Source organism: Chinchilla lanigera, unplaced genomic scaffold (assembly GCF_000276665.1).
Source record: "Chinchilla lanigera isolate Chin_1 unplaced genomic scaffold, ChiLan1.0 scaffold00035, whole genome shotgun sequence".
Taxonomy (NCBI): domain Eukaryota; kingdom Metazoa; phylum Chordata; class Mammalia; order Rodentia; family Chinchillidae; genus Chinchilla; species Chinchilla lanigera.
Genome location: NW_004955436.1, coordinates 4289860 through 4361948, shown reverse-complemented (window position 1 = coordinate 4361948; position 72089 = coordinate 4289860). Strand labels below are relative to the sequence as shown.

Below are 72089 nucleotides of genomic sequence, written 5' to 3'. Positions count from 1 at the left end.
AGGCAATTTTCTTGCAGAGGTGTCTCTCAGAGACTTTGGCTGAGAAACAAGAACTCTAACACATGATATCCCGCTACCTGCCAGTAAGTGGCAGTCTGAGATCAGGAAATAACCAAACGTGGTTTAGCCTACCACAGCCAGCAGCGCCCGCAGGACTTGCTTTTAAGACCTGTGCCCTTGCACCAGTTACCTTCCTTTCTAGCAGGGCTTCTTCTGGCTGCTGCTGTCTCCTGGCTAGCTCACCAAATGATAGCATGCGATGGATCCAACAAATCGATTCCAGGATCTTGTGCACCATGAGATAAGAATTGCAGGCTTTCATCCTGCCGTGGCAGAAAAGCAGCTATATTTACTGAAGATCATAGGAAGGTGTGCTCAGGGCAGGCCTGTGCCAAGAGAAATGTGCCAGAAAAATGGGATGTGCTGGCGACACAGGAAAATAAAAACTCCAACCTGAATGATATCTGGGACGAGTTCATGTTCTCTGAAATCGAAGAACGAATTTTAGGAACAACGGAGATTAAGAGCAGAATATATTTATTGAGGGAAAGAAAGCTTCTGCCCGAGAGGGAGAGAAGGGGGCCCGAGCGGGTTTCCAAGGACCTTGCCCTTCCCAGGGACTTTATAGAGCAAAACCTCAATGTGAGGTGGGTCCAAGATAGGGGGAAAGTGGGAAATTACAAGGTGGGCGTGAGGTGGGACAAAACTATGGTCAGCCAATAAGATTGCAAGGATAAGTATTCAGGTAAAATTGAGTAAACTGGGAACAAATGGGGAAGTGAGTCCCGTAGCAAGCGGGCATGAACACAGAACAGGGGCTTTTCCTGTAGGGGATTGGGCTAGTGACTCTTTCTGGTTTTTTGAAGGTGGTTGTTACCTATTTAGAGTATCAATCCTGATGTTCGCACCTAGGGAGGTCTGTGGGTGCATTTGTTTAGTCCTTTGGTCTTGAGGTCTGGCCCACAGGTATCTTATCTTGTCTTTCATGTTGGCTCCTTCGAGGGCCTGACCCTGTCTGACTGCCTATAATATTTCCGTCTAACTCAGCTGCCTTCAACACTGGGATGACAGAGAAGTAGAAAGCGTACACACAGATAAAATCAGGCTTTTTGGATTTTTTAAGGAGGAGCCCCAGGCTGGGAGCCTCTCACTGGTTGCTCAGTAGGATTGACAGGCATGACTAACAGAGTGCTGAGTCATCCCGAGTCAGGGGTTTTCTAGTGTGCAGTTCCAGAGCTCACTGATCAGGTTACACAGAGCAGTGTGAGGAGGATTGGCTGGGGGTGTTGCCCAAACTCAGCTGGGGAGAGGGGTGTGGTCTCCCAGCCTCACCGCTCTACCTGTCCTTCTTTCGCCTCCAAATCCAATCACTCTGCAACTTGAACCAAAATTTTCACCACATTTATGGCTAAACTGTAAGCATATGTTAAATGATTATTACAGTTTTTATTTTAATGAGCAAATCTTCCTGATGGGACAATAAGGCATTATTCTAAGGCCAGGTGAGCTTGTAGTATGTGTAATGTTTGTCATTTCTATGGAAGCTTTAATGGATATGCAATACGTCCTTAATACCTAAGGAGAAGAAAAAAATGACCGTTGATGTTTTGGAGTTTAAGCCACTTCCCCCCTTGCCAGCCTCCTGCTTTTGAATTATCCCTTAACAAGTACTTGCGTGGCTTTATGCTATTTATTTTCAAGTGCAACTGCACATCAGAGCGTGTGGCTCCTCTGCCGAATCTGCAGAGGGTTTTCCTCTCCCTCCAGGGAAAAGCCAACATCCTCTCATGCCTAGGTGTGCCCCCGTCTGTCTCTGCCCCTGCTGTTCCCAGCCGCAGCCCTCTTCCTACTGTCCTCATTTCTGCAGCCCCCGGGCTTCTTCCTGTCCCTCCGACACTCAGAGCACCTTCCCTCAGGGCCTGCGTGTCGACAGCTCCCTCTGCCAGAGGCGGAATTTCCCGTGATTTCCTCCGAGATGGACTCCCCTCTGTCCGAGCCTTTGAATCTTTTTTTCACGAAGCCACTGTTCCCCAGCACCTCAAACTGCTGATTTCCCAACAGTCCCCGCCCTGCATGCTGAATTCCTTATTCCTTCTCCAAGGAGAGGGATCTTTGTTGATTCACCAATGGGCAGATGGCCCCAGATTCTCCAAGTATGCTTGGAGCATTACAGGTCCTCAAGAAACATTTTTTGAAAAGTGAAGAAGTGAATACACAGAGCAGATTTTTATATGAGCCTTTGTTAACTAAGTTTCTAACAAGCACTGTCTAAAGGGCGTGGCACAAAGGAAGCTTTGCTTGTCAAAGGCCGAGGTAACGGAGACACCTTGCTCTGCGGTCAGGCAGGGCTGTGGGCTGATTCTCAAGCGCAGGACTAGCACTCGGGCTGGCTGGAGGGGAGACTGCAAGGTGAAGCCCGGCTCAGGCAACTGTGATTTAGCGAGATCGTGTCTCAAAGTTTTAAAAACGCATGGAAGGCAGGGCAGAGACTGGGAGTGCAGCTCTGTGTGAAGGTCTGGGTTCAAGTCCTCGTCCTGAAAAAACACTAAAAAAATACTCACTTTATCTTTCTTGTGAACTTAGATTCCCTCAGTAATATACATTTGCCCATGATTTCCATAACACTGTTTAAAAAGCATTTGTTTTACCTTGGAAAATTCTGTATTAATATGTCTTGGGACTTTACACAAATTTGAAGAATTCTAATCTTCTAAATCAGTCAGTTATTGACGTCTCCTGCTAGATTTCACAGGCTAACTTGGAAATACATTTTTGTTTCCTTCCCCCTTTCTTTGTTCACTGTATACTATGCCTGCTTAGTACATAGTGAAAATTATTTACCTGATTTATTCATATCAGCAGAAAGAAGAAAGCAGAAAATGTCGTATGCATTTGCACCTTAGCTGTGTCATTATTTAGAATGTGAACATCACCCACTTACTAAACCTTGTGCATTTGTACAATTTTATTTATTTATTTATTTATTGTCTTTCTGAGACAAGGTCTTCCTATGCAGTTCAGGCTGGCCTTGAGCTCACTTTGTAGCCCAGGCTGGTCTTGAACTCACAAAGATCCTCCTGCCTCAGCCTCCCAAGTGCTGGGATTACAGGTGTGTACCACCACTCACAGCATTTTCGTACAATTTTCAATAATGTGTTTATTGTATGTAAACATATAGGAAATAAATGATGGATACTGAATAAATGTCTAATACAGGTTCCCTAATACTATGGCTGAATAATCCTGAACCAGTGCATGCGTTTGTTTGAGCAGACACCTTCTGAGCTTACCGATCATTTCACTCTCCATCGACTGATCCGCACGCTGACATCTTGTGCCGCTCACTTTCTTACCTGGGCTCCGGAAGCCTCCGATCGCTTGAGCTAAGGTTCTGTCAGGGCTGCTTGCTGTCCTCAATCGTGTTAGTTCCACAGAGGAATCCACACGTGTGGAATTAGAGCAGGTCTCTCTAGGCGAACTTAGCACCTGATGAAGCCACAGTGAAAACGCAGACAAAGCTCAAAGAGCAGTTGGGTGCTATCCAGATAACTCCCTCTGACGGTCGTGAAATAAAGAAGAGGGTGACTTGGGACGATTAAAAGCTCCTTGTGGAAAGAACCTGGAGCAACGAGTTGGTTCCAGATACCGTTAGAGTACCAACACCCACAGTAGGTAATATGCTTCACGAAGACGGCGTCTCATTTCCATTTATTAACGTTCTCCTCTCAGCAAGCCCTGCGCGTGGGGCCCTATTTGTGTCTTGTTGTGCAGAAGAGTAAGGAGGTGAGAAGGCGAGGCCTGCTAGCTGTGACGGTCTTTCCTTCTGGAGCCTAGGGCAGGCTGAAAGAGGTTTCTCAGAAGCTGTGGACTGCGACGACTAGCGCAGAACGCGCACGGGCGGCCTGGAGGAGCCGGCGTTCTCCGGGTCCCTCTTGCTCCGGGTCCCTCTTGCTCCGGCGGGTCCCTCTTGCTCCGGCGGGTCCCTCTTGCTCCGGCGGGTCCCTCTTGCTCCGGCGCAGCTCCTCCTCCCTGCCTGGCCCGCTCGTCTTGTTCTGCGCCCGCGGCCCGCTGTCCTGGGCCTCGGTGCAGACAGCGCCCTGCACGCGGCTTCCACGCTCACGCCGCGCCCGCGGACGCGGACACGGACACGGACACGGTGCTCTCCTTGTGGGGCGCATAGTACCCTGCCCTTATAGTTATTTAGGCTCACTTCTTATTTTATGAGCTACAGGAAAAGGTAATAGTGACCCTTTCACTGTGATCGTCCCAATCCGTTCTCTGTTGCTGCATTCCCCCCGGCGCCTGGTCCGTGTCTTCCTGCGGTCACTAGATGCTCACGGAATACATTAAGCAACGCGGACGACGTCCTACTGTTCCTACCTCCGAAAAGAGGGTGGAGGGAGCTTTCTGAATAAAGCTAAAAGGAAAAGGACATTTTAAAGCCGATGGCTCGCACTGTACGGGAACAGCAACGCACTGAGGGAACCGCAAAGGGGTAAGTGAGAGAAAAAAACAATGATAAGAGCAAGGTTTGAAACATGAGTAGAACAAACAGTGAGGTAAAAGTACGAAAAACGGAAAACTGGGAGAAAAAGACTAGTGGGAGTGACAGAAAAAAGACAGACACACGAAATGCAGAGGGAGAAGGCGGGGCGCGGGGCGAGCCTGGCCCCCAGCAAGCGCTTCCCGGTGGAGTCAGGGAGCCAGGGCATCTGCTTCGGCTGACTCGCCTCTCCTTCTTTGCACTGACCGATGGAACTCATAAAAGTAATCATAGGCGCGCTGAAATAGTAGAAAGCGATGTTTCCAAAAAGCTTGAAAACAAAAGGACAACAGGTACTTGTCTTAATCTTATTTTCTCCAAAATAACATTTGGCTAGAACGAGCGCCACTGAAGATAGCTTGATATTTTCGTACTACTTTTGAGAATAAAGCCCCCTCGGTTAGGCCACCTTCTCGGTGCGCTTTGCACGCCCGCCTGGGCGCAGGTCTGCGTCTGCGCGGAGGCTGCGGGCCTGGTCGGCTCCAGCAGGTGCATGGTCTTTCCCACGCGCACCTGCTGGCCTGCGCCTCGCGCGCCCTCTGCTGGTCATAGCCGGTAAGTGCACTGAGGAAAGGGCCCGTCCGGGAAATGTTAGTAAATCAATCCGAATCTCGTTTCCACAGCTACCCAAACGGTTTGTAGGACGGTTACTTTCCTCATTTTCAGTCTCCCAGAGCTAGGAGTTCACATCCTAAGTCAATCTGTGTCCTAGAAAGTACTTCAGAGAGCTCCGTTTCCTAGGATCAGATTTCCTCCCTTCCCTAAGAGCAGTGTTATTTTAATTAACGACAGATGAGCGCACAGGCAAAGGTTCTCTGGACAGGTATGGGGTCATAAAAAGAAGGAGACGATGCCAAAGGATCGCGGTTTTGCTTATTTATTTCGATGTTTCCTTAGGGCAGTGGACTTTTGGGACATTCTTACGGTATGTTTCATATTTATTTAAATATTCTAAGTTATTTTCTTAAATTTAGAAAACGTAGTAAGATATGACATCTTAGGAAATAAGTCTGGCACACTATTAATGATGTTTAATAATTTGTATTTATTTACGCTAGTAACTATGTTGAAGGGATGAGTAAACTACTTTCTGAGATTTGATTTCCATGGTCCAGCGAGCGTTAAAATCCACTGATAAACCGTGTAAGTCAGAGCCCTCACGTCCCGAGTTAGAGGGAACCACCAGCAGGAGAGAGGACAGAGGAAGAGGGCGGCGAAGGCGAGTGAAGGAGACGAACAGGGGCCGTAGCAGAGGACAGGACCCGGGCCTTTGGCCCGCAGCATCCCAGAAGGATAACTTGTCAGGGCCGTGAGCGATGTCACGTTCCTCGAGCCGACTCTGACGCAGGGGACACAGCGCGATGAAGCATCTGCTACGTGTCGGCAAGCCGGGTCTAATCGTGAGAAAAACCTCGGGCAAAGGAACCAAGGTGAGACCGAGATCGGCACCGGGCAGAGGACGCGGGAGAAACCAGGTGACGAAATACACTGCGATATTCCGGTTTGGGTCTTAGGATTTAAAAACAGTGAGAGACACTGGCGCTAGAAAACATAAAACATAAACGAAGGCTGAAGTCTGTTTAACCGTAACCGGTCACCCTTGGTCTCCCGGTACCGAGAAGGGTATCTTGGCCATGTAGTAAGGTAACACCAGGGGAAACCAGGGAAGGGGCGTATGGGGCACTCTGCATATCCTCGCAACTTTTAAGCACATCTAAATTTATTCAAAAATCAAAATTTATTAACAATTGCCACTGTCAGCTGAGTGTAGAGGTGTGTGCCTGTAATCCCAGCTCTCCGGGAAGCTGAGGCAGGAGGACTGCAGTTTTGACCCAACCTGGGCAATTTAGTGACTTAGTGAGACCCTATTTCAAAACAAAAAATGCAAACAAATTGGATGTGTAGGTCAATGTGAAGACCCTGCATTCATTCCCCAGTATAAAAAATAAAAACAAAAACGAAAGAAAGAAAAGGCAACAATTTAGTTAGAGAAATTTATGACAAATTAAAAATAATTTGGCTTATTTATCACTCTCATTTAATGCTTTAATTCAATTTGGCGTTATGTAGATTTTTATTTGTTTTAAAGCAGAGCTTTCAAATTCAGTTTGGGGCTAAGGATATGGCTCAGCGATAGCTTGCTCAGCATGTGCAAAGCCTTGGCTTTGGAAAAAAAGTCATTCATGATATGTGTGAACATAACATCTCTTATACTTTGTCAGTGACTAATATTTTAAAGTCATTTTAGCTGGGCACGGTGGTACTTGCCTGTAATCCCAGTACTCAGGAGGCTGAGGCAGGAGGATTGCTGTGAGTTCAAGGCCAGCCTGGGCTGCATAGTGAGATCAAGGCCAGCCCAAATTATAGTGCAAGATCTTGTCTCAAAAAAAAAAAAAAAAAAAAAAAAAAAAAGTCATTTTGCTGGGGATATAGCTCAGTGGTATAAGCGCCTGCCTGGCAAGTGCAAAGTCCTAAGTTCGATCCCTGGTACCCCCCCAAAAAAGTCATTTTAAGTAAGCAATTTTTGGGTAACTAAAGCATCACTTAGCCCTGTTAAAAGAAATAAAACAATAAGCAGAATATGTAACGGGATCAAGAGCCCTGTAGCTGCTGTTCCATCCCTACCAGTATCGCTCACCAAGATGTTTACCAGCTGAGTGATCCATCCATCAGTCTCGATAGCACTCATAGTGTGCCAGATACTACGTCATTTAAGTGTGTCGACTCATTTAATTCCCCTCAGAATCACCCTGTCTTACAGAGAAAACCGATGCACAGCGGGGGCAGCTTAGATGCCACACACCTCTAAGATATCCCCCAAAGGTGCTTGTAGACCGATTCCTACATTTACCAGCTTTGGATACTTTCTATGGACTTAACACCAATAAAGAGCTCAATTTTTACCAAGCTTTCTGACACCCTCCTACCTTCCAATATTTTACTATCCTCCCATCTTCTGCACCAGAGCTTTTGTCCTGCAACCTGCAGCTTCTCACACCTCTGATGCCTGCCTCAGACTTTCATAGCTTATCTATAACTTGGGTCTAAACCACAGAAATCAGCAGACAGCAGCTACGCGATTGTCATCATGTAAATATTACTGTCTGCAGAGACAAGAAGCGCATTATATCCACACTGCCTTTGCAGCTGTTTCTTTCCTGAATTTTTATTTTTATTAATGTGTGTTTGCAGTATATACTGATTACATTCATCATGGAGCTATTTCTTTCTTATACTTTGTATTGGTCTCCTCCTCCTCCTCTTCCTCCTCTTCCTCCTTTTCCTTCTCTTCCTTCCTCTTCCTTCTCTTCTTCTTCCTCCTCCTCCTCCTCATCTTGCACCACCTATTTTTCTTACATTTTGAATTTTGTTGGAGCTTCCTGCCCTGCAGTCCGTGGGGCTGTGGACCTTTCTCCACCCAGCTCTGCTTGCAGCCTCCGGCTTCCTGGTTCATCTTCTGTCCCTGGACTCAATCTCTGTGCTCTTCAGGGAGACCCAACGCTTGCTGGAATTTTCCTCTTCCTTGGTTTATTCCTTCCAAGATGTGCTGTTGGAATATATTCTGTTTTTTGAGTACCGGGAATCAAACTCAGGACCTTGAACTGAGCTTGCCAGGCAGGTGCTTGTGCCCCTGAGCTATATCCCTGGCCTTGTTGGAATATATTCTTAAGGAATTTTGTCAGAAAGCAGTAGAGTGCACTTACAAAAGCTGGACAAAAAGATCAACAAAAACCAGTAAACAAATACAAAAAAGGGCAGACCAAAACACATTGTTTAAGAAAATCATTACAGTAAAAGATGAATTGACACGAATCGCCCTCAGAGTGCTTCCCGTCCCTTTGAACACATTTATCCCATGGTTCTTCCGAAGCAGTTCTGGAAAGCCTCTTTCATGAGTCTTTATGAGATGGGATAAAAAATATGGTGACTGCTGCTGAGAGGAGCCCCGCGCAAAGGCAGCTCCTAAACACACCGGTGGGCTTTCATCCCCCTGTTCACCAGAGCTGGCCCCGTGTGACTTCTGCTCGTCCCCAAAATTAAAATGACGATGAAAGGGAAGTGTTTTGAGTCGGTTCAGGATTTGGGGCGGCCAGGGCAGCAGAACTCAAGACACTCAGGTTCGGGGACTCCAGAGCTGCTGCAGAAACGGGCAGGAGCAGTGGGAAAGTGCGCGTGAAGCCGGGGGTGATTCTGAGGGAGAGCCACTGCAGGGCGTCTGTTACACTTACCACTTTTAGCACGTCCGCGTTCGCCTTATTTTTCTATGGCGCCGCATACGTGTGTGGAAACGTGTTTTACCTGCGGTCACAGTTGGTGGATGGCTTTGCTGAATCAAGTTTCTGGGTGCAAACCATTTCCCTCAGAGTTTGGAAAATATTCTTCCACTGCTTTCTTTCCTACTGCTGATAATTCTATGGTCTGTATTTTGAGCGTTTTGGGGAAATTTGTTTCTATCCGCACACTGGGACATCTATGTTTGCGGCACCGACTGTTCGGAGGTTTCCTGGTGCGGGGCAGCTGCTTCTCTTATCCCTGCGTCGGACGCATCCCGGGCTCCTCCAGTCGAGGGCGACTCCTGCTACTACCACTTCTGTTTTTCTGTTCTTTTCCCCCCAGTGTTGTACACCGTGGGGTAATCCCCGTCTCATTTTATCTTAGATTTCCTGTAGCCTGTTGTTTAGCTCCGTTGCTCTGGAAGATTTTTAATATTCCTACTTGAACTTCCAAGATTTCGTTTCTCTTATTTCTTCTTCTTCTTCTTCTTTTTTTTTTTTTTTCTTATTTCTTCTTTTGAACGGTACCCTGCTCTTACTTTTCCACTTCTGTGGTTGAACGAGGCAGCGGCAGGTTCTGAAGGTCTCCGAGGGCCGCTCAGAAGCCTTTCCTCCTCTTCTCTCCCTTTTCCTTCACGACCCTGTTGCTGCCGACCTGCTTTTCCCGAGTCGTTTTTATTCATTTTGAGCTTTTTTTAGTCGCACTGAGTTTTTCTCCTCCTGAGGTCTGGCGGCGCTTGCCCGTCTATTTCTGTGTAAGGAAGAGAGAACAGAAAAGCCGGGCGAGTTCTTGTCTTTGTTGGTTCTTGGGAAAGAGAGGAGATAACTAGGTACTGTGTCTTTTATCGAATTTTTTTGATCATGCGTTTGATTGTTCAGTCAAGAAATACTTGTGAAGTGCTTTTGCCTTGCGCCGACAACCTAATGACGAGCAAGGCCAGGCTTGCTAAGGTGCAGCTGAGAGAGACCGGGAGGCTGACCTACCGCTGAAGGACAGCTGAGCATGAGATCACGGGGTAAACATCGAGCGGGAGCAGGGATGTCTCTCTTGTTAAGACACTTAACAAGACAGACAGAATGACAGGGAGGCAAGCAAGCCCCTCGTGGCTCTGAGCACCCGCGCGAAAAGTCTGTGAGACGCACAGGCAGACATGCTGCGCGCTCTTGGAAGCGCAGAGCTTACGGAGGGAAGATCCACATTGCGGCTTCGGTCTGGGGTCAGCGGCACGGAGCTATTAAGGGGGACTGCTGTTCACGAGATTGAATAGGAAAAAAGCTTGAGAAAAAATGAAGGCATTAATTTTATTAAGTGCCCTCAATATAGCATAACAAAACAGTAGGAAGCCTCCTCTAATTTGTAAAGAAGGTGTCTTTAAACATTATAATTATTCTTAAAAATAAGTTGAATATCTGGCACAAAGACACAATCTCACCCTAAAGAAGTTTTCTCATAGCGGATATTTTAAATAATTTCTTTAATTCAATTTGCAGTGAGATGCTGAGTTCCAGGAAGATAATTGGTGAAAATATTTGGTGAAAAATTCAGTTTTTTCTCTTTTTTTTTTCGTAATAACGAAATATTCGCATTTGGGAGTGTTTCAAATGCGCGTTTCAGTTTCCTTGTCAGTAATAATAGATTTTGCTTTTCATGTAGAAAACAAAGAAGAGTCAGGTTTTTCCCTGTTTAAATTATTTGTTGGTAACTGAAATGCAATTTTAATTCTAAAAGTTGCACATTGGCTTAATGTGAGAACATCTAGTTGTGAGCTCTTCAATTTACTAAGAAAGTTTATATTCAAGCACTTTGTTATTGAAACTCTTCATGTTAAATTTAAGCTGACATGACTCCATCTCTGTAAGAGTGTAAGTCGTATTCCTACAGAACTACATGAAAACCATCTTATGAAATAACTTCTATTTTATAAACACGACGTTCATTTTGTCTCTATCATCCGTGTTTATGTCTATGTTGTTTTATACATTTCCGGTAGGTGGCGCTCAAGTCACAGTTATTAGAAAATCAACAGAAAATTCCCACAGCCTTCCTATATATTTTATTCTGAATCAGAATAAACCCAAATCCTCTTCTGTCTAATCATGATAATTTAATAATCGAGAGGACATAATGTCATGTCTTTGAAAATGTGTCACGCCTTTGGGTTATGTCATAAGTTTGAACAATTCATGTGTACAATAATTGTTTCAAGTGTAGTAAAATGCAGATATAATTTTGCTGTTGATGTTATTATAAAATTAATTATTTCCTTTCAAGGAAGAAGACTTCGCTATGCATCCGATACACTTTTTTTTTCCCCCCCTGTACCGGGAATCGAACTCACGACCTTGCGCTTGCCGGGCAGGCGCCGTGCCGCTGAGCTACACCCCCGGCCCCCGTACATGTCTTGAAGGTGCATCTGGGGAGTGAGAAACACGCCGACAGGAAGGTGCGGGGTCGCAGGGCTGCCACCGCGGCGTGCAGGCTGGGTGTGCGCTGCGGCCCGTGCCCGAGTCGGTGCTAACGGAGAACTGTCACGGTGTGAGGCCGCGGCGCGCTCTTCCGTGTGGTGCGGGGCCGTCGTTCCGAGCGCTGCCCCGCGTTGCCAGCTCTCTCTGGGTTCGGGGTGCTGCTGAACATTCGGGGCCTGAGACGGTGGTGGGCAGAGGCGGGGGGAGAAATCCCCTGCTCCTCCTTTTACTGTCGTTAGTGTTCGCCCTCGCGTTTCTTCCTCACACCCCTGGTCAGCTTTAACATTTTAGAGTAAGTGCGTCCTACTAGAACGCAAGCGCACGGTCCAGAAAGGTATAGCGTACAGAATAAGATTCCGCCTCCTGTGCCCGGTTCTCCCTGTCCCGTCCCTAGAAGGAGCCCTTATTGGGGGTTCGGTGTACAAGTTTGTACTTTAACCCATCAAGGTTTACTTATTTTAATGAGACATAGGCACACATATCCTATAGCTTGTGTTTTTTTTAATCACTGCATATTTACCGTAAAAGTCACTAGGAGGTTGTATGGTTATACCAACAAGTTTCCACAATCTGAAATCTCGTTCTGTGATAAAGGTGAACAGCATTCAGCCTCAGGGAAGAGTTTCTTAATCCTTGAATTCAAGGTTGTACTGCATTTTCTGTGAAGAAAGAGCATTTCACATACTGTATTTTCTTTTTTTTTCTTTGTCTTTTTGAGACAGGGTCTCACTATGCAGTTCCAGCTGGCCTGAAACTCACAACCATCCTCCTGCCTCAGCCTCCCGAGTGCTGAGATTACAGGTGTGTGACACCACACCTGGCCCTACACTGTATGTTTTAAAAAGTGTTTTTGTTTTGCAGTACTTATCCACTCATGAGCGGTGACAGAGCTGTGCATGGGGTGGGCCTGGCGGACACCCTTCCTCCAACCTCCGCAATGCATCTGACACCCCAGTCCAGTACCAGACCAGGATCAGGCGTCCGTAGGGGCCACAGAGTCTGAGCTGCTTCAGATTTGGTCAGTCCTCTGGCACCCATGGCGCCCCTGTCCCTGTGTGCACCCGTGCGTGTGTGCTGCAGAGCAATCTCAGTCTAAGTGCGCCTCCCTCCCGTGAATGGCAGCTGGCCTCTCACCACTGCAGGGACCCCCTTCAGCCCCCCTGGGCCGCGCCCCAACCTCTAACCCCGGCGAGCGCAAACCTGCTCATTTCCAGAACTTGCTACCTGGAGTATGCTCTGTGCAGGGAACTGCATAGCCTGAAACCTTCTGCGGTTGCCCTTTTTCTAGCTCAGCACAATTTTTTGTGATTTACAGATTTGCTGCAGCACGTTTTCTGTGCATTTAGTAATATATCATCAGTGTCTTTCTGTGTCATGCATAAAGGGCAATAAAATATAAATAATTTTTTATGGAAGTGAAGTATGCCATTGTGCACAGGCACTATAAAACTTATTTAACCTGTTACTTATTTCTCATTTGGGTTGTTTCTGAGGTACTATGTTTTTAATGGGAACAGGTAAATTATATATATTTATGAGAGAACATGAGACATTTTGGTGCATATAAACATTATATAATGTTCAAATCAGGCTAAGCTCCTGGAACATTTGTCAATTCTTTGTGACAAAAAACCTAAAAATCCTTCTTCTAGTTTTTTGAAAATGCATGGTATATTATGGTTACATGTACTCACTGACAGAACACCAGAACTAGGTAGTACAGTATCTTAAATAGCACAGTGTTTAGTAATTTGGACATATTTTTGGCTAATTGTTTAAAAATATCTATATAGCAAATCACTAGAGTGACAAGTTTGCCGTCTGAAGTCCTGGGAGAAGTAGCTCCCCAAATACCGAAGTGAGTTTTGTCGTCAGTGACTAAGCACATCCCCTTTCACCACAGTCTTTCTGACACTGAACGTTAGCAGTCCTTTAACTCTATTGGTTGAATTAAAATCATATTTCATTGTTTTATCTTTCTTTGCATGTACATTAAAATCAGGATAAGCTCATTTTTATATGTTACTGTCTGCTCAGATCTCACTTGAAATTAAGAAATGTAAACATGTACTCAGGGAATGAGGAGGCTGACGGAGGCGTGAGTCAGTGAGGTGCCCCAAAGTCGCAGGCGCCAGGTTTTGACCAGGAGTGTAGACTTCAGTCCAAAGACAGCAGGTGGCTGTTGGAGGGTTTGGGTGGAGCTAACATACGCTGCGCCTAATCCACTGTAACCGGTTGACTAGAGGAGGGAACTCATTTAGATACTCAGTGACGCTCCACAGGGTGGTACGGTGAGGCCCGGGGTGAGGTGCGGTGGTCGTCATGTGACGAAAAGACTCTTAGTCGGATGAAGGCAGGCGCTCTAACCGAACAGGCTATGACGGACAGTGGAGTGTGGCAGGCAGTCAATGGCTTACGGAAGCAAGAGAATTTGTAGAAAAGTATTTGGAGGGTGAAGGGTGCCTGGAGGTATATGACTCTGTTTTAAATTGACTAAGTAAATAGTACTTGAGCACTGGCAACAAGCTGGCACCTTGTGTATGCTTTTATGTCTAATGATATCCCAAGTGCTTTAAAGTTACAGATCTTCTGGATGAAAACGTTGAATAAAATGGGAGTTTTTTGCAAAGTGAGGAATAAATGGGCAAGATATGGTTGTCATCTACGAAAAATGACAAACAGCCGAAGGATTCCTGAATTAGGCAGACCTGAATTCTCGTTCTGCTGCATTTCCTTTTATCTTTGCAAATTTGGGAAATGTTTCACCCCAAAGCCTCAGTTCTCTTTACCTACCGCAGGAGCGGCACCGGCGGTTTTCTGAAAGAACTACCAAAGGGCACGGGGCAGCCTGGGTGAGAGCGCCCGTGCGGGCTCCTCCACGTGTGAGCTGTCGTGTTTCAGTTACTGTAACGGCCGGAGGACAACGTGATCTCCGTGTCCTCCGAGCTTCCCTCTGGCTTCCCCTGAGAAAGATTCTGGCTCTGCTCTTTCCCCGCCACCTTGTAGAGGGTGTCTGAGCTTTCGAGAGGGGGTGTGTGGGTGGCAGGCGCAGCAGGACAGGACGAAGTCATGGGCGGATTCCCTGGGAGAGTCATGGTGGCTGGAGGTGCCAGGTACAGGCGGTCACCCCGGCAGGGCTGAAGAGATTTAGGTGCGAGGGGAAGTGCGAAGAGAAGGACCAGGAGGAGGAGGAAGAGGCAGAGAATCTTCTGGGTTGAGACATGAGGCGCTTGGGGAGTGAAATTTCTGGAGACCAGGGAGACTTGGGGTGGGGTTGCCTGGCGGGGCACGGCGAGGGTGGCAGAGGACCCTCCGTGCCCGGTGTGTGCGTGCCATCAGCTCAAACCCAGTGCCGTCCACGGTGCACCGCAAACGTTCATGCGCCGGCGGGAGGAGTGATGTCCGGCGGAGCGCTCCGCCTCCCCTGCCCTCTGCACTGCCGTTCTCAGGCTCCCCTGCCCGCAGAGGAAATGTCTGGGATCATCTCTGAAGTCCTCTTCCTTCTGCCCATGTGGAAGCAATCTGTTACCACATCCCACCCTCGCTTGTTCCGTGAACGTTCCTGTTTTCTAATGAGTCACACATATTAATTACACTAGTTAATGGGCTCTGCTGTCACATTTCCGCGCACGCCTTGACTGTGTCCATCCTCCCCCCTCCTCCCTGCAGGCATCTCTTCCTTCCCGCTTTCCCGGCAGGTAAGAGCTCTCCGGTGACAGTGGCAGTGTGGAGCAGAGATTTGGGTTTCTGGAGGAGCTGGACGCCATGCTCCTGCGGACCCTTTGTCTTAATTCTGATTCGGGTGAGGTGGGCGAAGCAGCCCAGCCAGGGAGGCTCTGTACGCGAGTTTTGCTGTTGCTGGGCCTGCTGGGACGTCCGTCTCAGTGTGTGGCAAGGCTGATGAACCCTATAAACCCAGGAACGGGCAGCTTTGACCACACACAGGCCTGCTGGACCGTGCAGCCCATCTCCCCAAGGGCAGAGTCGTAAAGTTTTAGCTGTGCTAAGGGTGGAGGGCGATGGGTGTTCCCTTCAGGCACGCTGCTGTCCCAGGAGGAGGAGGGCCTCGGCTCTGTTTGTCCAGTTCCCGTCCCCAGAGTTATCGAGCTAGCCGTGGGCTGCGCTTCCCCCTGTCTGTGCTGTGGCCCGAGGATGGAATCTCATACTCCCGGACCCTGTGCTCCCCCAGGTGCGCGGGCCGAAGTCTGCACCCCAAGGTGATGATAGGGCCTCTGGGGCGGCTAGCCACGGCAGCAGGGCCTCACCAGGAGGCTGGCGCCCTTGTGGGAATCCCCAGAGGAGCGCTTGCCTTTCTGCCCCAGGGGCCACGAGAGAAGCATGGTTTCCACAGGAAGAGCCCTCACCCGATTCCCAACCTGCCGTAGCCTTGATCTTTTTTTTCTTTTTAAGAGCAGAATATTTTTAATGAGGGAAAGAAAGCTTCTGTCCAAGAGAGGGACAGAAGGGGGCCCGAGTGGGTTGCCCCTAGCCTTGATATTGTCTTGAATCTGATCTCCCAGTCTCTAGGCATGAAGGAAATAAATCTGTGTTGTTTCCAAGACACCCAATTTATGGTACGTTGTTTCAGCATCTTTAAGTGACCAAAATACTCTGCTGTGGTCTTACTCCATGAATTTTTTTTTTTTTTTGGTATCTTTTTAATGCATTGGGTCTAATCATTAAGCCCAAGCTCAACCAGGAGTATAGCTTTCTCTTTTGGGGCAAAAGATGAAACTTTGGGGACAGCTTCTCTCTTTGCGAGGCAGCTCTCCTTGTACAGATTATGGCGCCTTTTAGAAACATTAGGCACTGTAGATTTAGTACCCAGAAGGCTCTGAAATAAGTCAGAGCAATTTACTAACTAAATTAACATCTTGCAACTAAGGATGTCTGTAAAGCCCAAAATTGGTTGCTGGAATTTTGCAAGGAGATTAAATAAAACATTGAGACTCCTTCCACCGCACAGAGATGTCCCACATTTTGATATAAATTCCTTCAATTGTAAAATTACAGGGAGAGCCCATGGATTTCAAGTGCCAAACCAAATTATATTGCTTAAATAAAATTAAAATCAGAGGACTTAAACCTTTTTATCTTTTCAGCCCTTTCTCAATTTCCTATTCTATCCATGGTACATGGGCAGAATCAGGCTTTGTTTAGTGCCTGTGGCCAAAAGTTTTCACTATGATATGTGATACTTTCAGTTACCTTAGTAGTTCTTCCATAGCCTTAGTTTGAAGAAAAATGTCCAAAGAACTAATAGAAAAAAAGTTGTCTGAGCACCAATTATACAGACATGCAATTCGGAAGATAGACTACCTGCCAACTAGAGCAGTGATCTCAAAGGAATTACGTTCCCACAACTCTGAATTTAGTGCTGTCAAAGTCTTAGCAGTTTTTTAGAGAAGGAAATTAGCTGGGGATAATTTTCTTGGTTCATACTTGTTGTAGTCCCTGTCCATAATTCCAACTATTTCAAACCCATGACCAGTGGAACTGAATATAGTTTGGATCTAGAATGTCCCCCTAGGACCGCTGGTGAGGTTAATAAGAAGCGGTAGATTCCTTAAGAGGCTGGGCCTGGTGGGGGAGATAGGGTCCTGGGGGTTTGCTCCTGAAGGGGTGTGGGAAATCTGGCCCCTTTCTTCCTCTTTGCTTCCTGGATGCCACGGAGTGTGCAGATTCTTCCAGCTCATGCAACCACTGTGAAGTCTGCCTGGACACAAACTCAAAACAAGAGGACAACAAACCGTGGACCCAAACCTCCAAAACTGAGAGCCCAAAGACACCTTTTCTTCTTTTAAGTTTATAGTCTGGAGTATTTTATTATAGTGTAAGAAAGCTGATTAACACCACCAGTCAACTTGAAAGTCAGAGATTTCTCCTAGGAAGAGTTAATTTTGGCATTATCTCATGACCAGGGAGGGAGGCTTGTCCATGTGTTCTGTAAGTTTTTCCAAGCTTAGAAATTACAGTAGTGGTGACTTTGGCTTGTGGATCTCATTTCAGATGGTTCTTCTTTTTTCTGCATATATGCAAACTCTTTAATTTCTATTTTATCTTTGAACAGCAAGGACCCCAGCAAGAACACTGCAGATACAGTGGTCCAGTACCTTGTGATCAGGTATTTTCTACCCTACACCTTTTCATTCCTATTTGCTATAAATTGCTAAGCCCAGGAACCTGCTAAGAGGGAAAAATTTCAGGGCAAAATTTCAGGTACCTGCTATTCTCTTGGTACCTACCTAAGAATCATTCTCAAGAGACATCAGAATTGAGGCTCCTTTTTATTGCTATGAAACCTGTGTACCTTAAGGGCTTGTACCTTTAGACATTACAGCTAAGTTTTAAATATTCTTGATTTTGAGTAATAATATTTTATCCTGAATCTTTTTGTGTAGCTACAAGGTATTTGTCTCTGGTTTCATTTCCCATTCTGTGTACTACCTCGATAATCATTCAGTCAAATTTTTATCTTTAAGTTCCTGCATAAGTTGTTTCCTTTCATTCATTAGCGTTGTTTGCTTAATGTAATTTTTTTTTGTCTTGAGATTATTTGCATTTTTGCCCTGTCCTATTCATGTAATTGCTGGGGGTAATAGATTCTGGAACTGCTAAAACATTGACTCATGAAACACATATTGCCCTATTTAAGCTTTTTAATAATCCCACCTCGGAAATACTTCCCCATCACAGCAGCATCTAACCAGAGTTCCGCTTTCAGGTGCGCCCACCCCCGCATCTCTGCCCGCCCGCGGCCAGTCCTGATTCGCGCATGCGCTCTGGTGTGTGCTTTCAGGCCTCCGCTCGCCCTGAAACTCAGCTAATCAATCTCGCAGTGTCTTACTGTGGCGGTCCAGGTTCTCCCTCCTCCAACTTGTTCTGATTTGTCTTTCCTTGAACAACTTAATGTTGCTGTCCTAAATTTAAGGAGCTGCTCTTCGACTACTTTTTAGAAAGAATTCTGTATTTTTAGCTTAAGAAGCCACCTGTACTAGTTCCGAGGATTCTGGTCTCCTTGAGGGAATCATTCTTTTCCACTTTTCAAGGTTGTGCCTCTCTTTTCCTCTGTCCGTTATCCTTGGACCCCAGTAGCCACTAGCTGTTTCCTCTTTCTCAGATACCTTCTTCAATACCCAATGGTTCTGGATGCATCTTGTTTTCTTTTTTGTGTCCTTCTATCCTAGACTTTAGAATTTAATTTTTTTCCATTTTTATGTGTCCATCCTGCCTTCCACATTTCAACTGGCTTTTGTGAAAATATTTCTCTTCCTGTCTCGTAGTTGTTTCCATTTTCTTTAACCTGGAAAATGGTTTCAAAAACCAAATTTAAGTCATATTTTATTTATTTATTTATTTTTTGTCTTTTTGAGACAGGGTCTCGCTATGCAGTTCAGGTTGGCCTTGAGCTCACTTTGTAGCCCAGGCTGGTCTCAAACTCACAACGATCCTCCTGCCTCAGCCTCCCGAGTGCTGGGATTACAAGCATGTACCACTATGCCCAGATTAAATCAGATTTTAGAGGTCCCTGAATGCAAACTCTGTCCTACAGAATGCTGTTTTGTGGCCACATATTGGATGTTACCTCGGATGCTTTAAATAGTCAGTGCTGAGGACTCCCTGCCAGAGCCACATTTTCTGACATGGATGAAAACTGGACAGTGGTGATGTCCTCTCCAAGTGGTCCTAAGGCTTAAGAACTTCAAAGGAGCTGAAATTTTACCCTATTTGCTGCCTAAAATACTGGTTTGCACAGTTTCAAGAATCCCAGTTTAAAACTCAAAACTTGGCGGTCAGAAATAAACAAGGGCCAAGGTATTTGGTAGCATTTGGGGGCAGGATGGTCTGATTCCCTGAGCTCCATTCCTTTAGTCTGATAAAAAGAAGGCCACATGACCTCTGCGCACACAGTAGGTCTTGCTTCAGGAGCGAAGTGTTGAGTTCAGGAGCCCTGAATATTTTATACAGCAAAGGAACAACCACTCTGCTTCAGAAGCCACGGTGCCTTCCCAAGTCTTAAGCGTGCTGGCCATTGCCCTGAAAAGATAGGTGATCGGTATCGTCTTTATAAGTATCCTTGTAAAGATAATGTTAAAGGAAGGGCAGTCAGTGCTTTGTTTCAAAAGATGAGGAAAACATGAGAGAGCTGTAGGAAGTCGATCTTTCTTGCAGAGTAGAAGAGAATGTTAAGGTTGTTTCTTTTGTTCAAAAGAAGCGGTGAAGAGATTTCCTCAGGAAAGAAAGAGGAACAGCTTAGAAGCTTTTATACTAATTTAAGAAAAACTTAAAAAAGAATGTGACAGGGTGCTGAGGATTTAGCTCAGTGGCACAGCGTCTGCTTTGCAAGCATGAGGTCTTGAGTTTGATTCCTGGTACCAGAAAAAAAAAAGTGTGACCCATGATGGTAGATGGGATAATTTGAAGAAAAAAAGACAAGAATGGTATTGGTTATATGAACGGTGGAAGATGGTGTTGACTGAATCCTGTGTTCTAGGTGGGAAGGTTCTGATCCGTAATTCTGACTTCTTTAGTAGATACAGAGCTACTCAGGTTATTATTTCTTCTTGTGTGACCTTTCATAGCTTGTACCTCTCAATGAATTTATGTCTAAGTGGCATAAGATTGCGCATAATATTAACATTTTACCCATTTATTGTCTGTAGAATTTGTGGAAATGTCACTTCTCTCATTTTTGACATTGGTATTTACATATTCTTTACTCTTTTCTCTCCTGATCATTTTGCCTTGAGATGCATTAATTTTAATGATAATCCTTTAAGAAAAGGGTTTGGTTCCATTGTTTCTTTTCCCTACTTTCTATTTCATTCATTTTTCATTCTTACTGTTTCCTTTCTTTGATTACTTTCTGTTTAATTTGTCTTCTTTTTCTAGTTTTCTTAAGGTGGAAAGTAGATCAGTAATTTTAGATCTGTCTTTCCTAGTGTCAGTGATTAGCTTATGCATTTCTCTTTAAATACTGCTTTAGAGATGTGTCATAAAGTTTGATGTGTTGCATTTTCATTTAGTTAAAAATACATTAGAGTTTACTTTTTGCTATCTTTTTTTGGACATTGGATTATTAAGAAATATATTATTTAGTTTCCAAGTATTTGGGAGATTTCTTGGATACTTTTCTGTAATTTATTTATAATTTTACTCTATTGTGATCAGAAAACATATTTCATATCATTTGAAATTTAAGAAATCTATTGAGCCTCTTCTAACTCAGATATGATGTGTTATAATGAATGTTCTGTGTCTGGGTGAAAAGACAGAGTTCTGCCTTTAATGGTCTTAGTATCCTATACAGGTACTGCTGGGAGCCACAGATTCACAATGGCTGGTTTTACATACTTTCCTAAGGGATGAATGGAGGCTTGGGATTTTTGGTACCACCCAGTTGAGATTTCCCATTATTCCATTAGGGGTGGGCCATCCTCTCCGGCCCACTAAGACAAAGACTAAGGCTAAGACTAAGACTAAAGATGCTGCATTGGTTTAAGATCACCACTGCCCTCTGAGTCATCTGCTAATCCCTTCTCAATCAATAAAAGCTGAGGTTCTGGCTGCCTTGTGGCCATCTGTGCTCTGTGAACAACTGGTCATCCCAGATCCCGGTGCACCGCCATTTTGTCTTCTGCTCTTTCTTTTTTTCTCTCTCGCTGTGCACCATCACACCTGGCAGGAAGCAGGAGGCCCATGAAGGGTCCTGGATGATGTCTGTGAGCTCAGATTGACTGAGAGTGTTGTTCAGGTCTTCTGTGCACCTGCTGATTTTCTGAGTAATGGTCTCTCAAGAGAGCGAGGCTGAAATCTGTTACTGTAATAGTAGATTTGCCTATTTTTTTCTTGTAGTTCTTTTAGTTTTTCTTCATGTATTTTCATGGACCTACGTATTAGTGTATTAGAGTCAATTTAGGATTCTTATGCTGTCTTACAGAATATATGCCTTTACCATTGTGAAATACATCTTTAAATTTCTGGTAACATGTTTTGCTCTGAATTCTAGTGTATGAGTCAGCTGTTGGTCAAGCTAGTGAACTACCTGAGGTAGCCGACATATAAAGAGAGAAGCTCACGTAGCACAGTTTGGAGGGTCAAGTCCAAGCTTAGGTGAGCATCCCTCATTTGACTTCTGCTGAAGGCTGCACACTGTGACAGGGGAGTCGGGAACAGGAGGTCCCGTCTTGAACAGCACAGTGACAAGGAGGGTGGGTGGGGCTGGGCTTGCTCCTTTTTATAACAGTCATCTCTGGAGAACTCATGGGGTCACACAAGAACTGTGGAGGAGTCACATGCAAATTGCCTCAACCCCTCAGTCATCTAAGGACCTCCTGCTTGGCCTCAGTCCCCAGTAGGGCCACCCGGGGACCAAGTCTAATTACCATAGACCTTTGGGAATGTGCATCAAGCTCAAATGATAGCATCTGTTTTGTCTAATATCAGAATGATATATCTTTTACATCTTTTATTTTTAACCTATTTGCTTCTTGTCTGTGAGCCAGATTTCTTTTTGGGACTGATAGTTGGGTCTTGGTTCTTTATCTAATTTACACCTCTGCCTTTAATGTTTAGACCATTTACATGCAGTGTAATTATTGATATGGTTGAGTTCAAATATTTCTCCTTGCTGTTTGTTTTTTGTTTCTCTTACTTATCCTTTGTTATTTTTCTATTTGTATTTCTTTGAATTCACTGGGAATTTCTATGATTTCTTTCTTTTTCTATGATAACTCTTTAATGACCTTGTACTTGTTGTGTCACGTATATCATTTCAAGGTTGAAATAGGTTCATTTTTCCTTTATTATTGATCACATTTTCCTTCTCCTTTACATGCTTTATAATGGTTTTAGTTGATTATTAGATAATGTGAATTTTGTCTTGCAATGTTTAGTATATTTTTGTATTTTCAATTTTTAATTATTTATTTACTTAGTCTTTTTATCTATGTAGTTCAGGCTGGCCTTGAAATCACTTTGTGGCCCAGGCTGGCCTCAAACTCACAATGATTCTCCTGCCTCAGTCTCTCAAGTGCTGGGATTATAGGCATGCATCACCATGCCTAGCTCTTTTTGTATTTTTAAATATTTTTGAACCTTTCTTCTTAATTGTAATTAAGATATATAGAAACATTCCAATGTATGTGTATAGGATGAATTATTTCTTTCACTATAAAGACCTGGGTTTTTTTCAATTTGGGGCTATTATAAAATTACTTACAAATATTTTTATGTCTATCTTTTGATGAATATTTGCATATGTTTCTATTGGATATGCAAACAATAATTGAATTGATGGGCAGCAGAGTATGTGTATCTTGAGCATTGATAGGTGTTATTACTAGGTTTTATATCAGTTTTGACTTTCACCATCAGTCTGTGAAAGTTTCTGATGTTTTACATTGTTGTCATACCTTGATATTTTCTATGTATTAAATTTTATTTATTATAAAATTAATAAATATCTAATTTTGTGCAAGTATAGGTGTATTCATATTTTATTATAATTTTTATTGTATTTTAAAACAACAAATGAAATTAAACATCTTTTTATATGATCACTTAATTATCCTGTTTTATGAAGTGTCGTTTCAAGTCTTTCATTTGTTTTTTAGTTGAAATATTTGCCATTCTTATTGATCTGTGCGAGTTCTTTGCATGAATACTACCCTTTATTTTATGCTTTGTAAAATCTCCTGAGACACCACTGGTATTTCCTTTTTACTCTTTATATTAGTCAGGATATTCCAGAGGGACAGATTCAACGGACATACACACATATGCATGCTCATGTGTGCATGTGCGTGCACACTCACACACACATACACACACACACACAGAGGAACCTGGCTCACCTGATGACAGAAGAGGAGAAATCCAATCGTCCGTTGTCTGTAAGCTCAAGAAGCAGGAAAGTGGTGGTATAACTCAGTAATAGTTCTACAGTGTGATCCTGAGGGCCCAAGAACCACAAAAACCTGAGGTGGAGGGACCTGCTCCAAGCTCAAGGTTTGAGAAAAAGGACCACCAATTGTTGTCCCAAGAGGGCACGAGCAATGAATGTCCCAGCTCAAACAGAGAGTGGGTTCATGCTTCTGACTTTTTGTTCTATGGAGCCCCTGAATGGGTTGGATGGGCCCCTTCCCACATCAGTGAGGGCCATACTGCTGCTTGGTTTTCTAATGCTAGTCTCTAGGCAAGCACCTTCCTAGACAAGTTCACAAACATTGCTTTACCAATTAGTCCAATCAGGTTGACATGGTAAATGTAGCCATCACATCTCATAACTACCCTTTGATGAATGGAAATTCTTGCTTGTGTTATTGTCCAAGTCATGAGTAATTCATCACTAGTAGAATTCGTGTTTGTAGTAAAAAGCTCCTTGCCCATTTCAAGGTCATAGAGATATTCTGTGCTGTAAATTCTTCTGTGTTCTAAAACATTTTACAGTGACTGCTTCATTTCCATTTCTTCCTGGCTTGGATTTAACTTATTTTTAAAAATTCTTTTTTATTTTTCTTAGTTCGTGTTTGCAGTACACAATGATCACACCCATTGTGGGGAGTTGGTACATGTCAATAAGACATCTTAATTCTTTTTTCACCCCTGAAAACTTCTTGCGGCAGACATGGCGTATAGTAACATTTAAATCTTGAGTGCTTAGAACATTGTGCAGCATAGAGAGGGCATTTAAAAATGAGTGAAGAAATGACCTGTTCTGCTATTTGTATGGTGATGCTGAGCAAGTCGTCTAATTTTGCATTAACTTCTGAATAATTAAAAACTTTGAAATACTTTAAGTTTTAAAAAAGATAAAGAAGATTTTTGACGAATACTTTCAGTGCTCTGTGACTACACTTTAATCACCATTATGTTAGCCAGACAGGGATGGGCTAGAAAAATAATTGCCCAAAGGTTTTAAACAAAAAGACGACACATTTTTTTCTTTTGTACACTATGAAAATGATAGTCCTGTCTGTGTCTCCTTCCCTTGCTTCCTCCTACTCCCTTTTTCTGCTTATCATTTTAGATGTTTTTGTTTCAAAGTTTTACTTTTTATGTTTGCAGTACATGATGATTACATAGGGACTGGTGCATGAGCACAACAGTCCTAGTTCTGTTTTCATGCCCTTCCCCTCCTCTCCTGCTCCCCCTCAATCTCTCCGTCCCCTTCCCATTTGACGAAGATCTTTTCGTATCTCTGGAGAATTATCCTGGCACAGGGAAAAGTGCCATAAACTTTGGAATCGGTCACTTTTTCAGCTGTTGTTTATTAACTGGATGCCTGATGTTTTAGAAGCTGGAACACAATATGCACTTATTAAATGATACCTATTTTTATCGCCAAGTTATTTTTAGTATATAAATAAGCCTGCTTAGTTTTTGAAATGTACTAAACTCCAGGTAAGTTGAACTAAAGTGTCCTTGTTGATAAGTGCAGTTGTATGCTACTGATTAATAAGTCTTTTGAGCCATCTATGCTGTTAACTAAAATTACTAGTTGAAAATTGGCTTTCTACATGTTTTTTAAGGCTGATATTTCTATCTGAATGTGTAAGAAATACCTTTCCCTTTTTTTTAAACCTTACCACACACAGTATTTTTCTGCTTCAGTTGTCAAGCGGGTGACAATTTTCTTGGAGTCCATACATAACTTATTCAGTAGGTAACCAGAAGCCAGGTATAAACTACAATTTTTTTTATAAGTGAGAGAGTTTTACACAAATTTTCTATCCCATGGTAAGTTCCAAACCACAGTCTGTCATAAACATGAAAAATAGGATCAGGAGGAGTTCAGTCTTCAGAAGTTTTTCTTTTTTAGTCTACATTACTCCTATTTCATAATAGCAATGTAGAAGCCAAGAAAAATGATTTCTAGTTGATTTGCATGAGGTGTGATCAAAACATATGGGGGAGTGTTTGCATTAAAAAGTTATTGTAGTGAAAGAATCATTGCCATTATTCCCCTTAAAATACTCTCCCTTACTGTGAACCCACTTGTCCCATTGTTCTTGTCGTTTCCTGCAGCGGCTCTGCGGTCCTCTTTCATAAGTGTCCGTAGCTGCACTGGTCTGGCTGTCTCCATGTCCTGAATTGATTCAAAACATTTACTTTCATGGTCATTTTGACTTTGAGGAAGAGCCAGAAGTCACACAGTGCCAGGTCTGGCGATGTGTCCTTTACTGTAATAACTTTTTAAAAGAAAATTTAAACATTCACCATATATTTCGATCACACCTCATACAGTACTTGTGAATCACTTCACTTTTGGCCTGGGGCTTTGTAAGAAACGCCTAAGGCTCTGTGATAGTTAAGAAAACTGCTGCGTAGCAGGCTGACATGCTAAATAATCTAGTTTTGTTCTTCCACTCTGCAGTAGGGTAGTTTTGAGGCAGAGGAACTTAAAACACTTCTCAATGAAGCAAGGCAAAGTCCATGTTACGGCAGAAAATTCCCGTCTGTCCCAAACATTCCACCAGAGATGCAATTGCCAGTGAGAACAAATCAGAGTTTAATTTGAGGCTAGCCACCTTCACTTCCTTTGCCAATCTGGAAGCGGGGGCCCATGGCTAACTTTGTTTCCCCTTATATACATTTTGGTTTCCATTGACAACAGATTGGGGTGTTACATTCTCTGTCCCCGCTGGGAACGTGCTCTTTCTCTCATCCGGTTGGACCCCAGGTCAGTTGCAGGTCGCATGTCAACCCGTGATAGATGTCCTCCCCCCCCCCATTATCTCCTTTTTTACAACCTATGCATTCCTTTAGGGTTACAATGTTTACCTAGGGCCAGGAGATGGCACTACCCAGGCGGGGTCACGGAGGGTCACCTAGGCCTAGGCGCCCCCTTATCTTGGGGAGACATTCCTGGGCAGTGTTGATCTGGGGAATTAGCTCTTGCACTGTCCCGGGAGGCTTCCCGAGGCACCATGCAGGCTTTTTCCAAACTATTTTATCTAAAATAGTATGCTAAGATTCATTGCCCCCTACATCCAGAGTCGCAAAGGCTGCAGGTCTCATTTTAAGGTGCTCCTGCTTGTGGAGTACCATGGGGATGATTGCTGTCTTAGTGTGACAATGAAGTGAGCAATATCCTCCTTTTTTTACTACAAGTCAGAGCATGATTCTGAATTGAAAGTACCTTTGAAAGAATCTTGTAACGTTGTCATATATGTTGACTGAGGTTTTTGGTTACTCAGTATATGACTATGCCTGGGACTCACACAGACAGCTCGATCTGGGGCTTTTGGAGGGGCCATCAGGAATTCATGGACTCTCTGAGCCAGAAAATCCCTCTGATGGCATCAGTGAGGCCACATGACGTAGCTCTCAAGGCGCTACTTAGTGCCGCGTGGAGGCACAGCCTGTTCTTGGCCACAGGCTGCATCCCGGGTCTGATTAGAAGTTCCTTACACACCGACTCAAAACTGAAGGTTGGGGCGAATGTGTATTCACAGAAATCTGCTTGAAGTTTCATCTCGTGACAGTTCTGTGGAATTTCATCTATGAAATCATCTTACCACTAATTATCCCTTCTAGTAGGGAAAAGAGAAGAAAATAAGAAAGTGATTAAATAAATATTCAGAAATATGGTGTGTTGAATAGGTTAGGGATTTTTTCCAAATTACTTGGAAGAGAGTTTTTTAGTTTAATATATGTGATATTTTAATACAAAATAATCATGGTGCTTTCATGGTATAGTCTGTTAATCATGGTGCTTTCATGGTATAGTTAAATTATTATACACACATTTTTCTCTCTGGTTCCTTCTCTCTCCATTTATGTGATAATAAATGCATGTAAATGAGGAAATTACTGTCTAATGAATATACTTGGTCGATCTCCTGCAGTTAGTGGAGTTATTAAAGGTAGTGTAGTTCTGTAGAGACACTGGATTTTGGATTTCAGCTTTGGATCACCCTTCCCCTATTTACCCACTGCCTGAGCCGTTGCAGTGTCTCTGCTAACAGAAGCCAAATGGCACCTACTTTCCAAGGCATTCTAAAGTTGCTGTTAATATTAATAGTCTTGATATCTATACAGGAACACAGTAGGTATTCAGCCCATTGGGTTGCTTCTCCTCTTGAGAGTTTTAGTGAGTATAGCAAGGGGGATTGCTGTTTGTCCTGTCCATGAACACCACAGTAAGTATAACAATAGGAAGAAAGGTCATCCATGCATTTGTCACTTCTTGAGGAGAACGTACACTTCTAATGCTGGTTATGAGTGCAAAACACCCTCTTACCTTATGGCTGACTCAGGACTCTGTCTACTCTCCTCACAGAAAACAAACAGAACTCCAAAGAAAACAGAACTAGCAAGCCCTCCGATTAAGGGTTATTTTGTCCATTTTCTAAAGGGAGTTTATAAGAAACGTTATTATTTATACCCCTGTTTGTTTCATTTAAATGTGCACACACAAGAGATTCCACACAACAGCCTCCCACTGTGCCCTGGGACATAAACGTAAAGTAGGGCTCGGTTTTTATCTTTCCTTTCTCCTGGTGTATTTCTACTCAGGGAGTAGGAGGTCAAATGTTCCAATTTTTATTCTTTCTGTTTTATTATTTACGTCCATTCTTCTCCTCTGAGACTTGTTATAGACAATGGAAGAGACAGAGGAAAAGAATACATCGATCTTGACTCTGAATCTCCATTCCTCTGTGTAAAACAGTTTTTTCACCATCTGTTGATTTATTTCAATGTCAAGCATCCAATAAATGTTTTACACAAAAACCATGTTGGCTCTAAGGCACTTAAATTAATGTTGTGGTTTTCCGTGGGGAAGGGCGAAATCCCAGTGTGTTGTTGCTGGAACAAAATGTGCGTTTGGGACTCTGGACGCTGGAACACTACTGCGATTTTTATCTTTTTTTCCCCCTGCCTTCTTGTAGCAAGTGTCAGGGTTGGATATTGTGATTGTGTCGTTGTTTGTTTAATTTATCTTTGAAGTGATTCAGGTCTGTAGGTAAAATGAGTTCTTAGCTTGTTAGACTATCAGTGTTGGCAGTTTAGGATGTGGACTTATTCTTCTGAAATAGTACTGAATCAGAATGGTATGGACTAATTAATTCTGTGCTCTGGGGAAATCTAAAGACCTCACTTGTTATAAAAACCTAGGAAACATCTTCTTGATGGCAGTAGTTCCCCAGGAACATGGCTAGGATGACAATATATTTGAGGTCTATTTTATTTTATTTTGATAACTACTCAGCATTATTTAGATTCTTCACATCCTTTCAAATTGGTAATGCTGTTTCTCTATTGCTTGAATTTAATTTGCTTCTAGTGAATTGCTTCAGTAGCTATTCTGTTTCACCTACAAGCAGGTCAGTTTCATAGGTGAAAATGGAATTAGTGGTGCTATGTAACTGAAGCTTTGTAAGAGGATAGAAAGGATGGAATGACAGATATGCCAGTGATTAAAGTACAGTTGCAACGTTGTTAAATTTGGTCTCAGGGCTGGGGCCATCGCTCAGAAATAAAGATGCTTTTTTGGAAAATAAAACCTTGAACTAGAAGACGTAGCATCACTTTCTAGTCTTAAATCTGCCACAGATTTGGTCTATGACCCTGACAGTTAATTAATGTTTCTGCACTTGGTTTTGTCATCTGTAAAATTACTGTGTTCCATACTTTTTTCCCCACTTGAACATTGTGGTTTAGGTAAGACATAAAGTCATCAGACTTCCAGCTGCCAAGGGGCTCAGAAGCAGCTCTGAGTAGAGAAGGTTTGGGTTGAAAGTGTGTTAGAAACTAGGTGGGCACCAAGAGCCGGTGCGCACCTGAATGTGGAAGTTGGGGACCTCAGAGCTCAGGAGGGAGCAAACAGGCCAGGGCAAGTACCGCGGAGAGCTCAAAGTGGAGCTGCCTTTGTCCAAGGCTCTGACAGAGTACAAGTGGGATAAATTTAAGGGGAGAGCTCCAAGAAAATTTCAGTGGCTGAGGTGACATTTTATCCACTCAATCCTTGCATACTTCTGTCAGGTAAAAGTAAACCCTAATTACATCTGGCTTAGGAACTGAAAGGAGAAATAATAAAGCAGGAATACATAGATTGTGCAAAGTTGAATCGAGAGCAAGAATAAGGCAGATTACTCCTTACATATGTAACTCGAACCAATTTTGTCTTTCTTTGATGGTTTTGGGTGAAGAATACCTTCTGGCACATCCTTGAACTTGGGCACAATCTAAGCCCACAAAGTGTGAAACACAAATCCTTGAACCTAGACCGGCGTTCACAGACCGCTTCGCCCAGGTAATCACCACACAGTTTTAGAGTTCATCTCTCATATTTCCTACCTCTCCCCCTCAGTCCTGTGAGTAATGACCCTTCTCTTTGAGCACTGGCTAGTCATTTAACCCATACATGTAATTTTGCATGCCTAACAGATTTTTAGGCTGAATTATTTGGTCTCTCTTAATAGGATTTTAGATTCCCTGAAGCACTGTTGCTGTCTTGCCCTGTGCTTCCTTTCGGTACCTTACGGTCTACTTTTACATTTTATCACAGTCTTAGGATCTAGAAGCTGCTTCATTTACAAGGGCATCAAGTGAAGGAAGGGATTCTGGAGGCCAGAAGCTGGAAGCGGGGATCGTTATGTGGCATGAGAAACGGAGAGGCCGTAGACAGAGGCAGAGCTGCAAACCCAGGGGTAGTCAGTGGTAAGGAGAAGAGGAGTCAGGCTCAGGGTCATGAAAGACAGGTCATACAAGAGCAAATACGCCTGGGAATGGGGGTGAGGCTGGGAGCAATAGCAGCCCTGGAAGTCTGACCCCTGGCCCTGGAAACTTGCTACTAAGCTGTCCCCTAGTCCAGTGGCATCGGTGCGATCTGAGAACTTGTTAGACGTGCAGAACTTCCTAGTGACAAGCTCTCCAGTAGATGTGTTTGGGACTCGCTGGCCTGGAAGATCTGCTTACCTTTGGGCATTTCTGAGGTGAATGGAGGGATACCATTCACGAGATCCAATAAGAAAGACGAATTGTTGAAACTGAGAATCTAAATTTATTTCCCCATTGCTGGTTCAGTGCTTGAAATGATAATGTAGGTCTTGCAGAGCCTTTCACAAAGATAGGGATGGAAGAGATTTGAGCCCAACATGTGTTAGAATGATATTTTTCAGATAACAGACTGTGACTTAAGAGTTGGATGGAGAATAAATGAAATAATCCACTTACGGAGGAACTAGAGTTTTAAAGAGTCTGTTCATGTCATTAGAATCTGTAACTTTTTTGACCTGAAATCCGTTCTTCCCAGTTCATAGTGCCTCGGGACAGGAAAATAGTTGGCCATCTGGTTTTACTAAACGCTTTCTCACGTACAAGGACAAGATGTATTACTTGGAGCTGTTAGGAAACGCACTGTTAGAAGAATTTAGGACACTTCTCCACACAAACTCTTTCTCAGGGATGAAGAACTTGACCTGTATGAAAAATGGAAGGAATTTCTGTTGTGAATACTTGCGCTTCTTTCTGTGTGTGCTTCAGCTCTCTGTAGATGCTGTATAAATAGACAGTTAATTAGCTGCAGAAGGCTCCTCACAGTTTGAGCCACTTCCCACCCTTCTCTTAACAGAATAAAAATTTTTACCGTCCAAATTTTTGTTAAGTGAATCTTATTTTTTTTCATGTTTTTCTTACTATTAAATTAGGGATGATACTTGGCTAAATAAAACTTATGTTATTTAAGAAAATAATGGATCATGTATTTAAAAAGACTGAGCTAGGTTCAGAATGATAAATGATAAGATATTAATTATATTGTTCAGTTAACGAAGGCAACAGCATATCAGGAAGCGATGCAGTTCAGAGTATTGCATGAAATGTATTGTTTTCTCTGCAGTGATAATAAATGGAAACAGCTCTCAACATTATTAGCTCTACATTAAAACAAATGCCACCCCCTTCATGATTGGATATTACTTGTCTCTAGCACACATTATTTTGCCCAGTGGCCCCCTATGAAATTTATCATAGGTTGCTTTGATGGCAGTTAATAGCAGCACAAAAATACAAGGTCAAACTTTCCATTTATATCTGGGATGATAGATGGAAACAGATGTCAGCTGGCATTTGCATTTGTCTAGCCACAGGCGAGATTACTCAGCAAATACTTCATAGGTTGTGTTCTTTGATTCTGGTATTTGATCCAGTTGTTTGTTTAAGCAGTAATTTGTTCTTGAGGCACTATCATGCAGGCATTTGCCAAAACATTGACCATCGTAAACTATTAGCCAGTTGCTAAATTTTAGATGTAATTTAGCAAGAGAGCAGGATATTTACACTGTGGATCCAGAGAGCTGGTGAAAACAGTAACACAGTGTCCTCAGATTAACTAAGATCAGAGTAGATGTAGTTGTAGATGGTTTGTGACTTCCAGGACTCCTGGCACATGTAACTCCCTTTAGGACCTTATTGAGTCAGGGATAATGACAAAGACAGTCAACAACAGGACAAACAAAACCTTCACAAAAGCAAACAGTGGGTTACACACAGAATGTCCTGAGCCCAGAGGGAGGGTGAGCCTGCAGGCATTCCTCACCCTGTGCCTCTCCATCCCCACAGCAGGCGTGTGGTCAGGAAGGTGTCACTCCAATCTCTTTGCAGTTTTCTCAGCTCAAATTGAGCAGCGTTCAAGCGTTCTGAGACCTTGCCATGCCAGGCCAGTGAGCCTTTCATGTTCCCCCTGTGGGATAGAGGATGCCTGTTCTTGTGTCAGTGGGAACATTTTGTTCTTGCTTCACGCATGGGTCCCTTGCCTGTCCTCCTCCACGAAGAAGGCAGGCTGTAATCAATATCGTTGTACAATATATTTTCCTGTGTTTATGCTATAAAATTTGAATGGTAAATTCGATGTGAACAGCAAATGAGTTATTGTTCACATTTCTTGCATACTCTAGTTAAAAGCATTCATGGTCATTGTTTTTCTTTAAGAAGAAAATTAGCAACTCTTGAGAGATTCCCCGGAAGCCAGTAGTCACAGGTGATGTGAGGGATGACTCAGCATCATCAGTAATGAAGTAGTGGAATTAAGTAAATCACATCAGGGCACTGCAGAGGTGAGAAGTAGATGGTATTTCAGTATTAATGGACTCTGAGGAGGGGTGGCATCGTGGTAATAACACAGGCCCACAGTGGGGGATGTGAAATTTGCACATTTATCATAAATTGCCCGAAGGATGTTTCTTAGATCTGAACAGGAAGAGATGACATCTGGACACAAAAGAGTCTTCATATGAACTGATTGGATCAGCAGTAAAAACCTCCTCTTTTCTACCCATTGTTCTAACGCTTCATCAATAAGTCACTCATTTTCACAGGGACTCATGGATTTTGTAATATATTTTAAAGTCAAATTAGTTATAGGAATATATATTCTACAAAAGTTTTTGCCCAGGGCCTCAAACACCCTAGAGAAGTTCCGAGTTGTATAAGTAACTTTCAGCTGCAATTTCAAACGTTGTTGTTGAAGTTTTGCTATAGTTCCTTTTAACACCAAAGAGTAAGTGAAGAATAAAACAAAAATGGGAAAGGTGAACTTTGCTGGCCTTCTTTATAGCACTTTTTAATCAGAACTGGGCTTTGGAATTTGAGCTGGAACTCAAACACAACTGGGGTCTGGTCTTAGTTCGGCTGGTTGTGTGTAATATTCAGCAGGGCTCTTTCTGTGACAAGTCTGTTTTATCTTCCTCACGAGGATGTCTGTAAAGATGGAATAAAATACTCCTGTGAGCAGTCAGCGGCATTTGACCCGTAGTAAAGCCTCAGTGCGGCCTGGATATTTTCATGTGTTATTATTGAATGGACGGGCAGAGGAAGCCACATGCCCAGCATTCAGGGACAGCAGCCCTGGTGACTTGTCTGGACTGCTTTTGAGACTGGGCCTTGGTTTCTTGCCTGCATGTCCATCTGTTCTCCAACTCAGAGAATCGCGACCAACTCCGCGGCCTCTCCTTGAGTCCCCTTTTCCTAAAGTCAGGGTTAGTTTCTGTCGTTTGCGACGTCGAACCCTGAATGAGAAGTGCGCTGGGCTCCTCTCTCCGTCCTATTTTCTCGCTGTCCTGGCGCCCTTCCTGATTCTTTTTCCCAGTCAGGCCTCCCTGGATGCCCTCTCTAGGTTTCCCCTTTGCATGCACGGGCTCCACAGTAGTGCAGAGGGGAAGAGGTTCGTGAGCCTCCTGCTGGCATGCATCTCATGCCGAGGACTCACCAGTCCTTGCACAGCCCAGAGCCTTCCTGACACGCAGCCTGGGGAGGACTCATAAAGCAGGAGTTGCTATATCTGAGCTCATCCACAGGGCTGGAATGCATTTGCATATTCATTAGCAATTCTGTTACGTTAAATTTTGCCATCAAATGGTAACTTCTTTTGCTGAACTGTGGCACGATAAAGCTTCAATTGCTTTGAGACACAGTGTCCCAAGATGCTTTAATTTGATGCGAGTCCTTCCCCACCTCTCTGGGAGGTAAAATCTGTTCATATAAGAGGCCTAATGCCTGATGTTTTCCATTTTGGTCTTTGTGGTGATTCCTTCCAACCAAAATTCTGACTAATTTAGAATTTATGGAAAAGCTATTATGCTGACATTTAAACTTATTTGGTGGTAAATGTGGCAAAGCTCTTTTTAAATACCACAAGGAGGACAATTTTAGCAAAAATTATTTTATGAGTTTTCAATTTTTTTTTGAAAGTAGTCATGCTGACACATTTTGAACACTAAAAAACAATAAAATGTCACACTTAAAATCAGACCCTAGGAAATTAGTCTGAGTAGTAAATCTTGTTCTGAAACCAAGAAAACAGTGTGGAGGGTTTTTGAAACATGAAAATCCAGATGCTGACTTAGTACAATAGACTGTATTGTCCTGAGCACAGCTTACTGACTTCCGGATAAAATGAGATCCGTAGCGTTTACACAGTTCTTACATAGCTTCAAAATGAAGTAGCCACTTGGACAAGGCAAAAGCTTCACTCAAACCTTCTGTCATTTGAAGAGAAAGCCATGACAGAGACCCTTACAGCTGGCTCTGGAGTTATCCTGTGAGAAACGTGGTGAGGAGAATGTACTCATTTTCTCTCGCTGCTGTAAGAAAGTACCGCACATGTACTGGTTTAACACAACATGAATCTGTTCTTTCAGTTTGTAGGTGGGAAGCCTGACTTGGCTCTTACTGTGCTCAGCTGACAACATCAGCAGGACTGCACTGTTTTCTGAAGGGTCTAGAATAGACAACAGTGGTCTCCCAGCTTTGCCTGGCTTGGAGAGCGGTACATATTCCACGCCCAGCCCCTACTTGTCTTCAGGAACAGCAGTCCATGAGCTCTACAAGCATTCTTTAAGGCACATCTCTACAACCGATCCTGCCTTCAATTTTCATGAATCCTGGCAGTTACACTGGCCATACCTGCAGAATTCAGGATAATCTCATTTCATGATCAGCCAGCTCTCTGAGCCTTGGACTACTGTGCGGACATCCCAGGGTGCTGCTGCATGGTGTGTGGTCCATGGTTCAGAGCATGGGCATCACCTAGGCACTTATTAAACCTTGCCAGTATCCACGGGTGTAGGGTCCACAATGGAGCAAGACCCTCAGGGGACTTTCACAGACATATTGAAAGTACAAAGGGAAGCTCCAATTCCTTCCTGCAGCTAGAGAATCATTGATAATATCTGCTCCCCTGTTGGCCAGCCACTAAGGTTACATTTGAAGTAATCATATGGTTTGCTTTTTTTTGTTGTTGTCTTTTTAAGACAGGGCCTCACTGTGCAGTGCAGGCTGGCCTTGAGCTCACTTTGTAGCCCAGGTTGACCTTGAACTTGCAATGATCCATCTGGAACTCAGCCTCCCATGTGCTGGGATTATAGGGATGGGCCACCACGCCCGGCTCGTATGTGGGAACCAAAATAAATCCGAAAATCTCAGCTGTGCAAGACACTGAAGCATCCTCCTCTCACCCAGGACGCTTTCACAGTGGTCCCGGTCTACACTCCGCATCTGCGAGCTCCTGCTTCCCTAGAAAGAATCATTACTGTCTCGTTAGTTTGAGAGGCAGAGGGAGGGATGGCAGATGAAAAGCGTCAGAAAAGTGAAGTCAGTTGTGAAGCTTTCAGAAGATGAAAAGGAGGAACTTGTGTACAATAGACATGAAAGCATAATCTCAATCCTAGCAAAATTATAGGATGGAGCAATAACAAAAAATTGTGAGCATTAAGAAGACTTTTGCAGAACTGTGTCACCAAAGTTCGCTGTGAATCCCCTGTCGTAATAAACTTCATGTCCTTTTGTAAATGAATTGCTAATATGGTTAATCAAGAAAACATGCACACAACACATGTAGGGTAAAACCCTTGGTATGTTTGGTGAAGCGCTTGCTGTGATTCGCGAATCCACTGATAAAATGTAGGGTGAAATCTCATCTAGGTGCGACCATTGTTCCCCAGATATTTTAATGATGGCTGCAAGAGCAGACAGGAGGAAGGCTGTGTGTTGGTGTCTGTCTTGGACCTTATGGTGTTCATCTTCGCCAAGGCCATTTGAGAAAGTGAAAAGACAATATATAATTCTTTCTAACCTTCGTAATAGTTTAAAAGTATAAGATGTAGAATGTATAGTGGGAGGAAATGGAATTAAAATTGTCATTGTTTCAAAGGAATATTATGATGAAGTCACTGTGAGCTTCCCCAGGGTGGGAGGGATATTACTGCACCTTCTCAGTAGTGAGAAGTGTGATCGACTAGTAGAAGTACAAATAAAGCAGAGTTGCACTTTTAGTTAATTATGTGCTTCTCATGAGCTAATAGTGTAACACAACCAAAGGAAGGTAGGGAGTAAGCTGACTCGATTTTGCATCCCCAAGGGCCTAAGACTAGCACTTAGCAGGTACTTAGCAAATATTTGCTGAATGAAACTCTTAGAATTATGTAAAAGTCAACATTTTGCTTGGTCATAGCAAAAGAAATCTGAAGTCTATGGCATAAGATAGCCTACCAAATATCACATCTGCTTCAGGGTATCACATGTTTAGAATTACACTGTCAAAATGCTATGAGGGAGAAGAATTGGAAAATGTGTCCCATGGGAAGTGTTTTAGAGTTATAAAGAAGTAAGACAAGATGTTGCTTTATTTTCATTTTATTTATTTATTGTTTTTCATGTCAGGAAATAAACTTAGACCTCATACAGGCTAAGCAAATATTCTTCCATTGAGTACCTCTGTGTTCTAAGGGTTTATTTATTTATTTATTTTTGAGGTAAGCTGGCCTGATCTCACTATGTAGCCTAGGCTGGCCTCAAACTTGTTGCTCCTCCTGCTTCAGCCTCCTGAGTGCTGGGATTACAGGCAGGCACCATTGTGCCCAGCTATTTTTTTTTTTTTTTATTAATTCAGTTTATTGCTACATTTCAGGTATATATAATGATCACATTCATTATAGGGAATTTGTAACTGTACATGATATAACTCATTTCCTTACCCTCTCTTCAATCCCTCTTCCCCTCTTTATTTACAAAAGCTTTGTTTCCAATTATTCCTTCTTTTATCATTTTTTTATTTTCCCATCCTTTCTTTTCCTTTCTCCCTTCCCTAGTTCCCCTTCCCATTTGAATATATTCTTCCTATTTCACAATGTCTGTTACACATTTTGGTCCTTATTTACATTTTTGGCTTTTTACACCAGAGAAATAATGTGGTATTTACACATGTGTGCCCAATTTATTTCACTTAAAAGTATGGTCTCATGGTGTATCCATTTAGCTAGAAATGTCTCAACCTTATCCTCCTTTATGACTGAGTAGTACTCCATTGTATTAAAAAACACAGAACAATCTGTGGGATTCATCAGCTGATGGGCATTTGGGTTGTTCCCAAGATTTAGCTATTACAAACTGTGCCACTGTAAACACAGGTGTGCATATGTCACTGTAGTATGGTGCTTTTTATGCCTCCAGGAAGATACCCAGGAGGGGAATGGCTGGGTCAAATGGAACTGCTAGTCCTAGTTTTTTTGAGGAATTTTCACATTGATTTCCACAGTGGCGGCACAACTCTACACTCCTACAAACAGTGGGGAAAGGTTCCTTTTTCTCCCCCAGCCTCACCAGTGTTTGTTATTGGTTGACTTCTTGATAATAGCCATTCTTTCCGGAGTGAGATTGATCTCAATCTTGTTTTTTTTTTTTTGCATTTCTCTAAGGGTTTATTTTAAATACACGTTATTCTAAAATCCTTTGATAAACCTAAGGACAGGGTCGTTGTGCTAATAGGCTGAAGCAGTGAATTGTAGTGGCTAGGGCTAATGGTGGAACGGGTCTCTCCTGGTGTAGATGCATTTACTATTAAGAGGCTAAATGAACGTTGGTTAAAGACACCAGAAAAGGAATATTCATGATGGAGTTCCTGGAAAAATCCTTTTGGATTCTCAAGCAGCTTAGGGGTTGAACATCAGGTTTTTGTTTTAAATCTTACTACATTATTCTGGAACTATTAATTGACCTGTTAATTTTATGCAGCATTTATGCATCTTTACCTTGCTTTTGTCAATTTGAATATCAAATGAAAGAAGACAAAGAGATGAGGCACAAGGAATCAGAAGAAGAAAGACTGCATGAAATTTAGAAATTTCTAGTTAACTATTTGCTAAATTTCTCTGCAATACTCTTATTGATTTCTGTCCCACAGTGAATAAGGGAAGAATTTAATGAGTTAGAATTTAAGGAAGTAGAAACTTCTCAGGACTTCCTTCAATTCCTAGTGAGTACAATAGATCTGCACTGCTGAGATAAAGTTTGCTTCATCATCCAATCATCCTTTACTCGTAGGAAAGGAAAAATTTAAAATACATTCCTGAGAATGCGAAGATACATACTTACATTTATAACAGAAAGGTAGATATTTTAAATTCATAGATATGAAAATCATTGCCGTTAAAGGCGTGTGCTGGTGCTCAACGACAGCTTTAGTTTTCATGTGCTCTAATAATGGAATGTTGTTTCCTGAATCATTTCCTGAGATGCACTCAGAAAGGCACTGCAGCGGCTGTGATGGTGCTTGTGCTAGATGTTTCAGGGAGGGGGCAACGAGAGGGTAGGACAGCTTAGTGATAAAGTCCCTTCTCTCGGCCAATAGTTTCTGGTGATATTCATATTGAATCAAAGAGAAAAGATTCTATATCCCAATCAGATTGCATAAGGAATAAGGTTTTGCAAAGTTTACTTATAATCAACGTGCTGCAAAAATACACAGAAAGACTAAACAAAAACGCTTAGATTGGGGTTTGTCATAAACTACCCCCCACTCGTCCCTGGTAAATCTGAGGACAGAGTCAGAATCCCAGTTAAACAAAGAGATTGTTCTGGGCATGACAGCGAGAATAAAGATTTTCTATTTAATTCATCCCTTATGTTGGACAGACTAAGCCTATTGTTCAGAGTACTTTGATGAGGAAAAAAGTTAATGAAGTAAAAACAAGAAATGAATCCAGCACATTCATTATACTCCTGAATCTTTCCCTGTCTTGTGATTTTATTAGTTGTTATTAACATTGTCATTTATTTCTTTCTTTGGGGTAGGACAAATAAATCATATCCATATATGAAGTGAGTGGTTTTCTTTCTCTAGAATAAATTATTTTTAGGCTAACATTTTTGGATATTCTTGCTTTATAATTATTATGTAAACATTAGGCACTGCAAATATATACTAATATAAAATAAAAATAAAAATCATACATTAATTGCTATTTGGTCCATAATGCAAATACATGTATAAAATCTAAAGCATAATTATTTTATGCCCACCAAAAATACCATCGTTACAGTAATGGCAAACTGTTTTTAAGGTGATTGCTTTGTTTTACTTTCTTCCTCATAGTATAATTCATTCTTATCTTTTCCAGTATTTGCTGTTGTTATTTTTCTAAAATTTTCTCAACTTTATAGAAGTTGTAAATATTATAATTATGAACACTTAATAGATATTTTCAAAGCAAAAGGTGCTATTAATAAAATGATAATGAAAAACTGACATTTCTCACTGATGTATTCTTACTTCAGAGGATTACAACATAGATAAAGCAGAAACATTCAAATAATTTCAGACGATAGTCTTATAATTTAAGATTATCATAGCATGACAATTTTGCATTTTCCCTTCTGCTGTCCCTCCATACCTTTGTTTCTACTCCTTAACACTTGCCCAGAAAAAAGCTCCAAGCAACCTTTGAATCCACTGGCCGTTTCCTTCCTGCCACGCATTCTGTTGGGTCACACTTGGATTGTCATCCTTGCTGGTCGGCCTTCTGTCCTGTAACAAATACCTGGAAGAGCCAACTTTCGGCTCACAGTTATGGAAGTTCCAGTCCATGACTGGCTGTGCCCTTGCTGTCAGGTCTGTGGTGAGGAGGCAGCGCACTTTGTGTGGCAGAGCATGTGACAGGGTCCCCCCTTTGCCTCGTGGCTGGGAAGTGGAAGAGAGAGAGGGGAAGAGCCCGAGACTCCACAGCCTCCGAAAGGGTGAGCCCCCGGGGACCAGAAGGCCTTCCGTGGTGCGCCCCTTCCCCGTGGTGCCAAGCTGGAAACCCATCCTGTAATGCTGGAGCCTTTCAGGAACCTTCCAGATCCAAACTATACCCCCGCGATCTCCTGCTGAAGGGTCGCCTGGATCTGAACGAGGGAAGAAGGGAGAGTAGAGTGATGACGGCTTCCTTATGTGCCCGGAAGAATGTAGGAACACTGAGTGAAGGATGCTTTGGTTTGGAATTTCCAGTGCAAGTACGTCAAACTGAAGGAGTGTGGATGTTACCCTGAAGTCATCAGGAAGCAGCTAAAGAACTGAAAGTCCAGGCTGGGGATGCAGCTCAGTGGTATGGCACCTGCTTGACAAGAGCAAGGTCCTGAGTGTGATTCCTGGTTCCAAAAAAAAAGAAAAAAGAATTGAAAATCCAATCCTTCATTTCCTTACTTACTGACTTATTCAGAAAAGATTGTACTTATAAGACATTTGCTAAATAAGCTAAGTGTACAAAGAAGAGAAGATAGATGTATGTCCCGGGGGGGGGGGAATATATATATATATTCATAAAGAGAATTAAAACAAGCATGCTGTACCAAAAGCCAGTATCTAGCACAACTCCTAAAATGCTATTTTTGATAAACACAGCAAATTAGCTAGACCACACTGTCCTGGAAAAGGACTACAATGAACATTCCTTCCTTCTTACCTGGCATAAATTATTCTGGATAAATTTAATACCTACCCTAGAGCAATATTCTGTTTCCCAATAGTCTATTACTTTATTTTTAAACTTTTGTTTTGTATTATCTTAATGTCAAACATGATTAACTCCTTTTCTAATTTGTATATAGCACAAATTCCTACCACACTGTGTAGCTCAGTGAGTACTGAGTTGGACTTACAGTTTACATAGTCAACATATTTTAGGAATGACTGTGATGATCTGCACAAAGACCCAGAGTCCAAATGAAACACAGAATGAATGAGAATCCTGCCATGGGGTTCAATGACATTAAACACGTTCTGTTTCTCTTCCTTGCTCTTTGTAGCATCATTTCTATGTGACTGTTCTCTCATGAGGGCATTTTCCAGGGAGTTGTGAGGAAAAGTGTTATTAAGTAAAAAGACAGCTGCAAATTCTAGGTCTTGTGCATAATTTCTCCTGGTGAAATTTAAAGTATTCAAGGCATTGTAATGATCATATACTGATCCTACTATTAAATGCTTACCTAAATTTGTGATGGCTGAACAAATCTGTCAGAAACAGCCTTTTATTACTTTCAAGACAACATTTATTGGCTCTAATAAGTAGTATGGGCCATTTGTGTGGTACTTAAGCCTAAAAAGAAGTGAGACAATTACAAGCAGAACAATAACAACTACAACAGCAACAGCAATAACAACAGCGACACAGAAAGACAGGTAGAGTAACTATAGGGCTCAGTCTGACACAGGGGTCAGACTGGCCCACTCACAAGAACAGGAGGCCAGATTTATGGATAGCTGAGGTAGGCTAGGGCTTGGTTGATTCTTTTCTCAGTTCTGGTTTCCGTAGTTCTGGATGAATCCTTCAAGCTTGAGCAACAATTCAATCCCCATGAAATCATTACCTGGGAAGTGATTGTACCAAGTCTCAGCCCGTCCTGGAACTCAAGATGACTACGGGTTTGGATTTTCCAAGCATAACTCTAGGGTGTCTGTTTAAAAGCTGGCAATATAATGTCCCTGTACATCCTGAAAACCTGTCTTGACGTCTTTAGCCTTGAAGGCAGATGAGATACACTAGGCAAATGTAAGGCTAATGAATCTTGTTTTGCCTACTTTCCTCAAATCATTAACATTTCTATACATGGAGCTGAGCAAGAATCTAACTCAGGTCTTAATATAATCAGAGGTACAACAATCCAGTTTCCTTGTTTCTTGTCTACTTATCTTTATTCTATACTAACTCGATTTCACATAACCTCTTTTTGCCTGCTTCCCCCCCCCCCATGTTAGCAGGGAGAAAGGTGCATCTAAGGAGGAAAATGCACAGAACAGAGTTCAGCAGAGATCCTAACCCTAACCCTGAACCCTAACCCAGCAGTTTATGAGCCACGTGTGAAAAAGTAGTAGAGAAAAGAAGACAGAATGAACCAGCAGGGAAGGAAAGGGAGCTGTGAGGGAAACATGCACACAAACTCTGAGCGAGTTCTGCGAGTGTGAAAAGTCTATGAAAATTCAAGAGAATGAATAGAATTGCCTTTGGTGATTAAGAGGTCTTCAACTAAACTGGGTCAATTAAAAAACTCTAATAGAATAGCTTAGTAAATTATGTTATTATTGTAGTCAATTAGGTGTTAGATTAAAGATAAAATGGTATCCATTCAAGTTAGAATCATATTTTGGATAACAGTTTGCAAGGAGACTTACAGTAATGATTATCATACATTTATATGTTATGCTCCTGGAAAGGGTACGAGAAGGAGGGCTCAATATATTGAGGGCTCCATACCTTTCCCTGCAGTACAGGAAAGGAGGAGTGGAAACTTAAGGGGCACCAAAATATGTCAAAAGGATGCTGATTACTGTTGGCCACCTAGGGTAGGACTCTACTTTGAGGACCAGATGTGTGGTTTTCCTAAAGGAGGAGCGCGGACAGGCACTGTGACTGCCTAAGCGCCTTGTTCCCAGACTGCACCCTTGTAAAGGTCACTATCTTGCATATGGGGCCACTTTCTGTCTCTCTTAATTCTCTTATATCTTTTACCTAAATCAGAAAGAAATGCCCTGGAAGAAAAAACTGTGTGTATATGTGTAAACACACACACACACACACACACACGCACATGCACACACACACAAACCTCCTGAATTCTTACACTTCATAAAACCTACTGGGCAAGACACTGAACAAGAACCAGAGCTGGAATTTTTAAGGTTAATTTAGTTTGATTTTTTAGCATGCCTAATGATCTAGAAGGAATTTTACCATTACCTTGAAAATCAGCTGAGTGCCTCCTACTTCCCATCTGGCAGGTTAAAGAGAAACAGCTGTCAGCCTGCAGAAACCACAGAGAAAACGCCCTCATCCTTTCCTCCAATGAGAAAGACTTCTTCTTTTTCTCAATTTTACCTTTTATGACTATTGGTTCTCCCACTACTTTCAGCCAAAGGCTGTTGTTGGTTAGCTGTGGTTGTACTTATGCACATCATTAATCCTATCTCTTACAGATGGCTGTTTTGGATAATGACTCGTAATGAATCTTCTTAAAAATCAGATTATGAGATTGCAGATTGGGTGGGTGGTACTGCCATGGCATGCCAAAGGTTAGTTTTAGGCTAACACTCTCGTTAACTGGAACAGGATATCTTGAATGAGATGAAATAAAATTTTTAGAATTTAATTGTTTATTTGTACATGTTAGATATACATAATGATCACATTCATCAGAGGGCATTTGTGCCTGTACGTGACACATCTTGATTCTTTTTTTCCTCCATTCCCTTACCCTCCCTTCAGCTCCTCTTCCCTTCATTATTTACAAAAGCTTTGTTTCCATTTTCCCCTCTTTTCTTCCCTTTTCCTCCCTCCTCCCTCCTTCCCTTCCCCATTAGAACATTTTGTTTCTATTTCACAATATCTATTATACATTTTGGTCCTTATTTACACTTTTAGTTTGTCACACCAGAGAAACAAGGTGATATTTACACATGTGTGTCCAATTTATTTCACATAAGTGTATAGTTTTAAAGTGTATCTATTTACCTAGAAATGCCTCAAGTTTCTCCTCCTTTATGGTTCAGTAGTATTCCATTCTATTAAAAAAAACCCCATATCTTCTTTATTCATTCATCAGTTGATGGGCATTTGAGCTGTTTCCAAGATTTTGCTATTACACACTGTGCTGCTATAAACATGGGTGTGCACATTTCACTGTAGTATAATATTTTTAATTCTTTTAGGAAGATACCAAGAAGGGGAACATGGAACCTCTAGTTTTAGTTTTTGAGGAAACTCCACATTGACTTCCACAGTGGTTGCACCAGTCTGCACTCCCATCAACAGTGGAGAAGGGTTCCTTTCCCCCCACAGCTCCTCCAGCATTTATTATTGGTTGATTTCTTGAGGATAGCCATTCTTTCTGGAGTCCCCTGTATTTTTGTCACACACTCCACATAATTCTGATGTAGACAGTTCTCAGGCACCATTTCATGAAATGTTGAAAGAAGACCGTAGACTTTGGGCACAGGTGAAGCATGTGCTGGTTTCTCAGTTATCAGCTTCGTGATCATGTGTAAGATCCTAGTTTCTACACTGACCAGATCTCAGCTTTCTGATCAGCAGAAGTCCTACCTCAGAATCCTGGAGAGAACTGGACAAAAAGATGTGTAAAAGTTCCTGAGCAAAGGGCTTCATCTGGGTAGAAACTCACTGAGTATCTGTGTTAGGATTAACAAGGAAACCTGGACTCATTTTACTATTTTGGTATAATCCAATTGGAAATGCTCAAAGTAGGAATCTGGGGATAATTCAAAGTCTAGGAGCCATGGACTTTTGATGATTGGAGGAGCCCTTTAGTTTTTACAACTGTGTAAAGTTAAAAGGCTTAGAGTTGCAGCGGGAAGAGACATAGCTGACGGGCACAAAGGAGGCACTCCTGACCAAAATGCGAGGAGATGATTAAAGTATTGGACACAACTAGACAAAGGAAGAGGAAATTGCAACAGTCTTTTTAATAAATAGCTGGGAGGATTACTGGCCACTTCAATAAGTTGGAAGGAACACAACTTAAAAAAACCCTAAACTATCACTTCAATAAGAGCAAAAAAATATCATTCTCATTTTTTGGTTAAAGAACAAGCCAAGAAAACAACCAGGAAACTTTGTTTCTAAAGAGAAGAGAAATAAAAAATTTAAAGACTGGGGAAAGAATAGAGATAATGAGATTAAGGCTCTAGATCCCAGAGTTATTATTATTTTAAATGTCAGGCACTTATAACAGAAAATGAACTGTATTTTCATATTTTCATGTCCTTTTGAAGACATAATATAATTAAATCAGCAATTATCTTATTGCACAATTTTTAATGTTATTTTGTACTCAGAATTGCTGTAAAGGCTTTAAATAAGGAATTTCTAAACAATGGAAAAGTATTATTTTTCTAAAAGCTTATGTAATGCTGGGTGTTTAAATCAATAAAGGTAAATGAAAAAAAATTCCCAAAAGTGTATTTATTGGAAAAGAAGTTTATTTTTATGAATTGTTTATAAAAAATTTGGATCTCTAATTCAAGGGTGAAAGAGTCTTTTAGTTGAAGCAGGGAAACCCACATGACCCTAACTAGGTTGACCTCACACCCCTCACTGCCGTCTTTACTGTACGTGGTGTGCAGTTGTGTGTGAGTGTGTGTGTTTCTTTGTGTGTGAGTGGGTGCCTGTCTATGTGTGTTGACAAAGCAAGGAAAGACTAAGAAGGAACAGAAGCAAATCTGGGTTGCAAGATTAGGGAACGCATAGTTAAATACAGACTGAGGCAGAAATCAAGTGATGATTTGTAACTCAGCAGGTTAGTATTTACCTGGCACCTTGAAATGCTTTATAAATGTTTATGAAATGAATGTATTGGTTAGTAAAAAGAACAACACGCACTCCTTATACTCATATTAAGCTAATTTCCCCCCGCAGTTACAGCACAGACTAGGTAAGGGGCCTGGCGAAGGGTCTTTGGAGAGCCAGCTTCGTATGCGTCAGCAGCTGAGCTGGGTGTTTAAGCAGTCTGGTGGCATCCTGAGGCTCTGGTCTTACCAAGTGCCTCCTGTGCTGAGTGGCTACAGGGACTAAAGCCCGCGACACTGTCGGGGAGACTTAGTGCCGGGGAATGAGCAGTGTCTACTTTAGATGGCCATGTAGATGGTCAGTATATTATCCCGAAAATGTGGTATATTTCATGTTAATGTCCATTAATCCTTCATGTTAATTTTTGCGGGATTAAGCATTTCTGATTTTGAGCTCCTGAGAGTCGTTACTTAAAGAAAGAATGGAGACTGTAAAAGAGCCCTAACTAAGGCTGAAAAGCTATTTGCTGAGGTCCAAATTTCGGATGGAGCTGCCAGAAGTTCTCTACATTGCTAACTATACATAGTTTTTTCTTCTTTGAAAAATATTTGGAATGTCTTTTTATTCTTTCAATGTCTGTGCCCTCCCCTTTCTCGCTGCTTTCCTCTTCCCTTTTGCATTTATTTAGAGTAGAGCCTCATTGTAATTAAAAGTCTTGTTAAGGGGTGAGATTGAATGTCTACTGGCTTGAGTTAGCATGGGTCGACCTGATGGATCGCAATCATTTAAAGAACTTTGGCACACCTCACGGGACACCGTAAGATGGGCCAGTTGCCCACCTTACCCCTGAACAAAAGGTTTAGCATAAACATGACCTGAGAGGATGAACAGGCCCCACCCAGCTCCCAGCAGGGCCGGCGGCCCTTGTATTTCATGGCGAGCCGACTTGTCTGGGTCCTAGGGAGCCAGCTATTAAATGAGGTCAACGGTTGTGCAGAAAAGAAAGCTTGCAGAGGAAAGCATCTCAAGCCTTGAGTACAGCGCAGAGGTTACTGGAAATTGACATAATGTCAAGGGAGCCCTAAAAAATGAATTTATTAACAACTGCTAACACTATTTACACACTTGCACTTTGCCAGGGACTGCTCTCAAGATTTACATGTCAGAAGTCCTCTATTTCTTAAACAACCCTTGAGGCAGCTATTAATCTTCCGCTCTTTTTATGCACGAGAAGCTGACTGACCTTTCTTTCTGCTCCTGCCTCATGGTGCCCAGGGTGAGAGTTTGTCTCCAGGGTGCACCTTAGGAGTGGGCGTGCGGGTCGCAGGGAGCACACATCCTCACATGGCTGGAGGAGGCCAACTGTGCTCTTCTACTGCCCAAGATCGCCGATTGCCCCACATTGCCAGGCGCTTAAACTTGTGCCAATTTGAGGGATGCAAAATTTTCTTTTTTTATCTCTGTATTTCACTAATTACTAGTGATTTATTATATTTTATATGCTCCCTGGCCATTGTGGTTTCTCTTCGTGGAAATTAACTATTCTTTATGCATTTGTATTGAGTTGCCCTCTTTTCAGTTAATTATATATGATTACATGTTTTGGCTACTACTGTCCCGCTGGTTATTTGTAGGTTAAATATCCATTCTCACGTTCCTCCCTGTCCCCTTCCCTCCTTCTCCCTTTTTGTCACACTGTCTTTTGACGTACATTAGTTTCACATTTAATTTAATGTTTTCTTAGTCCGTGTTTGCGGTATGTAATGATTACACTCCCTGTGGGGAACTGGTGCACTGACATGCCACATCTCCACTCTTTTTGCACTCTTTCTCTTCTACTTTTAAATGTTAACATACTCTACTTATGGTCTTTTCCTTAACAGTTCACTGTTCCTACCCTGAAGACCTGAGGACGTTTTTCTCCACGTTGCCATCTCATCGCTGCCATCTGTCAAGGCCTCGCATGCGCGCGGCTGTTCTGGGCCTCCTTTCCTCTTCTCCCCCAGCTGTCTCGCTCCTGCGCCCCCAGAGTCCTGCTGCCAAGGCTGTGTTGTCTCTAGTGCTGTTCCTTTGCAGTTAGCCAGGAGAGCAGTAGGGTGATTCTCCATACCTTGTTTTTCCTCAGTATTATATTTATTTATCTTAAGTCGTACTATTTTTCTTCAATATTACATTTACTATTCTTGGGTCTTTTCTCATTCTTATACATTTGAAATTGGTTTTGTTAACTTCAGAAACTGACCTGTGAGCTTGAATGTAACTTAATGATTTAATAGATTAATTCTGAGGTGTAGGTTTCTGTTTATTTTAGGTCTTCTTCAGTGTTTTCCAATAATATTTTATTACTGCTTCATGACTTCTTCTGTTAGATTTATCCCTAGTGTCTTATTATTGCTTTTTAAGTGGAAGATTGAAAGACTTTCACCTTCCAGCTGTTTGCTGTTGTCCTGTGAGAGTGTAATGAATGGTCTGCATTGATTTTTACGCTGACTATGCACCCAGCACCTTTGCTAACACCTCTGTAAACTGTAGCATTCGGATATCAGTTCTCTGGGAAAATGGTTTGTTCTTTTTAATACATATTATATGTATATATAATGCATATGAAAACTATCCTATCTATCTCTATCTATCTATCATCTATCTTCTACCCTTATTCTATCATTTATTTTCTTGTGCTTGTCTTAGAGACCTAACCACAGCCTCCAACACTGTATTATATAGTGTTGCTGACAGTGGATACCCTTAGCTTTAGTCCAGGGATACCGCTCTAAAGTTTCACTACTTATTGTGTTCTCTGGTGTAGTTGAACAGGAACTTTCCTCCCATTTTTGGATAGTTTAGGTTAGGCTGTTAATAACAAATTACCTTCACAAGGCAGTGGTTTTAAAGAAAAGCTTCTGCCTCACATTTTTCTTCCCTTACGTGGCTCTCCTCCCCTTAGCTGTGACAGAAAAATGCTGGTGTTGCCCCTGTTTGTAGCATCACCAGTTATAGGGTTCAGTGAAACATTTCATGGTGAAGAGTGTGATGTTTTCACAAGCTTTGGCCTGAGGAGGAGGACACTTATTTTCTTCTGACATTTCATTGACCAGAGGAAGTCCCATGGTCACAGTTGATTTAAACAGGCTGGGAACACATAATCCTGCCTTCGGGAAGGGACACTGTAAAGAAAGACTGCAAGTACTTTGAACACTAATATAATTGACCACAGTGGGTGGATTAATAGCTATGCATATGTAAGTTTTATAAAACAGTTGCCCACAATTTCAAATTTATTGACACAAGCTTGTTTCTCCCAACTTCTCTCTTTTTTTCAAACCTGAAAAGTAATTATCTAGAGAAAGGAGCAAACTTTCTTCAAGTCTAAAGAGGCTTATTTGAAGATATAAGGTATCTGTCCAGTTAGGTAAAAGCTTTTCCGGGTGAGGTTTGTTATTGTAGGAAGATAAGTTGTTAGCATTTCTCTTTCATCTTCAGCACAGCTCTAACTATCACAGAGGGGAACAATAAGCTAAAAAGTACACACTTGGTTTGCCTTTGATGTAAAACTTATGCTCTTGGTATTTTTGGTATTAGGATTCTAAAAAAATACATTCTTCTAAGACTGACGTTATTATGGAGAAGGTACTGAGGAAACTGCAACGGTTCAAGGCTATGACTGCTAGTGTTTAGGAAATCTTACCGTTTTTTAAAAACCCCAAGGAATACACGAGAAGATTAATTTTTCAAGAATGTTGATTTTCATATTTTATATTGGTCAGCTTTCCAAGTTTTGAGACAAAAACAAAGCTAAAACCATGACACCTGCAACTTAAAAGAGGGGGGGGTTTATTTTGGCTTATGGTTCAGGAGGTTTCAGTGCATGGTCAGCTGGCTCCAAGGTAGAACCATAGGGACAGAAGGGGGTGGTAGAGGAAAACTGCACAACTATAGCAACCAAGGAGATAGAGCAAGCCGGGGGGTGGGGGAGCGGACAGAGAAAGAAAGAGAGAGAGACAAACACACGCACACACAGATAGAGACAGAGACAGAGACAGAGACAGAGACAGAGACAGAGACAGAGAGAGAGACAGAGAGAGAGACAGAGAAAGAGAGAGAGCATTCAAAGGCACACCCTCAATGACCTACTTCATCCATTGGGCCTTACCTCCTAATGGCACGTTCAGCTATGAATTTATTAGTGGATTAATCCACTGGGAGTGCAGCACAGTCATAGCAACCACCTTCAAAATCCCCATTTCTGAGCACATAAACATTTTTGGGTAACGTTTTAGACAAAGCCATTGCACAATTATATGTGAATTAGGTGTATAAAGAAACAGTGTAGAGAAGAGATTGTAGTAGTTTCCAGAAGCTCATCTAAAAAACCAGTGTGCAATATTTCAGTTTAAAGTTACAAAGAATCCACTTTGTTTACTTGCGATTTTCTTGTTATTGGTGAAGAAAATTTCCTAGGATTTTGTGAGGAATATTAGTGTCTAATAAATTACAGTGTATGTCAATATATTTAATAATCTAGAAGAAATAGGCAAGTTTCTAGACACATACATCTTACTAAAATTAAATAACAAGAAATAGAAAATATGGATAGACTAGTAGCAAGCAATAAGACCAGATCAGGTATAAAAAGTTTCCTATCAAAGAAAAGCCCAGATGGCTCCACTGTGGAATTCTGCCAAATAGTGAAAGAATACCTAATAACAATTCTCCTTAACTCACTCCACAGCGTAGAAGAAAATCTTTCAATGTGTTCTAATACCAAACCAAATAAGAACATGACAACAAAAAAAAAATTGTAGCTTAATATTCTTGGCTATGCATGTATAGTTCAATGGCACATTGGAAATGTTGACCATAATGGTCAGGTGGAATTCATCTCAAGGATACAAGAATGGTTTAACATATGAAATAAGTAAATGTGATGTAGCATAGCAACCCAGTGTAGGACAAAACCATATGATCGTTTCAATAGAAGCAATAAAACATTTGATAAATTTCAACATTACTTCATGATAAGTATTCTGAATATCTTCAGTATGAAAAAATGTACTTCATATAATTGAAGGCTATTTATAATAAATAAACAGTTAACATTATCCTGAATGAGAGAAAGTTTAAAGCTTTCTCTTTAAGTTCTAGAACAAGACAAACATACCCACCTTAATCAACTGAAAGATGTAGATGGAACAGTGACACAAGAGAAAGAAATAAATGGTGTCCAAGTTGGAAAAGAAATAAAAATATCACTATTTGCAAATGACATGATTTTATATACAGAAAATCCAAAAGACCCCACCAAAATTATGAAAATTAATAAATAAATTAGACAAAGTCACAGAAAATAAAATCAGTGTATAAAAATTAGTAGCATGGTTATATGCCAATAATGAATTATCTTAAATAGAAATTAAGAAAGTAATCTTATTTACAAGATAAATACCTTGGAATAAATTTAATCAAAGATTTACTATGATGATTATACAACACTGTTAAAAGTAATTGAAGAGGAAAAAACACACATAGAAAAATGGAAAAAATCTCTTATGATAGATTCAATTTAGTATGTATCCAAATACCTACATTCTTCATAGAACTAAGAAACAAACAATTCTAAAATTTGCATGAAACCTCAAAAATCTCCAGATACATATCTAAGTCATTTTGAACAAATAGAACAAAGCAAGAGATATTCATTACACTATCCATCTGACTTCAAAACACATCACAAATCTGCATTTATCAAAATAGCATAGTGTTGGCATGAATACAGACACACAAGTCAATAGACAGCCTAGAAGTACACTCACATATATATAGCTGATTGTTAACAAAGGTATATAAGGACACATATTGAAGAATAATATTTTCAATAAATAATACTCAGAGAATTGGATATCCATGTGCAGATGAATGAAACTGATTTTTACCTGTTGCAAAAGTCAAATAAAAATGAATCAAAGACTTAAACAGAAGAGCACATCATGTAGCTACTAGGAGAAGACACAGGCAAAATACTGCAGAATCTTCGAACAGACAAAGATTGGAAATAAGTTACAGAACTGGAGAAAATATTTGTAAATTATATATATATATATATATATATATACATATATAAAATAACTCAGTGTAAAACAGTTGAGCAATAGACTAAATAGACATTTCTCAAAAGAAGACATACAAATGACCAATAGTTATAGGAAGAAACACTCAACATAGTTATTAGAGAAATGCAAATGAAAACCACTGCAGAATATTGGTTCATCACTGTAAGAATGGCTATTGTTAAAAAAGTCTAAAGCATGCTGGAGAGGATGTGGGGGAAAGAAAATTTTTGTACATTATTTAAATTAGTTTAGTCACTGTAGAAATCAATATAGAGTTTCCTAAAAAAGTTAAGAATAAAACTACCCTATGGTCTAATTATCCCAGCAGTGGGATTATATTCAAGGAAGTGAAGTCAGTATGTTGAGAGACATCTGCATGCCATGATCACTGCAGCACGAGATCACTAGATTGCCAAGAAGTGGAACAATTGCCAAAAATGGAACAACCAAGGTGTCCATCAAGGGATGCATGGGTACTATGCAATATTATTCAGAGAGTAAAAAGGCTGAAATCCTGTCATTTGATACAATATGGTTGGAACTGGAGATTGTTATTTGAAGGGAAACAAGCAAGTATTGTGTGAGCTCACTCATTTATACAATAATAAAGAAGTTGATCTCATAGAATTTAGAAACAACCAGAGCCTGGGGAAAGAAGAGGGAAGGAGGCTTGGAGAAAGGCTGGTCAGTGGATGCTGAGCTGCAGTTAGACAGAAGGAAGATGTGGTGTGTTATTGCAGTGGCATGACGATAGCTAGCACTCCACCCTCTGCCTCCTAGGGATTCCTACCTGTTCTGTACATAAAATGTACCTACATATTCATCCAACTCCAATGTCCCTAAAAGTCTCATCCCATGACAGCATCAGTAATCCAAGATCTCACACCACCCAGATCAGTAAGGATGGAGTCGATGGACATGTTCTACGTTCCTGAGGCTCTGTGACACTATTTAGTCAACAGCTTCCATCCTACCATGGTGTAAGAGAACAGGAGAGTAGTTATTACCAATTTGTTTCAAAAACAGGCAGGAATGTAAAACGGAAAGGAGCCAGTGGTTCCAGACAGTTCTGAGATGCAGCTGGGAGACGAAGTTTCGGGCCTGGGCAAAGTTCTTTGTGGTCCAGCGCTTCTGGCTCCACACCTTCCACCTACTTCCTGTCAGTAGAATCGTGGGGCTGAGCAACATTTCACTTTGTAATCTCTTTCCTTCTTAGACCATGCAGTCAGCATTATGCAGCTGTAGAAAACTCCGATGACACAAGACTTTACGCCATTCAGGATGTCCCCAGGTGCAGGTTATTTTTAGGTAATCCTTTCTCTCGCTTTGGCTGCTGCCTCAATGGCTGTGCCTCAGTGCTCTGAAGCTTTGCGTGTCCTGCCTGATTTCACTGAGGAGTGTTGTGAAGCTGAATATTCTCATCTTATGATCTCTCTGAGATTTTGGGAAGGGGTTGCCAATCTTTGGCTTTTTCTCTGTGCTGAAATTTCAGAAGCATTTCTTTCTTTCTTTCTTTTTTTTTTGGTACCAGGAATTGAACTCACGACCTTGCGCTTGCCAGGAAGGTGCTGTGCTGCTGAGCTATAGCCCTGGCCCTCAGAAGCATTTCTTAACAGAAATAAAGCATTTCTTAACCCTGCTAGCAGGGTAGGCAGAGAGTTCCTCAAATCATCAAGTTCTACTGCCTATTTGTTGAACAGTTCTGCATCAGTTTATCTCCTTTCACTTTTTGCCAGAAGCAGCAAGGTAAAGTCAGGTAGCATCTTAAACACTTTGCTTGGGAATCTCCTCAGCTAAATACATAAGTTTCTTATATACACGTCCTGCTTTCCACATAAATTCAGGATAAACTTTTGTTAAGTATTCTGCTACTATGGTATATAATCCTGTTTCCTCAGTTTTCAGTAAGATATTCCGGGCTTCCTTCTGAGGTCCCCAAGCAGTGCATTTATCACCCACAGTTCAACTGTGATTGTCCAGGCCATCTAGGCTTCCTCTGCCCTAAACTCCCTAAAGTTTTTCTGAAACTTTTGCCAGCTTCTGTCCACTGTCCAAGTCTGGAGATGTGCTCCTACTTTGTGTGCTTGTTGTGATCCCCCACTGCCAGCCCTAAAATCTCAGTTAGATTCCTATTGTTTTGTATGATATCCCCACAAATGAAGTAGCTTAAAGCAACACAAATGTAAGATTTCACTTTTCAGTAGGTCCCAAGGCCAGCACGATGGGTTTTGTGCCCAGGGTCTCCTAAAGCTGAAACGAAGGTGTGGGCTGGAGAGGCTCCCTTACCGGAGGATCTGGACCGGAAGCTGCTCCTAAGCTCTGGGCAAGCTGCGGGCGGAAGTAGTTCCCTGTGGTTGTAGGCCTGAGGTCTTGTTCCCTGCTTCTCACCTGAAGCCTGCTCTGTGCTCTTGCTCAGGTTTTCTCCTTCATCTTCGAATCGGCAATGTCTGGTGAATCCTTTCAGACTTTGAACCTGCCGATGTCCTCTTTTGTCTTCCTCATCTGCTTTTAAAGGGCTCAGATCTTAGACCACCTTTCTTTCCCAAGTCATCTTTGTATCTTACCTGACATAGGACTTTGATTACATCCAAAAGAATTCCTTCAAAGTGGGATCTAGGTTTTGATTAAATAAACTCAGTGCTTGAGGCTTGGTTAAATAAACAGAGTGGAAATTTTTTTGTTAGGAGGAAGCGATTTTTTGATTTCTTTCTGCTACAACTATTATTAGAGAATTTACTTAAATATATCAATTTGAAAGCAAGATGTATATTTATTTCTATTTCATGCAGTGTTTTACATCTATATTAAACTTATCCATTATTTTACATTTCTACATACAGTTCTCTTATTACTGGTAAATATTTTCACACATCTCTCTGGACATTTAATTGCCACTCCTTAAATTACTTAAGGAACAATTACTGCCTTATAGATAGGTTTCCTTGAGTTTGTCTCTTATACTGTGTTCAATGACTTCAAAGTTTTGGCATAAGTATAGACCTCTATGATTTTCTGATACACATGTGTTATTTTAGCATAAGGAAATACAAAGCTTCAAATTAGCTCAAATTAGCACAAATTAAAAATCTTACTTGGTAAGATCTTAAAGTTTAATAATAATTTCAAAAGTATTAGTTTTTATGTCGGAGGTGTCTGATTTGGTTATGATTCTCCAGCTAGGATGCCAGAAAGCAGAGAAGGGACTCCTCATGCTCCTCACCCGGCAGGATGACCACCTAAGTGGGGAGTGAATTTGGTGTGTCCTGTCTATAGGCTGGTGGGTATGCACTGTAGTATGATTTTCACAAATGACCGTGAGAAAGGAAATTTATTATTTTTATTCTGGGTTGAGTAGCACAATTTGGAGAACTGTAGCAGGAGTTTTCTTTCCGGGTGTTTGAATTCTTCTTAGCAACATTTGTAAGAGTGGACTATAACATATTTGTAAAAAGAATAAATTTATAAGGGAGTTCCTAACTTTTATACATCATTTTGTCTCCTGATAGGGAGAAATTTTGGTATCACTTTAGTGGATCAAATACAGACTTGGAAACTGCTCCTTTTTAGATGATTATTTAATTCTGATAACAAACTTCTTAAAGCTTGGCTGTGTGCAGCCCTGTGGCTCGGCAGCAAACATACTGACCTGTTTTTTAATTTTCTCCTCAATATTTATGTCTTTCAGGGAAGAGAGGCTCTGAAGATGCAACAAAGATGAGGTGGCCATTCCTAGAATGAGGACCTCCTGTGATAGCAGAAAGAGCTCAGTCCAGGTGCCAGGATGTTCTGGGGAAACCGGAACGGACCATAGCACTTGGCTTCCATCTAGCAGAGCGAGGAACTGTGCCCTGAAACTCATCACCGGGTTTTGCATTACTATTATTACTCTTCTGGAATTTCCCTGTTTGGAAGATTGTTATATTCTGTGTTCTAAAAAAAGAAAACACCAACTCTAACAATTTAACATGCTTATACTAATAATTATAAAACAACCAGGATGAGATTTATGTTATAACTTAAGAAAAGTTAATGATGAGTAGAGAGAATATAGTTCTATGCTTTGTTATTTCTATTATAAAAACAAAGAAAAACAAAATAAAATAGGAGCCATACAATCAACTCACTTTCTTATAGAATAATTTATTACATTGTGTTTCTTTGCTTTGAAACATCATAAATGCATCTACTTTTAAAACTCAGAAGGGCTTATTACTTCACCCGGCAACAATCCCAATTGACAATAATATTGTCAATTTAATAAAATTAGAATGATGTGTATAATAAAGTGTTTTTCTATTTCAAGATAAAATATCTTTTTTATCCAAAATATCCCTTATAGATAATGTTTACCTTACAGGTCTTGGGCTCCCTCCTTACCCCGCTGTTAGTATCTACTTGTGGTTCATGGATAATTCAGTATCTTAAACTACACCTATTAAATGCAAAAAGTTTGATTTTTTTTGAGTAAGATAGAGATTTTATGTATCATTTCAAGTATATGTGTTAATTACCCAAAGAGTTGAAAAGAAATATCTGTTCTGATGCTCTAAACACCACTGGGAAGGTGGGAGAGAGTGGAGGGTGGAGGGAAGCTGTGATTGCACTCACTGGACTTGATCACAGAATTTGATGAAATGGTCATAACAGGAACAATGCACAAGTGGTCCCGGGCAGTGTTTTTACAATTCATCGAGGCCTTTCTGAAGATGTCGGTGCTGATTCAGTAGTGGAGTGGGATGTGAGACGGTGTGTGAGCAGCTAGACTGGAGAAGCCTCTGGTCAGGAAGTTTCCTGACCCCAGCGCTAGCAGGAGCTGTGGATTCCCTGCCGCCGTACATTAGAATCACTCATAAGCTAAGTCAAATTACTCCGTTACAATAGACTGCAGCTGAGAAAACAAAACATGCACCACACTATTTAAATGAAAACCCAGCACATATAGGGGATGTTTGGCTTCGCAGAGCCTCAGAAATGTTATTGTTTCTGTCCTTTCATAATTCTGCTATTGAGTTCCTCTGTATAAGCACATCTTGGGAATAGTGGCTGAGGTAAGAAAAATAAGCCATTAAGGTTTTCCCTGCTTGAGTTGGAGGCTGGAAAGCTAACTTTCTTCTCAGGGATGGAGGATTTCAGGGAACAGAGCTGTGAGCGTTGGTCCTAACTTCACGTAGCCCATCCCCTAAAGGTGAGTTCCCATTGCAGCCCTTTGGACACCAGGATTACTCCTCTTTCCCACGTGGGCACAAGGGTGTCACTTTTAATTCTGATTTATCAGTGACAGAATTTCTCTCCTTCACTCAAATTAATGTAGATCAGCGTTTTTAATAGCAAATAACAGAACAGGGGTCTGGGTGAATGAAACAGAAGACCTGAGGTCACTTGGAAGTGTAATGGGACTCTCAGGGCTGTCAGAGATCTGAAGGACCAGACCGGAGGCAGTGTCCAGAGCAAGGCCCAAGCCGCGCTGCAGACCCTGAACGCGGCTGCCGCGGGCACCTCTGCTGCCGCCCGGTGTGCGAGTTCCCCGCTCCCGCTGTCACCAGGGACACAGCACCGAGGCCACTTGGTGCGTGCAGGTTGGACGCGCTCCCACCTCCACCCCCGGCAGGGAGAGGATGCTGTCTGTTTTCATATTCCACGCTAGGATCTCCAACTGGAGCACGTGGTAGAGTTTCAGGGCTGCTCCTGTCTGTGGGCGATATTTTCTACCTGGGCAAGGGAGGAGCTAAGTGGTGGGAAATTCTTCAATTTAGCCAGGGCACTGGAACCATCCCGGGGCAGCAGGGAGATACATCAACCACCTATTACCTTTCATGGAGTCCTTTGGTCATTCATGTTGCTATAGACAGGATCAATTTTATTCCTTTCAATAAGGATTTGTTTGTTTCTGCTGTGTTATTAAGATGTCACTGCGGTGAAATTATTGGATATGTGAGGGTTCACAATTTGTTAGAAAACATTTTACACAAATTATTCTAATCAACATTGTGAACTATACTGGCCTGACCTACATACAGACCAGGAGACTTTCAGTGTTGCAGTGTGCAGCATACAAAGCAGAAAAAAAGCAGTGCACCCTAGGAGGGCTCATTTGCCATGACCTGATCAGGTACTGCGAACCTGCCGATGTGTAGCTGGTGCTGTAGTATGTGTGTTACCGTCTCTTACCAATGTCATATAAACTCTCCAGGGCAACTATTTTTCTATCTTTTAATTTTTGAATTTTTCAAAGTATCCAACATATAACTGGACATGTAATAAATGTCCAAATACTTTTTGTTATTTTGAGTAATGTATCGTTAGAATACCCCTCATATAACCAATCATACTATCTAGCTAATACTTTAGAAGAACATACAATTTCAAATGAATGTGCTACTTGACCATTCTAATCAATCGTAATTAATAATTGTTAGGTTGGCAATTAATTGCAGACTTCTGCAATTATCAAGAGAGTAAGCTTTGCTAGTTTAAGTATACCTGGGACAAGATGTAAAAATAAATGTAAAAATTGACATTCACAGTTGTCCTGATATAAATTGTTCTGTTCTTTGTTATTATATATTATTATTATTGTATTACTATTCTATACTTGAAGAGCATCTCTCTCCTACCAGTTTCAGGAAATGACTACACATTTATGATTACAGGATGATAATGTTTCATCAGCTTCATGTCAATATTTGAGAAGTCCATAAGTTAGGAAGACAGTTATATATCTGAGAAGACAAAGTCAGAAGCTCAGGAGAAAAAAAAAACCGCATACACAAAACAATACAACATGCAAGGAATAGAAACCCCCTGGAGATACTTCAGCAAAAAAAGGGATTATTAAAGGGATACACAGTAGTACGTAAGTGGCAAACTAGAATCTATGACTGCAAGTCGATCAAGAATCCAGTAATTACTTTGAAGATAGTGACATACAGTGTTATTAGCTATTGTTATTTTCTTATTACTTTGCTATGGAATTTTGTTTTTATTTAAAAAAAAAGAAGAATCCAGTGAGTCAGTTCTGTCTCTCATCTCCGCCTCTTTGGATGTCTACACAAGAACCTGGCAGTGTAGTTACAGTTTAAAGGTTTCCATGTTGACCAAGTGCTGGTTCATACTGAGAGTAGCTCTTGCCCTCCAGGACACCCTGTTTCTTCAGGTCAGAGATGTGCAGTCCAGGTGTGACTTCCTACTGTCACATTTTAAAACTTATCCTGCATCAGCCCTGCCTGTCCTCAGCACACCTCAGAAAACAACCTCCTCCCCACCTGTCTCCGACTTTGGTTGTCCTGTGGAGCTAACCACGCCTCGGGGTGCCATTTCCCCGTGAGGGTCGCCTTCTCTCTACTTACAGTGCACTTTGATGGTTTAGCACCTTTGCCAATAATGAGAGATTCAAGCCTTCATTTCTTAAACTTTCCCCCTCAAAATTTACTTTTCACAAAATAACGCATCCACTTACTTTTTGCTCTTGAGGCACTGAACTAATTTCAAAAGCTATATTTCATTCATTTAAAAATGAATCGCAGAAGTAATGTATGTTAATTTTTTAAAAGAAAAGCAAAGAATCTGAATGCATCTAAAGAATATTCTAATCATTCTTCACCAAACCATCCCACCCATGGCCATACCTTGAGGTCATTCGTGATAATAGCAGGGTGTATCTTTAACATTTTTCTTCACACTCATCAAAACATGTACATTCACGTAAGTTTTTTTCCTTTTAATATTTTTCCCTCCTTAAAATATCAAGTAAGTAGATATAGTTCTAGTTAAGGTTTTTAAACTGCAGAGTATTCCACTGAAAGTGTATACTGTACTACACCATAATAAAACATTCTTCTTATATGACTATTCAGCTGGCTTCTAAATGTTTTTATAATTAAACATAGTGTTGAAATCTTTATGTAAACATGTTCACACATTGTGGTATTTCTTTTGTGTTTGTTTTTTTCTGGTACCAGGAATTGAGCTTACAACCTTGCACTTGCCAGGCAGGCACTGTGCCGCTGAGCTAAATCCCCAGCCCCTTTTGTGGTATTTCTAGTAGAGCACTCCACTTGATCTTAGCCAAAAGGCCGAGAAGCAGTTCTAATAGAGCGCTCAATATGGAAGGTGTGCTATTGGTAGCAATTATTGAACTCCTCTCGCCCCGTCTCCCCAAGGAAATGATATGTCCTCGCTGTGGGCATGGTGTTAATGAAAGTTACAGACATAAGGCTGTTTACAGTACTGAGACCCACAGATAGAGAAGCTAACAGAAGTTGGGACAGAGACCTGAGTACGCAGAAACAAGCCCTAGGAAAACTGGAACACCAGGGAAAGAGGCTCGCTGAAGTCGCCCTGGGAAGCTGAAGTGCAGAGGACGTCTGTTCTCACAATGTCAGAGGCCTGGGTAAAGATGGCAACTGCGTTGTTTCAAAATGCAGTGAACGGGGTCAGTTATGTACCCCACGAAGTCTGCTCTCCTGACTGAGGCCTCGTTAAAGATGGCAGCTATATTGTTTCCTTTTCATGAAGCCATCAAAGTACCTCACTAAAGACAGCAAATAAACCCCTGAACTTGGTGCCTCGGTGCCGTTCTTCCTTGGAGCCCCTCCTGGCTAGTGAGAGCTGTTTGTTGCTCCCCCTCATAAACTACACTTGGTTCATTCTCCACTGCTGTATCTGCCAACTTCTTGCTTGCAAAAGCAACTTGTGAACTTGCCTGTTCACTGTGTGGATTTTGGATTTCTGGCTTCTATAATTGTGAGCTGATTCTTAAGTCTCTTATTCATATGTTTGCACATGCTACTAGTTCTGTTTCTTTGAAGAAGCTGACGAATAGGCAAGTCCTGTCATTTTGGATTTCATACCATCATTGATTATGCAAAGAAAAGCAGTTGTAACTGAGAAATAATATTTCCATTTCAGAACAGGATGCTGTCCCCACCCCCCAGTCAGTCCATCAGTGTAGAGGTTTCGTCAGTGGTTGATGTAGGCTTCAGTTTTGTGGTTAAATGATCCTAATATCACACGGGCTGAACATCCCCTGAGAGGTGGCTACCTTTACCGGTGTTCATGGTGGAGGCTGAGTTAGCTGTTTCTCTCTGTTTTCCCACAACCTGCAGTTTTGTGTAGCCCTTATTCTGCGCTAGCCTCAGCTTTAGGAGAATCTGCCCACTTTTGCTTCTTGGAACTGGGGACTTCTCAGCACCTTTTGGTCTTCTTCCAGTGGCAGCCAAACTTTATGCCCTGTAGCTTTAGGGCAGAGGGATCCCAAAGTAGAATTTTCTTTTTCTTCCTTAATGTATGCAAACATCTGCTCAATATCAGCTTTGGCTCCTGAGCCCAGCAGATTTCCATGCCCGCTTCAGCTTTTGTTTTTACTCTTCCTTCAGAAGCAGTCAGTTTTTGCCCTGTTCTTTGGGTGGGAGATAAGGACCCTCGCTACTGCTCAGTGGCCGTGGTGTCCTCCGGGGCTGTTGGCAAGCATGTGTGCTGCCTTTCCCCAGGGTCTTAAGGAGGACCCAAGTAGCGTTGTTCTGAGCTCATGTCCCAGAGGTAGCTGATCCGTCCTGCATGCTGTCAGCCTTGAGGGGAGGGGTTCAGCCCATCTCCAGCCTGCCAGTTACTTCCCATGAGCACCTAGTGGAGGCCCACAGAAGAGCTCCTGGTCCAGTGTGAGCCACTTTCCCTCTCTTGGTTTTACATTGCTGCACTAGTTCACACTTGAGCTTTTGGAATTTGGTAGTTTGGGCTTATTGATCTTGCTTACGTTTACAGCAGCCAGATCTTCTACCTGTGCTCTGCCAAAGATGAAAGCGTTATGTCTGTAGTCTCTGTGCAGAGGGATGCACCACACCTTGCACTCCAGTTGTGTTTGTTGCCTTGTTACCAGGAGTCTCTGACGGGTTAGAGTTACCTGGTTGTTTCTTGTTGGTGAGATATGGAGGATGTTTGCCACTTTTTGCACTCTAAGCAGAAGCGAAACTCACTGCATTTCTTTTGAGGTAATGAGATTGAAGCCAGCAGCACTCCACTGCCTAGTTCCACCCCCAGTCCTTTTAAATTTTGGGGGCAGGGTCTTGCTAAACTGCTCAGAATGCCTCAAGCTTGCCTGCCTGCCTCAGCCTCCTGAACAGCTGGGGTTATTTTTATTTGAACAGTATACTGTCTTTTTTTTGAAGAGATTTGAAAAATGAAAGAATTATCTTACATGTACTGACAAATTTGGCATTTTCAGTGCTTCGTGTTTCCTTCTGTGTGAATTTCCCTCACGTCTTTTGCCCAAGGAACTTCATTTACCATTTCTTTTGATGCAGATTTGCTGGCAGCTATTTTATCAAATTTTGTTTGTCTAAACACAACTTTATTGTGTCAAGTGTTTCACCACATGGAGAATTTTATGTTGACAGCTTCTTTTTCTTTTCCTGTCATTAAAGATGCCATTCTACTGTCTTCTGGCTCTCTTTTTAAAAAAGAAAACTGGAAGTTATCTGTTATTAATTTCTCTGCATATGTCTTTTCTTTGGTTGCTTTAAAGATTATTCTCTTTAACTTAGTTTTTAGAAGTTCAGTTAGCATGTAAGTTTTGTCCCTTTTTGCCTCTTATCAAGGAAAGAATAGCTCTCTTTTTGTCCAGGCTGGCCTCTCATGCCTAGGTTCAAGTGGTCCTCCTGCCTCAGCCTCATAAGTAACTCGGATCATGGGTGTTGGCCAGTGCAACTGGTTAGATATAGTCTTCTTTTTATTCATCTTGCATAAGTTTTTCTAAGTTAATTCAGTCTCTAGGTAACTTTTGAAAAAAGTTGTGAAAACTTGGCCATTATTTCTTCAAAATGTTTTTGTTTGTTTCCCTTTTTGCTCCTGGAACTCTAGTTGTACTTACATTGTACAGCTTACACTGTCTTGTAGTTTGCTGCATCAATGTTTTTTGTTGTGATTTTCCTCTGTACTATGGACTTAATTTATGTCCTCAGCTCCTTTCTCCTGCAGAGTCCAATCTGGTATAAATAAAGTATTTTTCTCATGTATATATAATATATTTAGGTCTAGGATATCAATTGCTTTTGCTAGAGCTGGAAATCCTCTTGAGATCTTTCATCGCCTCAGTTATTACAACCATTTTCTATAACTTCTCGGCAGAGTTGTTGTACACAATATTTCTTATATATTAACCATGAGATCTTTGCAGTTCATAGCTTTACTTCTTTTGATGTTTGCTTCAATTGTGGAGCAATTTTATGTGCTTCTGCCCATTGTTAATGTTACACATCCTTTGTGATGTGTTATGAACAATGGGGTGTGTTCTGCTGACTTGAGGAGTGTTGGTTTTTTCCTCACAGGCAGTTGGGTTATTCCCAATCACCCGCTCTTCAGAGGAGCTAACTGGGCACTGATGTTATTATTCCTTCTGTTTGTTTTCTGTTACCTTTCATCAAGGGTGTCACCCTTTGTATTGGGAGGCAAGCCCTCTTTGTAGGCTGACATGTTTTAGGTTTTGGTGGAAAGACAGTCCTTTCTAATTTAGCTCGAATTGAATCCAAACTATATTTTCAGAAATGAGCAAATGCTACAATTGTTGCTCAGCAATTTTATTCTTCCATGAAGTCTCATTATTCCTTGAACCCTCATCCTGTGCTCCAGAGTGCAGAATTAGGTCGAAGATTTAATAGGTACAGTATTCATATGCACAGTTTAGAGCTGACCCCTCTGTGGTTGCCTGTGACCAGGATTTCTCTTTTTAATTTCCACGTAATCAGTTGACCCTGAACCTTGTCCACTGACCCCTTAGCCAAGAAAGAGTGACACTTTCTGCTTGAGCTCCTTCATCCACACATAGTACAGACTTGGTGGGGTGGACTTGAAGTGAAAATCCAGCCAAATGTGGGTCTCTTATTTTGCTTCTTTTCTTGAAGCTTCTGGAGCATTTCCAGTTTTGCTTGCCTTCCTAGGGTTAGTGTTTGGAAAGCTAATTTTGAGGAAACAGAGCAGCTTTTACATACAGTCATATGTCACTTAAGTAGACACGTTTTGAGCTGTGTGTAGCTCAACGATGCTGTCATTGTGCAAACACCACGGAGTATATTTACACAGGGTAAGATGGCACAACATCAGTAGATGATATCACCCTTTGGGCCCACCATTGTAGACGTGATCTCTCACTGGCTGAAACATCAGTACACAATATATAATTCTAGTTGCAGATTACAATTTCTCCCAAAAAACTAAAATAAAAATACAATGCTAAGCAAAAAGTATTCCTTCTACATTAAACAATGCCATCAAACAAATTCGAGTCTTTTTTCTCCAAGATTCGATGGATTAGAGATTGTGCTAAGCCAACACCTCTAAGTGTACAATGATCTTATCTTTCCTGATTTTTTATGCCATGCATAGTATATATTGTAATATTTGTAAGGAATTTTTTTTGGTGCTTATTCTATCCTAAGCACTGTGATAAGCACTTAATGCTTTATTTCCTTTAACCTTCATAATTACACCGTGAATTAGATATTCTCTTTTTGTATATGAAGAATTGAAGTCTAATGAGACCCAGCATATGTTCTAGGGTCATGAAATTGTGCTAGAAGTAGAATAAAATTCAAGTCCATCTGTCTCCAAATGCCTGGAATCATTCAACAATACTTTGTTGCTTATCATTTTATTACACAATTTCTTACAGTATGAAGACTTGTGAACAGTAGATTACATTTGCCTTAGAATTTGCAAAACAATAGAAAAGTAACAATAACTAATGAGAATGAAATACTATGTTTTACTGAATTAGGCAGAATTCCTCACCTTATTTGTGATTTAATTGCATGAATTGTATTCGAAAAATTTGTTTTTGTTTCACTGCCAAAATTTGGTGAGTAAACTAAAGACATTAAATGCATAGCTCCACAGGGAGAGGAGCGGATTGCAGAGCATGTGTCCGGAGGATGACTGCTGAGCTGGAAGCAATTCAGATTATGAGGTGTCTTCACTAGATATGTTGCCGCACTAAATCACGGTAAGGAGGTACATTTTACTGCCTTACTAAATATATTGCAACAAAATTATTTACAAGACAGCAAAATCTCTCATTTTAAGAGTAGGAGCACACTTTAAGATTGTAAGATAGCCTCTGGAAGGAACATTTAATGAGAAATACAAAGGACGCTTGGAGGAGGTAATTCACAGTCATGCTTCTCATTGTTCTCAGTGTTTCGGGTCATGAACTTAAGCTAGTGCTCCCACTAGCTATATATTTTCTTTACTTTTCACTAGAATAAAAATAAAATAGCTCTTCCTGATAAGAAATTTATTGCTGGTATTCCCTAAAGCCTCCTTCTCAGTTCAGTGCTAATTTTTGCTATTTCCCGAATAGCCACGACGTTGTTTATTCTGTAGCATGCTTATTGCTTCATTCCACCAGTAGATAATACTTGCTGATGGTCAAAATGTTTTAGAATTGACCAAAATATAATCATGCCACAGGAATGAAATCAACAATTTTAGGCAGTTAATGAAGTGCTTAGATTTTTGTCTTCATAGTTGAGCCAGGAATCAATTATGACACAAGACAGATTTTAAGATAAGAGAAAATGAACACGAATCTAAACAGCATCAGAAAGTCAGTATATAAAATTTAACAATGTTGTCAACTTTCAAGAGAGCCTTAGTTATACTGTTTCATTGCAAATTTTGCTAAAGAAAACCATCAGGTTCATGTAAGAAGTGTCTATTTACTATCAAATACTTAATCTATAATCTCTGTACTAAATATTGACTAGCACATTTTCATAGATTTTATTAAATTCTCTAAAATATCTTATTATCAAGAGACTTGCAACTACATTGCTAACTGTAATTTGAGAAAGTATGCACTGTTAGCGTATTAGAACTACATTAGTAGACATTTAAACAATGAAATCAATTTGTAATTCTTAGATGTTACCATGTTTTATCTCTGTTTAATCCTCCTCGTTATAATTACAGATACACAAGTATTTTAACAGAAATTGTGTACAACGCCAGTAGGTATGGACATGTTTCTCTGCTTTGAGTATTTTTTGTCATCTGTGCAGCTGCGCGGAATTGGGTCTGGAAATTAGGTAACCTCTCTCCCTTCTCTTTCCTCTGACTCTTTCCAGCATATGCCACAGTTTCAGGGTCTTATTCGAGTGTGCATGTGTGTGTATGGCAGCGCCTGTGTTTATTGTCACGGCTCTATCAATGACATGCTGTGTTCCCAGAAGCACGGCTCCTTCAGTACTGGTAGCTCGCTTTCCCACTTGAGTATATGTGCTGCCGAAGTGAGTGCCCTTGCCACCTCCAGACAGGAGGGTCCTATGGACAGCCAGACAAACCATAAAGCTATTTCTTTCTTAGTCTTGTCTCTTTGCTGGATCACCGGTATAAAGAAGGAAATGTGCTCTCTCTTCTTCACAACCCCACAACTCTTCTGTCTTTTCTTTCCTTTCTTACGTTGGTGCATAAGAAGATGGGAAGCAAGGCTGAGTGTCTGGCCTCAACATCAGCACGGGGTTGGCAGAATTATTAGTAGCAGTGGGCAGCCGAGGAAGGAGTGCGCGCTAATGACTCCGTCTTTCTCCTTCTCTAAGACATCTTCACTTTAGTTGGCTCCACCATGGGGGACATAGATTGGAATAGCTCTCAGCTACATGAGAATGGCCAAGGTGGGAGCGGCATGATGCTTGAAGGCAACAATACACCAAAGGGAAGAGCAGGGGTGGAGCAGTAGAGGACGTTTCCCAACAACGGCATGGCAGAGGGAAAGGAGCACTGCTGCAAGCAGAGCTTTATTATCCAGTCTTCACACATGGTTTCAGTGGTTTCCTGTCTACACATGCGTGCACGCTCATGTACTTCCCAGAATCCTCTTAGAGCACGAGTTCCAGGGTGCATTCGCTTCTCTCTGGAGCATGCAAGTGCTAAGACCTGATAAATGGTGGCCAGGAGAGGAAGACTCCATGGTAAATATTGAGCAAGAATTTAAGAAATAAGAAATTATTTTATGAAAGTTTGTCAAAAGAAATAAATTATCTGATGTGAAAAATATAATCTAATATCTGTTCTGGGTTGAATTCATACCCACCCCCCCGCCAAGGTTCATTCTGCTGAGGTTGGTTCCCAAGGCAGTGACATCAGAAGCAGGGCTCCGGGCTGTGACACCCTCAGGAAGGTACTGACCTCAGGCCCTGAAGGCCCGTTCTCCCGCTGCCCATGGCCATGGTGGGGGGCCTTCCCCTGCCACCTCCTCATGGCATTACTGCCTCCCCACAGTGCCAAAAGCAGCAGAGCAGGCGGTCGATGGGTGAAACCCTTGCAACAGTGAGCTAACATAAAAACTTCTCTCCAGGTTGTTTTGCTCAGGCATTTGATGGTAATAACAAAAATCCAGCTAACACAGTGTCAGAATTCAGGGCTCTAAACTCCTCTGAGCAGTCCATCAGGATGCTCTGCCTCAGGAAGGCAGAGGGAAGAAGGCACAGCGGTAGCTGTGACAGAGTGCACCTCGCAGGCGCCAGGCCCTGGGCTCCATTCTGGGCACCAAATAAAGGAAGAGGGTGTAGGGGTAGAGCATATCAGCTCCAGAGTCAGCCTCAGAGTGAAGATCAGCTCTACTTTCCTTTCCTTGGGAGAGTGGGAGAAGGCTTCGTTTAGGTTTAGGGCACAAGTTCAATAAAGACTTTCTCTCTCTCTCTCTATGTCTCTCTCTCTCCCTCTCTCTCCCTTCCTTCTACTCCCTCCACTGTCTTCAGCAGACACACAGTCAAATTTCCCTGTTGCATTATTCTGAGTGACAACACTTCAAGGTCAACAAAAAGAGCTGGGCTCTGGACATCAATGTGTGAGCAGTATGAAGAGAAATTAGACATAAGCATGTCTTAGGAGCCATGGTTATTATTGTTTCTTTCTGTTTCACAAACTAGGCTGCCACTGTGAGCATCAGGGACAGGGTGGGTAGTCCCTCTCTTTGTGGAACAATTGGTAAGCCTCTCCTCTACTGGCCACTCTTTGCTACTGGCCATTGGTCTGGTGACTTCTGCTCACTCTGGCTTCAGACTGAGTCGGGGTGGCATTTTGGCCAGTATTTGGTGACCCACAACCAGCTCATCATGCTCTGAAAGAATGTTGGGAGCTGAATCACAGTTGTAGTTTATGGGACAGCTTTGTATGCTAATGAAAAGAGTCTGGATCCTGCCACTGCACTTGGAATCCTATTGATCGGCAGCTAGACTGGCCATATTAGAGGACGAGTAACCCCCTAATTACCCTTCAGAGGGTTGGTTATATAACTTTTTATGAGCTGTGCAATTCCATGTCAATACATTTCAGAATTACTAGCATGTTTCAAAACATACTTCCAAACTCCAAAGTAAGCACTTTTAAGAAAAAAGAAAAAAAGTGCTTACCAGGAAGGAGTATTTATGGCAGGAAAGCTAATTTTAAAAACAACAAAGACATTTATACCTGCACATTAAGATGTGGGGTAGCCTGCCCTTTACAAGCTTAATTTCACATACAACTAAGTAGAAAGCGTGTGTGTTATGACACTATCGATAGTTATGGCATCCTGCACCCCATAGAATTTCTTCAAAAGAGTATGCTTTGAAATCAGTTTTAACAAATTTTGTTCAAAATATAATTTGCCTTACATTCTAGAAGTCTTCAGGGACATTTCCCTGGTTTGGGGATATGCATTGAATCTTAATTTGTTACCGGGTCACACTTACTCACCTCTATGATTTTGAGGCCACTTACTTTTTTGTCACCTCTACCTGTATTCCTTTTGATACTGGGTCACTGAGACAACAGCGAGAACAGAGGCAAAAAGAGTAGTCACATTTGCAACCTTGACCAAAGCAGGTCACCTTCTGTCATTGGACACTTGATTTCTTACTTTTCCTACAAACTGAGGATGAGCATAAAAAGTTCTATGCCTTTTCCTCTTACAAGAAAGGAAAGACAGTATTCTTGACATTTTTGCTCATGAGTGCAGAGGCTCTTCCTAGGAATTCTTCCTTCTCTTTTACAGATAGCAGACTGTCATGGTTTGAGTCTAGATGTCCTCCAAAGTCCCTCATGCACTCATAGGTGGGGCTTTGGGGAGGCAATTGGATCACGGCCCTGTCATACTCCTCACTGGGTTTGTCCACCGATGGATTTATTGCTAAATGTGATGTTGGGAGGTGAGGTCTGGTTGGAACAGGTGGGTTTCTTGTGGCCATGGCCTGGGAGGGTCTGTCTTCCTCCTCCTCCCTTGATCTCTATCTGCTTCCTGCCCACCACATCATGTACTGTTTGTCCTCAGCCATGCCGCTCGGCCACGCCTCCCTGCCTCGGAGCCAGCAGACTATGGACGGACTATGGACCTCCACAGACTGTGAGCCACAATAAACCTCTACTCCTTTAATTTGTGGATATCAGGTAGTGTGTCCCAGTGAGGAAAAAGTAACCAAGACACAGACTCATGCTGCAGTCTGAAATATTCCCTATTACAACTCCCAGTCCTTTGTACTTGCCACAGACACAACCTTCCCTACCCCTGGAACATGCCCAGCTCTCACTTGCCATCTGCCCCTGGAAGGACGCAAATGAATGTGCTGCTGACCTGCTCTTCTCTTATGCACTCTTACCCTCATCCAAGTTTCTTGTTGCAACCAGAACATTTTTACATCTCCCTTGCAATTCTGTGGTCAAAATCGTTCATTGGCATCCATTCTTCCTAAGACTGATCCAAAGCACTAGCGTGTTGGGTAAGTCCTGTGACTCTGGCTCAGCCTCCCACGTAACTCCATCTTTACCAAGCTCTACCCTGGCTTCTCTTTACCGTCTTAGCTGTTCCTCCTTTTCCTGCACAGCTTCCCCTGCCTCACCATGTTTACCTCTCTTGTAAGTTCCCCTAACCTTTCCAGATGCACCTTAAATATTTCTTCCTCAGAAGTTTTGTCTGACATCGTGACCTATATCGTGTCCACCATGTTTATACTATTGTAATGACCTTTATGTTTCCACCATGAAAACCCCTCATAGCTGTGATTAATCCTTATTCTCAATGCTTTGATTAAAATCAGCTCCCCGACTGGACCAGGCACTCTGACATGAGAAATTATGCAGCTCTGCTCTCAGTGGCTCACAACAACCAAGCCAGCGAGTAAAGTTCTTGCTACATAACAACTTCTATGAAATGAATGAAAATATTTAGAGTTATCTTTCATTCAGAACCTATTTACTACAAAATGTTATTTCAAATAGGCCTTTGCAACCTTCGTGTCTATACCAGCAAATTAAAAGTAAAAGTAAGCTAAAAGTACTTAACCTTTTCCTTGGGCAGAAGCTAGATGAGCCCGAAGGAAATCTGGGCACCTCTGTTTCAGACAGTCTTTCCGCTTCCATGTCATTGGGTGCTGGGAGGCACAGGGCCAGCCCAGCTCAGCACAGGTGATTCGATATTTGTACAAGACATGCAGGCATAGAAAATGTGATAAGTCGCTCTTTTATTTAAAGCATCACAGGAATCAAGCTAGTTCCACAGGTTTAGCTTCCAGGGTGACTGAATCAGGTTCAGACTGCTGTAGAAAGGGGGTGGGTAATTTATGCGTTTTGAAAACATTGCCTGTGTGGTAACTTTTTCTCTAGATGCTCAGAAGTCAGCTCAGGCTGAGGGTCTGGAACTACCTAGTAATTAACAGCATGGCTCTGACTCAGAGCGCCTGGGCCAGGAATTGGGTTTGGTCATGTTCTGGTTTTAACTGGGAAAAATTATAAGCCTGTGTAGAAGCAGTCTCATCTGTAATGTGGGTGGACAAGCTCCAACCTCACACGGTTTCATAAAGATTAAATGAGGAGCTGCATGTTAAGCTCTTAGCATGGTAACTGATACATAGTAAGGATTAAAATCCTCCTGTTATCAACACTGTTCTTTGTGTAAGTTATTCTTTGCATTTGAAATTCTTTAAATAAGCATGTTGGGTAGAAACACCTTCCCCTTCTAGTGGCAGATCTCCCACAGGTGCGTTGGGTGAATGACAAGGAGGGCTCTGCAGTCTGAGGAGCACCATGGGGGTGACGTAGCGTCCCTGGTGAGACTGATGCCCCAAGCACAGACCTCAGGCACATCCTGCAGCCTCTGATGATGCAGTGTCTGCACACATGAAGTGCAGGGAAGAGTTCCCACTCTATAGGGGTTGTGACCACCAAGTTAATGACTGTACAGCTCACACTATAATGCGAGGCATGTAATGTTTGCTATGAGTAACCCTTGGCTTCTCAGCAAGTTTAAAGGTCTTTGAAGACAATGACTGTGACAAAGCATTCGTATCCATGCTTTTCACCAAGAATCCACCTTTATACGGCGCACGTAGGAAACGTGCAAAGCAGAGATGCTTGGTAACTGGTTACCTGTTTAGTGCAAATAACAAGGCTTCATCACAAATCTGTATTTCAGGACCTTTTTCTCTGAGTCTAGGATTGAACCTGGTTAAATCCAGTAGTCATCACTAACTCTGCAGCTCATGTAGAATGCGTTCCCCGGTTTGGGTGACACAGTTCTAATGGAAGATGTTTTATATTCCTGAATAGCCCAAGCATCCATATCATATTCACAATCAGGTTTTGTTTTCCTTTTCTGGACTGACTACTGGCCTAGGAATCGAATCTCAAATTAGTGGTGTTGACTCATATATTTTACTATATTCAAAGGAATAATCAGCTTGAACATTTCTTGGTAGTCTTTAAACAGAACTGCAATTTATGTTTTTGGGAAATTTCATCCAAAGATCAAAAAACATGTAATTAGGAGATAGGCTTCAGTTTCCAGAAATAATCTTCAGTGACTGTTTGATTGAAGAGTGTCTATTTGAAGAATCCATGATAATTTTAAATTATAATTTGCTTAATATTGTCTCCTTTGAACAAGCAGTGATTACCAGCTTAGGTTCTAAATCCCACATGGCTGTTTCCCATACCCAATGTACTATGGGAATCTGCAGACCCTGTTATTAACTTCTCGAGAATTTTCATGTGTTTGTATATGAGCATAACACATGGAATTTATATTTACATTTCCAGTTTTGAAAATGGGCCAACACTCATGTAGTCTAGGTAAAACAAGTCATGAGGTAACTTTCCTGGTTGATTGGTACCTTTCCTAGTAGAAAATATTTAAAAAATCATGGCTTCTTGGTGTCATCTTAAAAGATATGTGATGGTGAGTCTTACTACCTAGCGATCGCCCAGACTGCTAGATTGTTGTTTACTATTTCTGCACGAGAGCCAGCATGTACAGTGGTTAGGACCTGAGGGTGTAGAATTAGGCTAATATGGGTTAATGATCTCATTTGTTCCTCAAAATACTTGAATTCTGCATGTACTATAATATTATGCATATTCCTCCATTTCTCCATATCCACCCACTCCTTCACTTAAATCGTCTGGACAGGTCTGTCTGCTTAGCACACAGTCTACCTTACACACTGCTGTCTCAACCCTTCCAGCCCAGAGTTTACAGAATGGCGCTGTTTTCCACAACATCCTTCATCTATGTTCAACCTCATTTCTTCCATTATACATCTGTGCAATTTTTGCCTTTAGGGACTTGAACACTCTGCTTTCTGTCCATCATGAACTCTCCTATCTTGTCCATAACTGGTTTCCC

At 41.7% G+C, this 72089-nt stretch overlaps 1 long non-coding RNA gene across 1 annotated transcript; it reads left to right on the top strand.

Annotated features, from left to right (window-relative positions):
* The first annotated feature begins 14916 nt into the window (after positions 1-14916).
* Positions 14917-55855, top strand: LOC102020950. The gene is made up of 4 exons (XR_001234965.1): positions 14917-14981; positions 17354-17407; positions 52662-52753; positions 55131-55855. It is a non-coding gene; the product is annotated as an uncharacterized LOC102020950 (long non-coding RNA).
* Positions 55856-72089: the final 16234 nt, after the last annotated feature.